General features: G+C 35.1%; 5 protein-coding genes across 11 annotated transcripts in view; 2 read left to right on the forward strand and 3 right to left on the reverse strand.

The window, feature by feature from the left end:
- The window catches only part of LOC110027337 (protein FAR1-RELATED SEQUENCE 6-like), a 6,644-nt gene extending 4,867 nt beyond the window's left edge, over nt 1–1,777 (forward strand). For 2 of the 4 annotated variants that reach the window (XM_020728716.1, XM_020728734.1), the window contains exon 7: nt 180–1,771. In XM_020728716.1, the coding sequence (XP_020584375.1) occupies nt 180–212 (33 nt within the window). In that variant the 3' untranslated portion in view covers nt 213–1,771. Of the gene's footprint in view, nt 1–179 lie in introns of all 4 variants that reach the window. The other 2 variants (XM_020728725.1, XM_020728743.1) reach the window with 2 other exon arrangements.
- Nucleotides 1,778–8,382: 6,605 nt separating this feature from the next.
- LOC110023679 (pyruvate, phosphate dikinase 1, chloroplastic) lies at nt 8,383–31,983 on the reverse strand. Its single transcript, XM_020723246.1, has 19 exons — nt 31,855–31,983; nt 31,538–31,771; nt 31,317–31,454; nt 30,457–30,619; nt 30,036–30,271; nt 23,896–24,024; nt 23,551–23,730; nt 23,303–23,440; nt 20,514–20,678; nt 19,826–19,987; nt 18,936–19,025; nt 18,697–18,835; nt 18,187–18,364; nt 16,272–16,401; nt 13,632–13,760; nt 13,239–13,376; nt 12,921–12,998; nt 12,749–12,840; nt 8,383–8,666 (listed from the first exon to the last, which is right to left on the reverse strand). The coding sequence occupies exons 1-19, from the start codon at nt 31,924–31,926 to the stop codon at nt 8,618–8,620; spliced, it is 2,640 nt and encodes an 879-aa protein (XP_020578905.1). The 5' UTR covers nt 31,927–31,983; the 3' UTR covers nt 8,383–8,617.
- A 5,880-nt stretch (nt 31,984–37,863) lies between these two features.
- LOC110017809 (peptide methionine sulfoxide reductase B5-like) lies at nt 37,864–40,941 on the forward strand. The gene is made up of 3 exons (XM_020714922.1): nt 37,864–38,310; nt 40,198–40,354; nt 40,649–40,941. Exons 1-3 carry the CDS (start codon nt 38,006–38,008, stop codon nt 40,796–40,798), a joined length of 612 nt encoding a protein of 203 aa, XP_020570581.1. The 5' UTR covers nt 37,864–38,005; the 3' UTR covers nt 40,799–40,941.
- Nucleotides 40,942–41,310: 369 nt separating this feature from the next.
- On the reverse strand, nt 41,311–50,534 carry LOC110029219 (methyl-CpG-binding domain-containing protein 4-like). Of its 4 annotated transcripts, none has more exons than XM_020731422.1 (3): nt 49,358–50,534; nt 48,286–49,275; nt 41,311–41,936 (listed from the first exon to the last, which is right to left on the reverse strand). In XM_020731422.1, the coding sequence occupies exons 2-3, from the start codon at nt 48,424–48,426 to the stop codon at nt 41,454–41,456; spliced, it is 624 nt and encodes a 207-aa protein (XP_020587081.1). In that variant the 5' UTR covers nt 48,427–49,275; nt 49,358–50,534; the 3' UTR covers nt 41,311–41,453. The 4 variants fall into 4 exon arrangements, with proteins under 4 accessions (XP_020587081.1, XP_020587072.1, XP_020587064.1 ...); XM_020731413.1 differs by having other exon boundaries at nt 48,286–48,789; nt 48,860–50,534; XM_020731405.1 differs by having other exon boundaries at nt 48,286–50,534.
- Nucleotides 50,535–55,389: 4,855 nt separating this feature from the next.
- LOC110024767 overlaps nt 55,390–72,089 on the reverse strand; it is a 27,747-nt gene continuing 11,047 nt past the window's right edge. The window contains exons 2-12 of the mRNA XM_020724958.1: nt 67,970–68,149; nt 67,715–67,825; nt 66,766–67,101; nt 62,031–62,207; nt 61,634–61,921; nt 61,443–61,565; nt 60,882–61,079; nt 57,930–58,165; nt 57,338–57,542; nt 56,757–57,062; nt 55,390–55,997 (exon numbers count right to left, since the gene is read on the reverse strand). Coding sequence (XP_020580617.1) covers nt 55,713–55,997; nt 56,757–57,062; nt 57,338–57,542; nt 57,930–58,165; nt 60,882–61,079; nt 61,443–61,565; nt 61,634–61,921; nt 62,031–62,207; nt 66,766–67,101; nt 67,715–67,825; nt 67,970–68,149 — 2,445 coding nt within the window. The 3' untranslated portion in view covers nt 55,390–55,712. The remainder of the gene's footprint in view (nt 55,998–56,756; nt 57,063–57,337; nt 57,543–57,929; nt 58,166–60,881; nt 61,080–61,442; nt 61,566–61,633; nt 61,922–62,030; nt 62,208–66,765; nt 67,102–67,714; nt 67,826–67,969; nt 68,150–72,089) is intronic.

The following is a 72,089-nucleotide window of genomic DNA, read 5'->3' on the forward strand; positions in this document are numbered from 1 at the left end:
CTGTTTTTGGCCTTAAAAGCTCTTTTGTCATCTTAACTGAAAAATGCTTTTTTTGCTATGTAGACCTACTTGTTGTGCTCCTCTTAACCTTGGCTTTATAATGTTTAGAGGACTAGTAATCCTGTAATGGATGATATTGCTTCTAATTTTCTATTGATTCATATGTAATTCAAATGTAGGAGGAAGCACATACAGTTCCAAGGACCAGATAGGAGAGTTTGCAACAAACTATGTTCTCCTTAACCTTAGGGAATAATCACTGTTCATTCCGTGTGGCTTGCCTAGCCTCTATGTTTGAGCTGCGCCTAAAATTCAGCCACAAACTATGTTTCCTTTTTTGCTTCTGCTTAAGGCGCAGCCTCGTTTGTATTCTAACGTGGCAAGTGAAAGGAGCATGTCCTCGTAAAGATTTTGAACTAGGGAAAATACCCCATGAATTCAAGCAATTAGTCCGGGTTTTGGGCCTGTTGTGAGAACAGTCAGTAATTTGACAGTTATGGCATCAGAACCAGTGGAGTTGACAGAGGAGAATGTTTTTATGCAAGCTTAAAAGTTTCTCTTGCTTTTGATTTCGCCTTTCCTGCTAAGGTGCCTCCTTCATAATGGTAAGTAGCACCAGCGGCTCATTTGGTTGCTTCAATTTAAAATTCTTGATGTTAATGTTTATTATATTCGTCATTTGATTGAATGTAATTAGACACTGCTAATTGATTTCAATTCCCAAAAACATTCTCTCAAAAGTGAGGATTTTAATTTCACATTAAATTAGTGAAAACAAAATCCTCACTTTCTACAACATATTTTCATCTACAAGTAACCAATTGGTCCCTAAGCTGCGCTATGAACTGAAGACTGGATCCAAGGTCGCTAACAACCTCAGCAGCTAAAAATTTGGCAGCAGTCACCATACTTATGGGAAATTAGGAGATGCAAGCAGAATGATTGCATGTGAGTGGCTTTGTTTTATCTGGAGAATGGATCTGTTTTTATTTAAAAATGAGAACTTTGCAATTTATGTTTCATAACCATTTAAACAAGTTCTGTTGTCAATCAAGCATTTGAGCCATCATGGAGTTTTTTTTTTTCATCGAAAAGTTCTTATGAGAGAAATACTGCACTTAGAATTTGAAAGTGTGATATTCCCGAGAACAATTCAGTTGTTTTGTCTTGATAAAATCACTGTATCAATATTGCTGGCAAATGTAACATTCTCGCTCTCTCCTATTGTGCTATAAATTATATTGCCATACATTTGTCTTGATTTCTGTGAACAGTTTTTAATGCAGTAGAATTCACATGTTAGGACATCTTTTTATGGATGACCTTTTACTAGAATTAAGACATAAGTTAAAAAAGCCTGTAAACCTGAGGCTCCAAAGCTTCCAGCAGAGAACAAAGAGATGAGCTTCTCATAGCCATTCCCAAAATAAACTATTCCATGCATTTGAGAGTTAGATGATATAAGCTGCTTCCAAGACGGTGAAACGTTACCTAATTGTTGAATCAATATAGAATAGCAGCAGATATTCAACCAATAAATAAGAATAGATTTGTTGATGGGCTTCCAGATAAATTTCATCTTGCAAGAAATATTAATGATGGCGGGACAGAGAAAGCCCAGGCATCCCTTAGATTTTGACAAAGTGGTTTGCTGCCAAGAGATAGTGTGTGGCTTATAGGAGGCATCAGCAACTAATAACAGTCTTCAGAACACATTCAGCAAGAAATAAAGATCTGAGCCAATAAGCTAAATAACTCAACGTGGTCATTTTGATGGCTTGGACTTCCTTCAAAGATAGGAGTTTATGCTTCCAGCTTGTAAATCATACTTCGCTCTATGTAGTTATGAAATATAAATCTAAATATTTGTAAAGAGCCTCCAGGTTCTCCACGGTTGTTAGGTTTGTTTTTCAAAAAAAAAAAAAAAAAAAAAGAAAATCATCTTCACATATTAGTATTTTTTACTATGTCGGCGATAAAAAGTTGGGGTGTGGTGAGTCGCCCGTAGGAAACTGTCGGTCGCCGGAATCGAAATCCCGCCGCCCGCTTCGGAAGGACGTTTTAATTTACATATAGATTTAACTTTAGAAAAATATGAAATCAAACTGACCTCATAATTATTACAGTTTAAATGAAATAGCACTCTATCTCAAATCTTGTATCCATCCCGATAGATAAACACAAGACTTGAGGATGAAATTCGATCAAATAAACTAAAAAATATATGACGTCCGTTTGGTCTGCGAAATCGTTTTATTTGCCGACAAATTCCCCTATTTAATATGAAAAATTAAATAGGGTTTATTTTAAGCTGGGTTCGGAAGAGTTTCCTATAAGGGCAAGTCCCTATATAATTACATCTCTTAAATGACCTAAGTCACTTAAGAATACTCTCGATAAAAATCAGGAAAAATTATCTTCAAAGACTTCAAAATGATGAGACTTTTCAACGAAATCGGACAAAGATATGTGAAAGGGGAATGTCTCAAATTTGGAACATTTATTACAGAATTCAAAGGAAGAATAACTAGGGGATGCCACAGATCCATAGGAGATTCTCGGTGACTTTCCAGTCTACCTTATGGTTTGGCTCAGTTTCGAGGAGAAATATTTAAGTATTTTATCCCCTCAATTTTATTTATTTAGGGCTTACATTCGTGTGAAACGATCACACAAATAGCCTGAAAGATGTAAGGATTTATGTCATAACGAACGACAATCTCAGAATCTTAAAACGAGATAGGGCTTAGATCGTACAACAGAGCTATACAAATGTCTAAAGAAAATGTTGAGGATTTATGTTGTGCTAGGCAAACAACCTCAAAATCCTATGGATTGTTGTTTTAATTCTATGGAAGGAATGATTTAACTGGGGAAGATATGTTCTGCTGTTGAAGATGGTCGTGTTGCCCACCGCGCTAGTTCCAAGCTCCTTGTCGTGACGAGTTTGAGTTTTCTAGGGTGTCAGGTTATAATGTCAAATCCAGCGGCCCTATGGTTGTAGTTCTTCAGATATTTTATAGGGAACATGTTGAAGTTGTATAGTGTATAGCATAACAGTAGGGTATGTAGCGCAGGACAAGCAGTAGAGTATGCAGTAAAAAAAGCAGTACAACATGCGGTGTAAAGGAAAAGTAAAAAGAATACAGCAGGTAGGTGATTTGCAAGAAAGAAACATGTTGTAAGCATAAAACAAACCTGTATACCTGGGAGGTCCGTTATTCCTTAGGTGTAATTGATGCAACAGGTAGAAGCAACAAAATTTGAGAAAGCAGGTTGAAATGCTTTATATAAACGAAGTAAAGAAACGTCACCCAGAAAACACGAGAAAGAACGGTAAATGACCCGTACGAGAAAATCGACAAAGCGACAAATTGATGAAAATCGTAGAAAACACGAGAAAATCCCGAGAATAGACCACGAGTGCTTTGTCCAAAAATTCCAAGAAAAATATTTGAAAAAATCTGAAAAGAGGGGGACCGCAAGCACTCGGGTCGGGGCTAGGCTCAAATATATATTAGTACTCGAGGGTCGTCGAAGGCTACTCGGTCAACCAGACGTATAAAGTCTGTCACTCAACTAGAAGAGTGTCTTATCGAACCTAACTCAGGAGGGTATTCCTTAGCCTAAACAGGTGATCAACAAGTGGACAACCAACGTTTAAAATTTATTTATATTTTATGCACATAGGTTTCAAACATGCAAAAAAGTGGACTGTATCAAGTTTGTTTGTAGCGAAAAATGTATTTTTGTTTTATAAAAAGGTGTATCTGTTCTTATCAAATTTGTTTTTATCAATTTTGAGAAGTAGTTGTTCATGAGTCGATCGCGCTGTCGTGCATAAGGCTACCAACAACCTAAGAAGGTTCAGGTCAACTCCCGTTTGTCTTGTGTCGGTGAATGATACTGTCATCCTATAGCTCATAGGGTTCCTGAATCGGATCCTGATGGGTTCCTGAATCTGATCCCGATGTCGTAGGATGACATATCATTCTGTTATATCTTCGGTGTGCCTTCGGTGTGCCTTTGTCATCATCTCCCTAAGCCCCAAAACAAAACCGACCTACTTGCAATCTTGTTTCATGGTTTCACGTATAACAAAAGACTATACGTGGACACTTATGTATCAGACATAAGCATCAAAAACTGAACCAAGAAGCAAGGAAAAAAAAAGAACGAAAATGGGGTGAGAGAGAGGAGGGACTGATTCACCTAAAACATCGAAAAGAACGAATGATGAATCAGCTCTCAAAACTCGTGAAGAAAATACCTGAAAAAGAAAGCCCGAAGATCCTTGAATCAATTCGAAAGGGTATCATTTTCTCACGTTTTCATAAGTGAATCAACCCAAGTCAAAATGACCTCCTAACACCGGTATCCAAACCCCAAAGATATATTTTATGAAACCAATTTGTCTCAACCAAGTATTCTCTCGAAATAAAATTCGAAAATCTCCCGAACCTCACAATTTAAATAAAAGGAAAATAACCTTGGGATGACGGCCACTTATACTTCCAAAAATCATGCCAACATTAAAGCTATTCAATTCCAGACTTAATGAAAATCTCCTCGTATCAAATAAACATGTAATTCTCCGGCTAAAACCACATAGAAGCTCACGGCCAGGCTTCAACAAATAGATGAACAACAGCTAAGGCTCTCGGCTGAGGCAACCCTACTCAATTATATGAAGATATTTGATATACATAAGAGAGTGAATGGGCAAGCCTTCACAAAGCCTCCAAACCGACTCCAATTTCACCAAGTAGGACATAAGGAAACTGTTCAACCCATTCTTCAATCACTTCACTGTATAGATAGGGCAAAGACATACATTTTTGGATGACAAACTTGACTCATCAATCAACACCCAAGCCACTTTGTGTAGGAAGAGCCAAATAAAACCAAAGGACTACCAACAAGCTCACGGGTAGGGGTAGGAACTAAAGCCAGCAAAATCACACTCAAACTACCTCTCAGGTAAGGGCAGAACAAGGCAACACCGAGCTCCCAACCAGAGTAAAATCGAACCGCAGCTGAGGTTCAAACCCAAGCCACAACAAAAGGGTAGAAAACACTTCCATGCCTTCAAGACATAAAAATGCAATGCCACCATATATTTCGGATGAGGATAGCTATGGAACTTTTCCAAATCAAAATAAGTTCCTTCACATTATGCGCTTTTAAGTCAAATATGATCATAAAATGCCAAAACTGAGTCAACACAAGCCAAAACCGAGCCTAGCAGGGGCCAAGGCAAATAGAATTGAACCCTTCCACAGCTATTGAGCAGGGGTAGGAATGAACACTACAACAGGCTCTCGGGTAGGAGCTAAGACAAGCAAACCGAGCTCCCAAATCAAGCCAAAACCTAGCCTAGCAGGGCTAAAATAGGACCCAAGCATCGATATAAACTCAAGCTTTAATAGAAATTAAAGTTCCGGCTACTTCAAGGTGAAACCGATCCATTTAGTATCGAAGGACCAGTTCACATGCTTTCTGAAACATCAAGATATAGAGCCAACATATGTCTTAAACAAGAGCAACAATATAGAGAGTATATTTAAACCCCCAACTTAAATATTCCCAAGCATGAAACAACTTCAACTAGAAGTTTAAACAAAGTGATACAGGTTAAAGCAAAGTGATCCCTCCCGAGGTGCTAAACCCAACCACCAAAATAAGTTACAAGACTTGTTGAATTAAGTAAATCTTCTCATAACATGTATTTTAAGCAAGGAAGAGCCATAAGAAGCCAAAACCGAGCCCCCAAACATGCATGAAAGACCAAATAAACTCTCCAATATCTCATGCTAAATAAGAATAGATGAAAAAACCTCATAATACATCGGGTCAAAAGGATAGTCTCGCAGAGGCCACGCTTTGCGGCAAGGAGAGTCGAGAACAGAGGATAAAATCCTCGCAGAGGATAGGATCCTCGGCAATGATAAGGGGATGGGTCGTCTAGGAGATTGTCTCGCGTGCCAACGACACGAAGGAGTGGGCTAGGCAAAACCGAGCGAACCGCGGCTAGAGCAGAGGTTCACGAGCGCGAGAGGAAGAAACGGGAGAGGGGAAAATGAAATTAGGTTAAGGATTTTTAATATAAGTTATTAATTACAATAATAATAATAATAAAATATTATTTATTATAAATAATATTTAAATATGTATTTTCCCCAAGACGCGCCGTCGCAATGAAACGAACGTCTTCTCTTAGGCAAAATCGATGTTCTGGACGCATCGGCACAATCCATTTCGTCATTCGGAGTCGTTCGGGCAACCTCGTCGTCGATCGGGTCAAAAACGCGTCGCGGTCCGAATCCTATCAAAATTCCAGTATGAGTTCAATCAAACAGGACGGTGCAGAGGACGGCGCCGCCAAATCAACGAGTACAGTCAATCCTAAGGCCGACAGTCCTATAGAAATACTCTCTGAGTTCCTTCGGAGTAGCCTTACCTGCTAAGCAATAGCGGTCAAAACTACTATATGGAACGTCAAGTCGAGCGAAGAAAAGTTTAGAATTGCTAACGGGGGGGCTCATCCACTAGTTTTCTAGTAGTAGTCGACAGAAATGTCCTACAACTGGATCTTAGGCTACTGAGGGGAAAACTGCACCTCGACTGAAAGCGAGGTCAACAGACTAGTAGAAATATTCTTGCAGGAGACAAGTTGAAATTCCCCTTTCAGAATAGCATTCAAGTAAAAGACTTTTGAATGATGTAGTCATATTCTCAAAGGTTAAACAGATAGGAGCAAAAGACTTTTGAATGTAGTCATATTCTCACTATGATTATCATTTGAACTATGCATTACTGATCACGCGAACCTCAGACCATTTTTAAACTGAAATAGCTTGATAGATAAATGAATATTTGAGATATTGATAAATTTACTAAGTGCTTCGAGGCAATTGATTGAGAAGAAAGGATATGTTTCTACTCTCAAAGCTATTTAAGAATCAGAGCTATGGCAGAGTGTTTGATCTTGTTGGGAAGCATGACAAAACATGAGTAAGGACTGGCAAGAAATTGAGATATAATATGTTCCCAACATTAGGAGAAAGTTTTAGTATTGAATTTATCTGGACCAGGAGTCTTATCCTTGAGGGTTTGTTTTACTTTTCAGCCCTGAGAAAGGGATGTTCTGGTTTTCTAGGTTGAGTTGCCCAACAAGTAGATTGGCTAGAAGAGATTTTTAACAATTAAATATTGAATGAACATTATTTAGATTTAAAATAACTTTAGCAGCACATCATGGAGTCCATGAAATTGGATTACAAACTGGGTTATAATTATAACAAAAAAAAAACGGTAATGTTCTACAAATACCTGGTGTAACTGAGGGAGCTTGTTTCAGCTGAAGATTGTAAACTGTTTGAAAATTTTGCAACGCTGTACATGCATTTGTTATAATTATAGTTATCATTTTATGATACTTTGTACATCTTTAAGAGAGTAATAATAATTTTTAGGGAAATTTTCATACATTCAACAATTCATTTGTATTTACATATCTAACACCAAAAGTTTGACATTTACATTATGTCATTTTATTTTCATGATCCTATGCATGAGAAGTTGTATTTCACTTTTAAAAAGTTAGTGGTAGTGGTACTTTTGATGTGATATTAAAAATTAGTGTTGTGTATGTAAATATGCATTTAGGTGTTAAATGTGTAGATACATAAGAATTATGTGGTATGTATGTAAATGCCGCTAATTTTTAATAAAATGCGGACTATTATCAAAAAGAAATTTAAATTATGATCAATATGCGCTAATACTTAGCTGTAATTCAGCCATGCTTGAGCTAGGCTAATGCTATACGACTTTGCTTAGCTCAGCGACTTTGAAACCTGAAGATGAGATATTTTGCAAGTGAAACCCGTCCATCTACTCCCTAGCTCTGATGCTGCAATATTCTGACATATTACTCGTCACCTCTAGGCAATCTGGGGCTCAACTGTTCCGTCTCAGCTTCAGCACATTTTAATAAGCTTCGATCAGGTAAATTCATTTGATAAAGATGAGTGCTGTGATTACCATAAAATATTAAAATATGAATATCAAAGGATTTTCACTCGACTCAAAAGAAGGGATTTGTAATCCCCACTAATTGATGAGTTAAACCTTCCCCTTAAATGGTCCATGGAGTGGTTTAAGGTTAGAGGAATACATATTGCCTGAAACCTCACTCCCTAATAGACTTGGAAATATTCTATTTGGGTTTCACAGGGAACCAAATCACTTGATATTGGAGTGTCGGGCAAGATGGGCTATTAATTTCAGGTCTTCTGGGTATAAATAATTTCTTTTACAATCAGATTTATTAAAATAATATAACAACAATAAAAAGCTGCTTAGGACGGGGGCGGCGAATTGTAATGCCCACAATAATAATTTTGAAAAATAATAAACAATGTTGCAAACAGCTACAATCATACCAAACACGACCGAAAACACAAAAAGGCATACAAACAAAAGCACAATGCTTCTTAGAGCCAAAAAGCATTAGAGTCCATAGTTCACAGAGGCATCCCAATGATATATACACCAATTCCTATAGATGGATGATAGATGCTGTTTATTTTGAAGTTCATGTACAGCGGTTGAACTACTTCGAGACAGCCACCTGAGCTGCTGCTAGCCTCGCAATTGGCACCCTGCACTTACAAAAATACCTTAAGCCACTTCACTTCAAAAGTCAATCTTATAGAATTTGAACTGTACAATGAAAACACTAAAGAATTTATAATACACTATGTAATGTAGCACATTAGGCAATAGAGGCAAATCAAGGGCTGATAACTAATACAAAATTTTGAAAATTTGTGAAAACATGCCCCTAAGCCGTAGTATCTCATGATCAAGCACTGAGATAATTAATATGTAATATAATCATTGAGGATGCCATACATGACTGGGAGCCAAATGTAACTTACTACATAGCGATGCAATAATTAAAATATGGGTATGTGATATATCTGTGAAAGAGTGATTGCTATAATAGTCTAGCTCAATACTATGGTTTATAATGTGATTTATGTTGATCCTCTTTCCCTCAAAAGACTTGGGATACAGCAAATCCTTGGAAATGGGGATTTTTTATACTCTTATGATGCTTCATTTATCATATTTATTAGATTTATAACAACAATCCCTAGCCGTTATTACTTATTCTGTTTTGCTTGGGTCGACGTTTCACATTATTGTATGAGGTAATCTTGTCATGTGGAAAAACAAACATATTATGTGGTTGCCCGAAACAGTGCTGAAGCTGAATTCCGGTCCATGTCATTGAAAATTTGTGAAGCCTTTTGGTTACGCATCATGCTCCGCGAACTTCGTATGTCAACCTCCGTCCAGTTGCAACTATTATGTGATAATAAGACCATAATCAACATTGCTCACAATTCAATTCAGCATAGTCGTACCAAACATTTGGAGATTGACAAACACTTCATTAAGAAAAAGATTGAGTCCGAGAAAATTGTGTTCCATATATACACTCCAGTGGTCAACTAGCGGACATTCTCACCAAGAATGTTCCTTGTTTTTTATTCGATAACTTCAAATTTAAGTTGAACATAACAGACATCTATGCTTCAACTTGAGGGGAAGTATTAGATTTATAACGACAATCTCTAGCCGTTATTACTTATTATTTACTTTTATTTCCTCATTATATATTTCCTATTTTGTTTTATTTTATTTTTATTTTTTTCTAGTTGTTTTATTCTATTTTATTTTCTTTCCGTTATTATGTCTAATTGTAATTGGGTTTAAATACCCCTCCTCATATCAATAATATTATGTGGCTCTATTCTCTAAAGTTCACAGTTATCTATCATATCAATCGCACACTTTTAAAAATACCCCCGCAATCCCATCTAAATCCCCAACATAGTAGAATCAAGCTATTGAAGGAAAATAAATAGCCAAGTCAGTGTGCCTTTGAATCAAATTCCAATAGTTACAAAACGTGTTCTGCAAAAGTATTAAATAGCTAAAATAAAATAAAATCAATCATATCATGATCAGCATGAAAGACCACCCTCTGCTTTCATTGTGTTAAACCTAGGGAGCATGCACATGATTTTATAACTTAGCACTTAGGTCAATGATCTTATGACATTCATCATCAAATGACATCAAACATGTTTTTATGCATCTGGGTCTTTCATGTAGAAGGTTGTAATAAATCCTATAGTAGGTAGGGCTGTAATTGAGCCACGCGGAGTTGAGTATATCATTGTTTGGACTTGGCTTGGTATAATTATAGCATGTGTCAAGCTTTCATATATTGTTCAAGCTTGATTTGCTTAATTTTTTTACGACAACTAAATGAGTATTCAAATGAGCTAATAAACGAGTTAAAAATTCAAATGAGAATATAGATTTTCATATAAATAATTTAATAAATAATTTTACAATTTTAATCGCAGTTACTAATTTGTTGATTATGAAATCTAAAATATTTGAATTTTACTAATTAATTACATAATTCTTATTGATAGGACTATACTGATTCAAAATTTATAAGTGGAAGAACTAAAATGATCCTAAAAGTTATAGGGATAATCATTTATTTAATCATATTAATAAGAAAATAATAACAATAAGACAATCCACAATAATATTGTTCGTAATTGCAGTATGATGATCATAAAAATGAACTCATTTCATTCAAGGTTATAAAAAATTTATAAAAGAGAATCTTTTATGACACTCTTTAACTGCAAATATTTTATTCTAAATTATCATTCACTTATTAATAAAATAAAACTATAATTAATAATTAAACTAAAAATATTATTGATGTAATAATATATTACTATTAAATTTATAATTAAATAAATTCAAACTAATTAAATTTTATTTAAATAATATATCATATATATAATACGAGTTATTATCAAGTTTATTATCGAGCATTTAACAAGTTATTTGTTAAACTACAAACGAGTTTATTCGTGAACATAAACGAACAAGTTTGACTATGTACACGTTCAGTTCGTTTAAGGTTTAAGCTTGTTTCTTTACTAATTTGAACGAACATGGTCGGGTCTTAATTGAGTTGAGTTCAAATTGTCATCGAGTGCATTAGTTCATTTACAACCCTATAGTAGGAATCTTCTCAAATGGTGAAAAGAAAATCTTAGAAGCCTGATCAACATTATAATTGCTGCTTTGGGCATCTCTTTTCAATGGGCATACAATATAAGTCATCCCAGTTAAACCATGTATCTTTTTCAGGTAATATAATAATAAAAGGAGTTGTAATAATAATAATAATAATAGTATATTATTATTTATTTTTATTTTCATTAATATTAATAATTATAATAAAATGGAATAAACTAATTAATCAAGCATCTAATAATTAATTATTTAATTGTGATAAAAGTAGACTAATCAAAGATTATATAGTATCATTATTTGTTTAGGAAATTAATTATATTTATTGATTATGAATTAAATTATATTAATGATATCAAAGCGATTAGATTTAAAAAGACAATCTATAATTAATTCAATCAATTTAGAGAATAATATTTGAATGAGTAAAAATTATCTCCAATCAAAACTCAAAAGGGGAGGATGAATGCATAAATCAAGAAAATAAAACTCTTTTCCGCAAATCACTTCAATGCCTAGCCTCATGACTTGCCAAACAAGATTCACAAGGGGGAATTTTTTAAATGTTAAAAATTAATCTCTTAATTTTAGGATTTTGAAAGTTAGTTAATAAGAGTAGTTATCATATGCTATAATTCAATTATTTGTCAGGTAGTCATTTTTATTAGATTTTTAAAATATTTCTATTGGCTCCTTGTGGACTATAAAAAAACAAAATTATCATTCATTCAAGTAATCATTTAATAATTAGATTGTTCTACTTTGCTCTTTATTTTTCTCTCTTTCTATAGTTTTTCAAACCTATGTCTAGCATTACAAATTTCAACTCTCTCTCTCTCTCTCTTAGTCTCTCAGTATCAAGGGAGATCCAAGAAGAAAAGGAGCATCCCATCTTCAAGAGATAACTCCATCTCAGTAAAGCTCCACCAATTCTAGCCTTGATTATGAATTAAAGTATTCCCCCAAGTTCATCACTATAGTCTCTATAGTCTATCAAGTCTAAGTAGTTCCTTCTATCATCAAACCTTTAGGGTCATATGGGATTGCTTTTGATTTTTTTTCTATTATGTGTTATGTTTTGATCTAAAATAAAACATGTTTGATATGATATAACATGTTTAGCTGTTTTTAAAAATACTCAAAATAACTTTTAGATGTTTTTAGTATTTTTAAAAATAAGCTCAGTTGTTTTTACAAACAAAAGATAATAACACCTAAAAATACACTAAACAAATAAGTTTTTAAAATAAAAAACAAAACAAAAACAAAAAACAAAAGTGATCCCAAATAAGCCCTTAGTTTAAAAATAAAATAAAATGAGAACCCTAAAGTTAGTATAACCTATTATTGAAAGAAGGCTATTGGTTTACTAGATGGTTCTTTCAATTCTCCGCCCATACTTCTATTGTAATCAAAACTAGTGCAACAAAAGCTTAACAGCATTTGGTCTTCTAAGACAAACCAATCATAGCTTTGATTAGTGGAAGAAGGTACTACACTTTCCACAACATCAACATTTGAAAAGAAATGGTCATCTCCGTGAGGTCATGACCAGCATTATTCTTAACTAAAAGCAAAAATAAAATAAAATAAACTAAAATTTGACCTGAATGGCGAGCATGATACATAGTCAAGTCCAACTTCTGCGAAAAAGGAAATTGAAGAAGGTTCTCCGCCATGCTCACCACATATTCCAACCTATTTCATTGCACGATTAACTCCTCAATATAAAATGCAACTCTTCACTAAACCACATGCACCAAAAAGAATTGGCTCACCTTTAGGTCAGGCCTAGCCTTTCGACCTCTTTCAGTACCCAACTTGACAAGCTGCCCAACTCCTTTCTGGTCAAGAACCTATTGAGGAAAGTATTTAGAAGGGAAGGTAGAAATAATAACATAAAAAAAAGCAACCATTGTGAAGCTAAAAATGCAGCACCCAAGCTGAGCTTTTGATAAAAAGTATATTACTGCAGCAGAACATTCTCAATATATCAAAAAAATTATACTATAAATTTTGGCACGAAGAATTTAGATTTATTAATATAACACATTTTATGGGACACCTAATTATTAATGCTGCCATCTTATTCTCACCTCAAATGGATCATGTTGGAGCATGCCCTTTGACAGATAAATTGGTAAAAACTTCCCAACATCATCTCTGCTATAGCCGAAAGTCATTTGTGTTAGGTCATTAGTTCCAAAAGAGAAGAAGTCTGCATACTCTGCAATCTGTCAATAAAGTTCATAATATAACAATAATAAAAGGATGATGTATTTCATGTTAACCCAAAAAAAAATCACCTACATATTGGATAAATTACTGTGTGAAAAGCACATAGAAGTTGCTTTCGACCTGCGTAATACAATTTGGTGCTATGTATTGTTGTGTATAGAATGTTTACAAAGAAATTTTATACACAATAATATATAGAAATTTTGTTCATCACTTTCAGATTAAACGATGAGTTCAACTTAATACTTTACCTCATCTGCTACCAGGGCAGCTCTAGGGATTTCAATCATCGTTCCCACCTTGTAGCTTACTTTAGCATTCATTGTGCTGAAGACTTCTTCAGCTATTTTTTGTATTAAACTCACTTGATGGCCCAATTCCTGCCAGATATAAAAAAAAGTAGGATCCACCATGCAACGTTGTTAAAATATATGCATAACATCTTCCTTGACAGTACTAAATGTATGTCTAAGTTCCATTCCTCTTGAAAGATATCTAAAAGAATGGGAAATTTGCTAGTAATTAGTAGTCAAACGCTGAAAATTAATAGATAGAAAGAAGATATTGCAATAAGCTGCGTTTAAGACAGCATTAAAAAAAAGGAGAGATCAATGCAAATGCAGTTCTTGAACTACTTCAGAGTAATAACTATTGAAATTTAAAGATAATTTCATGATCAACTTTAAGTGTCAAGTCAAATCTTAGCGCATGCATTTGTTACATGTATCTTTCATGGATTTCTAAAAACCCTATCTAATCCATGCAACTGATGCCATCCATCTAATCTCTATAAATACTTACCAACTCTAAGCTTCATATAAGAATATTGCTGGATGAAATTAATGGGCATCACTCATTCTTCTCCTTCATTCAGCCAAGTGTAGAGTCAAAGGTTGAACCAGTGGCTAGTGGAGTGATTGGAGATTAGTAGTTTGAGCTGTTTCATGCAAAGTGATTTGTTTCCTAATGAACATTGAGTGTGGCCATAATTACTTTCTCATTCTCATGATCATTGATAACCTACGCATATATTTCCTAATGCAAAACAGGTCGGACTAAAATGAAATCCAGTCCATAACGATAGTTGAATACAAAATCGTGCAATGTCAAATCAAAGTGTCTTGATCGTAATAAAGGTCGCATAAATATCACTTGTTTCTTGAAATGATTCATGTTGACGTGATTAGACTGATGAAATTGCTTTTAAAAAAAACCAAACAATTGATTCGATCAAAGGGTGAAAACAATGACCAACGAATGTGATGTCACATAAGTCTAACTTAAAACACATCGCATAAATCAAACTCATCAAAATATAACTCTTCTCACAAAACCAGTTCTGCTGGTGCGTCTGGATGAAGTTTTGTAATTGGAAAATGTGGATGTTTTACAATGTGAGGCACATTCTTAGCCTGAAGTGGACCCTTTTCATGCATACAGGCAATGTGCTAAAGAAGTTACGCCTCATCCTTCTGTGCTATAACTTGACCAATAACTAAAGGTGTATGTGAGAACATGTGAAATAAGGAGGACACCATGTACATGATATCAAACAGAAGAATTGTAAAAACAATTGTTAAATATATTACTTTTAATAATTTTGGGGGTGCATTGATTGATAAAATTTAAAATTTATGCCAAATGGGTACTTCTGAAGGACAGGGGGCATTGAAGATCAGATGATATTTTAGAATCAAGAAGTTACAAGAAAACAATGGAAGGAGATGATAAAGATGACAAATCTACCACTGATGAGTTGAGAAACTGTCAAATCCCAGTCAACCCTTATGAAAGATTGAGAGAGGGTGTCACATAGAGATTGAAATTTAGTCTCCAAGTGGAAAGTTACTAAGATGTCGCTAAAAACTACTGCATGCAAAAACTGTGATTTTCATGCATTCTTAAAGTTCTAACATTTACAATTGTATTACCTAACTCCTAGTGCCATCAACCTGAACTCTAGAAGTTCATTACTTACCATCTCTAAGCATTATATGAGGAGATGGTTGTATAGTGTTAATGGCATCTCTCATTCTCTCACTTCGTTCAGTATGGTGTAGAGATGAAAGCAGAGAGAGGTGGCCAGTGACCTAGAGGAATAATTGAAGTTTAATAGTTCCGTTGATCCTTGTCATAAAAAATTCTTTGTTGATTGGTTGGCAAAAAACACAGTAGAGTTGGTGGAGAGATAATAAAAGAGAGAATCAAAAAGGGCAGAACACTTATATGATAAAAGTGAGAAACATTCGAGCAGCAAATAGATGCATCTTCTATTCATCTCTGATCTACTGGAATCAACATCTTTGTGTGGATTTGGATGCGAACTTTGCTAAACCACTTACTTAAATCTCACATGCTTTTTGGTCTGCTTTTTCTTGCAGATAATTCTTTCCATTCTCATAATTGTCATTTCTCTTGCAATTGTACTTTCCGAGAACAGAACTTACACAGTTAAATGGTGTATGCAACTCTATGTGGCCATCAAAATATATAAAGAATATACGTGCATGAAGCTTCAATCAGTGCAAAGTCCAGGAGGTTAATGTACACATCAACACAGATTTATTCAGAAAATCATGAAATGTTTGTGTAAGGATTCAGATTTATAGTTGGTTATGTAAAAGAAATAAAATTGAGAGTTTTGTTTCCATTAGAACAATCTCAATACATAAACAATAATCAAAATCAATGACAACGTCAGTCTAAACAAACTACTAAGATCATCAGCAAATATTAATTTCATTCTTCCTCAAGATTATCATTTCCTATTCAACTGCCTTTTCCAAAGGTAACAATATGGTTCTTTGAAACCACAACTCTACATTTCAGAGTCATGATAATCCCGTAGGTTAGTGTTCATTGGATAACTAAAAATAAAAAATAGTTCATACCTGAGGTGTTCCAACAAGTGGAACCATTATTTCTGGAAAAACTTTGACACCTTGATTGCTCATGGAGATGGCAGCTTCAAAGATTGCACGTGCTTGCATTTCAGTCAACTCAGGATATGATATCCCAAGCCTGGTAGCCATATCGCATTCAGAATAACATGCAATGCTTATAAAGCTATTAATCAAACAAAAAAATATGAACAATCTACGAAAATGCTAAGAATTACTGGAGACTTCGACAACAAACAGATAAAAGAGAGTAAAATTACATAATGTGAGATAAACGTTAGGCTGCAATTGATATTACTCAATTTGATTCAGTAAGATTTGAATTAGCGTTGGAAAACCTTATTTTTACTCGACAGACAATCAGAAAAGTTTATTGTGAATATTGAGATTCCAATAATAAGATTGTATCAAACAATTTTAAAAAGCCCACATAAATTAAAGGATATTATTTTACAATATTCTATTGCACTGGAACATTTCTGTTCCACTAAACTTCTAGATCCATCAATTGTGGAAGTTGAAAAACAATTTTACTCTACAGACAATTAGAAAAACTTATTGTTATTCTTATAAAATGTGCCCCCAAAAAGAGAATTACAAATATTGAGCTTTGAAAGGCCAAAAATAAGATTGTGTCAAACAATTTTAAAAATCCCACATAAATTAAAGGAGATTATTTTACAATACTATATTGCACAGAAACATTTCTGTTCTACTGAACTTTTAGATCCAATCGAGATAATAAATGATCGCTCACAATCTAAACATACCACTGTTGATATTATAGGAACAAAATAGAAATTGAAATGTTAGTCCACAGGCTATACATAGATGTCATGGACACCAAAGGCATAGTTCTAGTTCTATGAATGTCAAAATCATTTATCTCATCAACCAAGCCTGCATAAAGAAAGGAACTCACCGCTTGAATATAGAAATCTGCTATTCAAGCCAAACTCTTTAGCTTTTTTAACTTTGGTCGAATAGGATATAGTGATAACCCACCCTAGCCAAGTTTCAACAAATAACTGAGTCACCCTCACGAGAATACCATTCTTGTAGAACACATTTTTCATGATCCAACTAAGCCCAAGCTGCCTCGTGCTGGTGTGTAATTATACAGCTAGCTTGATCTTTATAAACATTTGGGCATTTAATCTACTCACCTCTAAATTTGAATGGAGCTCAGAGTTTCTATGGCACAAATTTAACTTTCCATAAACTCAAGGAAGATTGATCATTTGTTCATACTGTGAATACACCTAGCTTCTCCAACTCTTCTATATGAGTGAATGAAATATATTCTGTTATTTTGTATTTATTTTTATACTTCATATGTGTAAAAGGGTAATAGTATTGTTCTAATTTTGTTCTATAAGAGATTTATCAGCAAAGCGCCATAGACAAAAAATTATAAATATGCTTTAGATAACTCATTTTAAGTTGAAAATACACCCAAAAATCAAACCTTCTTCCAATGCAGGGCCTTTGAAGGGTTTAATGATTGTGTGAGAGAGAAATTGTCCTCTATTTAGACTCAATACTTGGTCCTGTTAGTTGGGCCAGGAAAGAAGAATAGAACCTATGAACAAAACCTTCTCAAAAGCATAAAATCTAGATGATTTTTTAGTGCATTTCTTATTGTTATGTTAACGATGGCTTTATGAGGTACACATAGAAGCTTAAAGTTCAACTGGCTTGGGTACTAGCTTATACAAAGAATAGAAAGCCAACCAGAATCATGTCTAGTGCAGTCCATCCAAACCAGCCAACATAATCATAGCTCCTTAAATGACTAGTAGTACAAACAAAATCAAATAAATCCATTCAAGGATTCAAATAATTTATTGATTGTCGGCTAGATAATGATGAAAAGTATACCAAAGCGATATGCTAACTCTCTAACCTGCATCCACGAAAACCGAGCATGGGATTCACTTCAGAAAGTTTTTCAACTCTGGAGACAATCTCATCTTCCGGCATGCCAGTTTGCAATGTCAATTCTTTCACAATGTCCTCAATGTTACCTTCTGGCAGAAACTCATGAAGTGGAGGATCCAACAGTCGAATTGTCACAGGAAGTCCTGAAATTTCAAAGAATGCATACAAGTTATTAATTGAACCTGCCATTCTTTGAACATTTCCAGGAAGAAATAGTGATGATGCAATTCTGTTAATAAGTTATCATAAGAAAAAGAAATTCATAAAATAACTCATGCTCTGGCCAAAAATATTCAAAATTCTTACAAAACTAAAGAAAAAAATCAAGTGCCTAGCTTATCAATACAAATTTGTAATTTTTATTCAGAATGGCTGAAGTTAATTATAATGGAATGCTTACAATCATGCAAGTATGATACAAAATATTGCTTAAATCAGTTTCAAGCAAAAATCAATCTCATGAGGATGAAATTACCATCCATAGCTCGGAAAATGCCTTCAAAATCAGATCTTTGATAAGGCAAAAGCAGGTCCAATGCTTTTTGCCTCAGCTGAGGGGTCACTGCCATTATCATCTGCCTTACAGCCCTTATTCTTTCATCAGAAGCAAAGAACTGAAAATCAATCATGCATTAGCAGAAAAAAGGTGTATGTAAAGGTCTATGTCAGAACTTCTGAGAGAGGTCCTTCAAACATTGGTTCTTTTCAATTTACCATATGCTCCGTTCTACACAGTCCAATTCCCTGGGCACCATTGTTTCGAGCTGTCTCTGCATCTCCAGGTGTGTCTGCATTTGCCATAACCTAGAAGAAAATTAATGGTCATGAAAATTTCATAACTTCACAAAAAATGGATAAAGAATCCAACCAATCCATTAGATGTATTCATATGGTCCAAGGAGTGATTAAGTGGCGGATTATTGGAAAGACTGTACTCAGGGGTGTCGGTTTTTACTGTTAAGAACCAAAAAGCAGACATATTTCAAGTTGAACATACAGTCACATATTATTTGCAATTGAGGGAATTTTGTATTAGCTCCATCGGCTACATCCTCAATTCTGGTGCCTGTTTCACCTGAATCCAATTCTTTGTCTAGAAAGTGAATAAGATATTATAGCCTATTTTAAAATCTTTCAATTCGAGCGAACAGATGAAAAAAAATGTAGACCACTTCATCTGCTGCTATGCAAGTGCATGCATTAGTTTTTATGTAGTAAATGTACATTTACATATAATTACTTTATCATATCTTAATAAATTCAATAAGTTAAAAAGCATAGTTAATCAAAGAGACTTGAAAATTGAGCAGATGCTAGCCATAGTACTCGGTTCCATTGGTCAGCTCCAAATCAAATTCTCTTCATCATTCTAGTATTTATTATTATTATTATTATTATTGGAACAGGTAAAAGCCTGGCATTTTAGGGTTTAGCAAAAAAAATGAAATAAAGGACCCTTTTACAACGCTGCCACTGAACTTCAACTTCACTAACTTGAGAAACAAGTGAATAAAGTTTTTTTAGGCATAGTTCATTCTAAAAAGTTCTATTTCATTACCAATTCAATCATAGAAATTATAATCTAATCCAAAGTTCGATGATACCTTAAGTTTCCTCTTCGCATCAACCCAAGACATGAATGTCCCTAAATCTCCACTAAGAGCTGGGGGAGCTAGTGGTTGCTTTCCTAATATTACTTCTCCAGTTGATCCGTTTAAAGATAGCCAGTCACCTTCGTGTATCACCTTGTCTCCAACAACAATAATCTAACAGGCAAATGAGAAATAAGAAACCGAAGTTAAATAAAACACATGAATTATAAATGATGTGCAAGTCCAGATCTAAACTACAGGAGATGCACATATCACGTATGTCTTAGAATTAAAAAAAAAAAAAGAAACAAAATCTGAGCTATCATTTCGAAGATCCAATAAATTTTCATTGCACTGCACTTGAAACAACCCTCAATAAAGTTTAAAACAAAATCTGCACCAATAGTACGATTCAGGCCTGTACTACTTTAAATCCATTGCACACAATTTGTTTCCAATTTTTAGAGAGAAAGATTGAAGTTGCTAATTTGCCTAATCTCCTCTTAGAGAAGTAAGAGTGAGGCATTGTAGATCATCGCATCCCCAAATCTTGTATTGGTGGGAATTTCATACAATGGGCATGCATGTATATGTGTGTAAAGGGTGTTTGCATTGCTTTCAAAATTTTCAGTTCAAATTCAGATTCCGGCCACTAAAAAATCTAAAACAGATTTATATAAGCGGAAACATGCCATATTACCTTCTGTGAATCATTGATACGAATATCAGAGCAGCCGGAAATACAACATTTCCCCCAGCCGCGAGCCACAACGGCTGCATGAGAAGTCATGCCCCCTCTGGCAGTCAAAATTCCAGCAGCTGCATGCATGCCCCCCACATCCTCTGGACTGGTTTCTGCCCGTACCTTGCAAAATAAAAACAAATAATCAAACTTATATGGCAATACAAATCTAATTGTATTTAGTAAAGGGTCCTAAGACTTACTATAACTCATCGGTGGATCTTAGTGAGCTTAATCTCACTATAATGTGGCCCCAGGTTTAACTGCATGATTCAGTATATGTTGTGCTTGATACATTTCTTTTAGTAACTTTTTCATTTCAAACCCGTCGAGGACATACATAAGATTTTCAAATATAATACTTGAAGAGTTAGCATGACTATGACGTTTAGGGGATGCTCATTTTGAGAGAGTTTTGAGCAAGATTTTGAAAATCAGAACAAACATGAATCGTAAGGAGGAGGTGAGTTCTATCATTGAGGTTAACTAGAGATTGAATCAATGACATAATAAAAATTTAAATAATTTTAATATGATTTAAATGTTGTAACAATGATACAATAAAAATATGTTTATCAATTTAATATACAATGTTCTAATTCATGGCACGAATAAAATTCCAAATTAAAATTTTGAAATATAATATTTTAACTATCTTCTACATTTTTATCTAAATCTTCTATTTCTAGTCATTTGATTAAAATTACAAAGCAAAAAAAATAACATTATAAGAACTTAGTGGTTCATCAAAAATCAAAACCAATTCACGAGTTCAACAACCAAAACTTGATTGATTCTATATAAAAGTAAAATTTTTTGGACCTTAATTGAATCGGCCTAAGAACCAGTTCAGATTAGTAGATTCAGTCTGCTTTTAAAAATCATGGTTTTGAGAAGGTTCTTAAATTTGAAATCAAAGTTAGTGTATAATTATATCTAGCCAAATCATGGATTTAAAAAGCATAATCGCAAGTGAAACATCAAGCAATCAAATGAGCCTACACCTGGTCATTAAAAATATGAGAAAACTTGCTCTGGAGTAAATTGTTTTATTTTGATTTTAAAGGATAAAATAAGTGCAAAACATAGGCTTGACTCAACTCGCTTGTTTAATGCTTACAAATACAAAAAATTCCCGTTCACAAAATTTCAAGAGACATCCATAGAAGAAAATATTACAACAAGACTCTGAATGCATTCGGAGTTCAATGATGGGGCGCCACGTCTTAAGTGGGTTCTACCGTTTTTAACAATGACCAATGCCAGTATATTGCGGTGGGGCCCACTTGACATGTGGTGCCCCACCATTGGACTCCGAATGCAAATTGCGTTAGAAGTCCCGATGTAATATTTTCTCCATCCATAGAGGGGGTGCTCCACTACTCATCATCATCATTAGGTTTATCCCCACTATTAGTGTGGGCTTTATAAATGCATTTGTTCTTGTTGTGTGTTTCAAAAAGAGTTAAACATACTCCATCCAATTTTTTCCACAAAACTACCCATGTTATATCATTGACCTTATGATGTTCCTTTTGAATCCTAATATACAACTAAAACCATGATTTCACATGTTTCAAAAAATTATTTCAGTTACCAACTGTTCATTTGCTTCTATGGTATAATGTAGTATGTTACATATTGTATTATCATTTCCCAAGTATTATCATTATGCAAATCAAAATTTAAGGATAGCCCAAGTAAAGGATTATTTGTGTTTCCAATTCTTTCATAACATATGAAATATGCTACTTTTATGAAAACTGAAAAAAAAATACAGAAAAATACAAAGTGAAAACAAAATAGCCATGACTACATGTATTTACTCTTCTTGTGAATACAAAAATATTTTGAGATTCTTTGGTCAAGTCCCATATAACAGCCTTAACATTGTTTATAGGGGTGTAAACAAGCTCGGCTTGTGTTCGGCTAGTTAAAAAATATCATTGTTCATGTTTGACTCATTTATATATTGAGCGCAAAAAATGTATTTATTTTCGGCTCATTTGGTTAGCACGTCGAAGTTGTTTGTGAAAAACGAGCTGTTTTGACAACTCTAGTCACGCTCATGCAGTTGTAGGATTTTAAGGATGTGTGAGATTTAAATCTTATTATTTATATTAAAATATTTATATAAATAGAATTTAATATATTTTTATTCTACTTTTTTTAATTAATAATTTTAATTGACTATAAATCTTTGTAGCGTTATAATCAATTAAATTATTTAAAAATAATACTCATCAATTATATCAATTATATATATATATATATAGACCTAAGAAAACTGGGGCTTATTGTATAAAAAATGATCTTAATTTATTAGAACTAAACGATAATATGACACTAAATAGGATGCAATGGAGAAAAAGGATTCATGTAGCCGACCCCACGTAGTGGGATTATGTTGTTGTTGTTGTTGTTGTTGTTGTTGTGTTCTATTTGTTTGTTTAACAAAAAAATCAAACACAAACTACTTAACGAGTCAAATACAAGTTGTTTGCGAACAACGAGCTATTTTGACAGCCCTAATTGTTTAAAAGTAAACCCGGAGAAACATAAACATTAACACTGCAAAAACAGCCTAAGAGAAGGTTGCAATGCAACAAAATATTAATAGGAAGTCATACCCGAAACCTCGTTGCACCCTAAGCATGCAGTAACAGGCCAGCTAGAAGCATGCATTGGAATGAACGATTTAGAAGATAGTGAAATTAAGATTGAGCCGTTCAGGATGAAGGAATTACCAGAATAGCACTCTTCCCTTCTGCATGCCATTCCTCAGCATCTTCAGCAGTAAACACTACCTGGCCAACTGCAGCACCAGGTGATGCAGGCAAGCCAGTGGCAATGACTTTGTCCTTGTATGCGGATGGATTCTCAAACTGCAAGAACAAAAAATGAGGAAAAGCAATATTTTCATGATGCAACAGGGAAGAAGGAAATTATAACTCCATAAGGAGTTGATGGAATGGTTTCCTTCTTGTCAGTGTACCTGTGGATGGAGAAGTTGGTCTAGATGCCCTGGTTCTACCATCTTGATAGCAGAGTCAGTATCAACAAGGCCTTCCCTAACCATATCCACGGCAATTTTCACAGCACCTTTGCCAGTGCGCTTCCCTGTTCGACACTGCAGCATCCACAGCCTATTTTCTTGAACGGTGAATTCAATGTCCTGCAATCGTGTGAGAGTAAAGAAGTTAGTTTACCTTTCCATTACTTATTTTTTAACATTTTTTTTTCCTGGATGAAAACGCATTCCAAAGTGTAAAAGTAACAGCAGAGCTTCACATGTTAGGGGATAATAAAATTGATCTGCTGTACACAACAAATTTTTTACCATCATATCTTTATAGTGCTTCTCTAGAATGCTGCAATTCTCTACAAGTTCATTGTAGGCTTCTGGCAAGCGGAGTTTCATGGCGTCCAAATCCTCTGGTGTCCTAATTCCAGCAACTACATCTTCTCCCTGTTACAAGCCCACAATTTTCCAATAGTAAATAAAACACCCCTGCAGGAGATGCAGAAATATATAGAATTTAATTAAGAAAAAACAACTACAACGACAAGAGAACTTAGATGTGATGCATAGAAGTAGGAGTTATATAACTTAGCTTTAAGAACTTGAAATATCTAATTTATACTTTGGAGAACAGTGATTAAGTATCCATCCTGGAGACCACAAGTTCAATTCATAAACCTCCAAATGTAAAGGTAAGGTTTACATTAGTGGGGAGCTTCATGGATTGGGTACATCATAGCCTTTTTTACTTTGACGACTTCAATCTCAAATACCCCTTGAATCCCAACTGTAGCTAAAGCACTTATGATAATCTTCTCGTTGCATAAACAATTTTATATTGCATACTATTAGAAGATATTACAAGATTTTTCTATTTATTATCTTGTCTTGTTATTTCTTTTATATGTACTTCCTAGTTTACACCCGTTCTTTTTATCTTTTGGATGTTATTAGGAAAGATTTGTGTATTATATCTTTTCTTTCCTATACTCTTGTAGCATGTATTTATGACATTTTTGCTGCTCAATAAGATAATTTCACTCTATTCTCAAATCTAATATGGTATCAAAGCCATGATTCTAACCCTAGCTGTCGTCAGGATTCTTCCCTAGCTGTCGGTCACCTGCAGGCCTTTCCCTGCAAGGATTCCGCCACTGGCCGCCTGCATTCGGCCTCCAGCCAGCTCTCCCCCACTGAATCTCCCTCTAGGGGCCCGGATCTACCTCCAGCCTTCGGATCTTCCTCTAGCTAGCCGGTTTTCTCTACAGGCAACCTGATCTTCCTCGAGAAGAACCTTCCAACTATCGGACCTTCCTCCAGCAGGCCTGGTCTCCCTCCGGGGTTGCCGAAACTCCTCCCTGAGGCCATATCTATCCCTTGCATGAACCACCGTAGTTGATTCTTAGTTATACAGCCGGAGCCTTCCTATGTCTCGGCAACTCAACGTCACCTTTGGCTCAATCAAAATCATGGCAGACTACTCAACCACTGAGCTTCCTTCCGACGGTGTACTTGAGTCCACTGGAGGATCAACACCAACTTCAATCCTCCACAAACCGGAGGCCGAAAAACCACATGAACTTCTTGATCACTACCCATAAACTTAAAGACTCTAATTTTCTCCAATGGTCTCAAGTCGTGTCATTGTTCATCAAAGAGCGCGGAAAGTTCATCTATCTCACAGGGATGATTCTTGAACCTCAAAAAACTGACCCAACGTATGGAGCGTGAGAAGTGCAGAATTCCATAGTCATGTCTTGGCTAATCAATTCCATGGAGACTAAGATTGATCATTCGTAGTTGTTTCTTCCGCCTGCAAGTGCACTGTGGACGGCAGTTCGGGATACCTACTCGGACGTAGGAAACTCGGGCCAACTTTATGAGATTTCTAACAAGATTTACGAGGCAAAACAAGGATCAAGGACTGTGACCCAATACTACAATGACTTGGTGGACTTATCGATGGAATGCAATCTCTACTGCGACTACACGTGAGACCCTCTGGTTGATCTTTGCATCTACCAGAAAATTGTGGAAAAGGATCGTGTTTCAATTCTTGGCAAGTCTAATCAAGGATCTCGACGAAGTCCGAGGTCGTATTCTTGGTTCGGATCCCCTTCCTTCAACTCGTGTTGCATTCACCGAGGTGTGCCGCAAAGTAAGTCAGAGACTTGTCATGCTCAGCACTACCACTCCTTGAGCCAAATGTTCGCCTTGGTCTCTAATAGTGCTCGACCCTCCACGTCATCATGGGCAAATCACTCTACTTGTGGTTACCGTCACAAACCCAATCATACTCGTGACAAGTCTTGGATACTTCACAGGAAACCGGCAAATAAACCTTCAGTCAAATCCTCCGCTGCTAAGGGTCTCGCTATGATCTCAGAAGCCATGACAGTACAGCCAGCTCCCACTCATAACATCCCAGAACCACCTGACTCTATTAAGAGTCAGATGGAGCACTTGATCAAACTACTTGGATCTAGTCAATTCTCTTCCGGTCTGTCTACCTCCCAAGTTTATCAAGGTAAAATTTCGATGATAGTCACTGTTTTTTATTCTAATCCGTGGATTTTTTTTTATTCAGGTGCTATGGACCATATGATTGAATGTTCTCAAGCTTTGTCGACATATTCGCCGTGCTTTGGGTGAGATGCCATTAAAATTGTTGACGGCTCCCGTAGTTTCATTGTTGGTAAAGGGTCTGTTGTTCTACCAGCAAACCTAACTTTAGAATCTGTGTTTCATGTGTCTTCTTTAAAGTGTAACCTATTATCAATCAGTAAGTTGAAATATGACATTGATTGTGTTGTTCATTTTTCTCCTGATGTTTGTGTCTTTCAGGATCGTCGTTCAGGGAGGATGATTGGAATTGCAAAGTGGATAAACGTACTTTATTTTTTTCAAGGGAAAAGTGGGGTTGATGAGGTCACTCAATCCAGGAGTTTTACTCTTTCCCAGTCCACTGAATGTCCTCTTATGCTTTTACACTGTCCTTTGAGTCACCATAGTTTTCAATATTTAAAATAGTTGTATCATTTGATGTTTCTAATAAAAATTTAACTAGTTTCAAATGTGAGATTTGTCAGTTAATTAAACATCATCTAGTTCTACATTCACCACACTGTTACCCTTCTTTTGTTCCTTTTTCACTAATTCATGGTGACTTGTAAGACCCACTCAAATGTCTAGCTACACTAATAAATGACGGTTCCTTTCCTTAATTGATGATCACACCCGAATGATATGAGTCTATATTTTAAAAGACAAATCTGAAGCTATCACCTTAAAAAAATTTCATTCCTTCATTTTGATCCAATTCAAAACATCAATTCAAGTCCTTCGAATTGACAACGACCGTGAATTTTTTTTTTAATTTTATATTAGGGGATTTTTTGATAAGTGAGGACATTCTTTATCACAGCTCATACAGAAACATCTCAACAAAATAAGATAGCCGAATGAAAAAGTGGACACCTTCTTGATGTTGCTCGTTCCATTATACTTCAATCGAATGTCCCGAAACGGTTTTGGAATGATGTCATACTTACCGACACATATATCATCAATAGAGTCCCCACAAAAATTCTTAAGTTTCGGACCTCGTTAGCAGTTTTGAGATCTTGTTTTCCTACCAATTGGCTCTCCACTTTAGACTCCAAATATTTGGGTGCATAACATTTGTTCGGAACACTGCCCCAACTCGTATGAAATTTCATCCTGATCAATCAAATGTATCTTCATCGGATATTTTGTCACTCAAAGAGGCTTTTGATGTCTTGATCGTATCACAAACAAACTCTATGTGAGTGTCGATGGCTCCTTCTTTGAAAGTGTTCCCTACTTCCCCAACACTGCCTCAAGTGAGGGGGAGCTAGATTTTTTTTCTATGCTACTTCTTTTCTGACTGTGTTGAATATGCCACTTACTCCTCTAGTCACTGTTCCTGAGGAACCATCTGTCCCTCTTAATCCACCATCCATCAAACCAACATTTCTTCCACCCACTCTTTGTGTCTATACTTGGCGCATCAAAACTTCGGTTGAAACCAGTCACAATACCCCTACACTTAAGCCCGCTGCCTCTTTACTAGACTTAGAATCTGCCCGGCCAACATCCCCGACACTACACTTGCGAAGATTACTCCTGCTTCGAATGAGGAGGTGAGTTCTATCATTGAGGTGCAGAATCAAGCTTGTTCTCTTTATTCCACGGCAAAATATATATCATTCCACCGCTTATCACCAACCTACAAACCATTTGTCACTTCTTTGACGGATCCATCTACTATTGAGGAAACGTTGGCGAACCCTTCCTGGAAGGTTGCTGTAATGGATGAGATGAATGTCCTTCGTCTAAATCATACATAGGATGTTGTTGATCTTCCTCGAGAAAAGAAAGTAGTTGATTGTCGGTGAATCTTCAACACTAAATTTAACTCCGATGGAACCTATGAACGCAATAAAGTGTGATTGATCTCCATATGTTACTCACAAACCTATGAAGTTGACTATGAGGATACATTTTCTCCAGTTGCAAAACTGAATATCATTTCAAGTCCTGTTATCCCTTGGTATGAATTTGGATTGGCTCTTACTCCAACTAAATGTCAATAATGTTTTCCTTAACGACGATCTCACAAACGAGGTGTACATGTCTCTACCTCCAAGCTTTGACTCTACTTCTTAGTGAGGACAAGTGTGTTGACTGAGGAAGTCTCTCTACATATTGAAGCAATCCCCTCAAGCTTAGTTAGGCAATTTCCCGTAGGTGGTAGTGGGACATGGGTTCTCTCAGGCCCAATCATATCATATTCTCTTCTTTAGGTATTCTTCTAGTGGTCAAATTGTCATCCTTATAGTCTATGTCGACAATGTTGTGCTCACAGGTAATGAAATACTAGTCTTATAATCTCTTAAAGGCATCCTCGCCAAATCCTTTGGAATAAATGACTTGAGGTCTCTTCGATACTTCTTAAGAATGGAAGTTGCCCGGTCATGTTGGGGCATTTGCCTTTCCCAGCGTAAATATGTGTGGACCTATTGACAGAGACCAACATTCTACTTTACAAATCAGTAAATGTTCCAATAGACCCCAATAAGAAATTGGCTAATGTTTCCAATGTTGTTCTTGTGAACAAGACACACAACCAACACCTTGTGATGAAACTCATTTATCTCGTTCATATGAACCTCGATATTTGTCATGCGGTAGATATTGTAAGTCAGTTCATGCATGACCCCTATGAGCACCATCTCACAAATATCCACAAGATTTTTCATTATTTAAAATGCACACCGGGCTTAGACTTGTTATTCTCGCACCACTCTTCTCGTTCTATTGCAGTTTATATTGACATTGATTGAGTCGGGTCCATCCATGATCGGCTCTCTATCTCGGGGTATTGCTCGTTCGTGTGGAGAAACTTTGTCACCTAGAAAAGCAAGAAACAGTTGGTGGTTGCCCAGAGCAGTATAGAAGCCTATTTTCGCTTCATGTTCTTGGAAATCTGTGAAGTTCTCTAGATACGCATCATATTCCATGAATTACGTATGTTGGACTCTATTCCTTTACAAATGTTTTGTGATAATAAAGCTGCAATTAGCATCACTCATAATCTATTTCAACATAATCACACCAAGCATGTAGAAATTGACCATTACGTCATCAAGGAGAAGCTAGATTCTGAGAAAATTGTTTTTTCATTTGGCTCATCCAGTGGTCAACTCGCAGATATCCTAACAAATAACCTTTTTCGGCAGTTATTTGACAACTTCAAATCCAAGTTGAGCATGATTAACATCTATGCTTCAACTTAAGGGGGTATTAATTAGAAGATATCAGAAGATTTTATTAGAAGATATTAGAAGATTTTTCTATTTATTATGTTGTCTTTTTTGTTATTTCTTTTTATATGCATTTCCTATTTTATGTCTTTCTTTTTTATTTGGGTGTTATTAAGAAAGATTTTGGTATGATATCTTTCATTTCCTATACCCTTGTATCATGTATTTATACCCTTTTACTGCTCAATAACATAATTTCTCTCTAATCTCAAATCTAACACATACAATCCCTCAATCATTCTGAAGTTTGCTACTTTTATTACATGGTGCATAACTTAGCAGACCACTGGACATACTACAACGATCACACCAGCAGAAATATGTTTTCTTTTCATTATTAGTAGCTATAAAAAAGCTCATTAACTATCAAAAGCTAGAATCGTTTAAGAAATATATCATTTATATGAACTTTAAATACTACATGCATGTGCTATCAGACACGTAGGTATTTCCGATTCTTGTTAACAGTTGCTGCATTTCCTATCATCTTCCAACACAAAAATAATGGCTCCGAATCTCTTCCAGTGACAAAAGAAAACTTCGAAGGTAAATCCCTTTATTTAAAATGCATCTTTAAGAAAAAAGTATATACAGGTAAAAATAGCACCAAACCTGAGCATTAATGAGAAACTCTCCATAAAGCTTATTCTCCCCAGTGCTTGGATTCCTTGTGAAAAGCACACCAGTACCAGAAGTGTTGCCCATGTTGCCAAACACCATGCATTGGATATTCACAGCAGTTCCTTTCAACCCTTTGATATTGTTAATGCTCCGATACTTGACTGCTCTTGGACTGTCCCATGAATTAAACACCGCCAAAATCGCCAAATGCAGCTGCTTTTTTGGATCTGCAAACCAATGCCTGAAATCACACATCTTATTTTGGAAGAGCTTATGTCAAATCCCGCTTAAATCGGAACCAAAAAGGATTTCTAAGCGCATTAAAAAAAAAAACATCAAAAGTGAAAGGGTTTCATTTTCTACAGGTTTTAGGGTTGGATCTAAAGATACATATGCTAACATCTACGTGTACCTGCAGGGAAATCCTCTCCTTTGATCTCGACATAAACTTTCTTGTATTCAGAAACCAATTCCTTGAGATCGGAGGCGGAGAGCTGTGTGTCGAGGCTCACTCCTTTCGACGCCTTCAGTGCTTCAAGCTTCTCTTCAAATCGTGAATGGGGAATGTCCATCACCTTCATCATCCACACATAAGTGTTTCATGAGCCTCTTTTGATTTGCTTAGGAAAATAATAAAGAAGGATGCAATGTAATTTAAATGCAGGGATAATTACCTACCGACCATTCGAAACAATTATATTTACAAATTACCCATCTGGATGATTTTTTGTAATGAAGAAAAATATATTAATCATAAGAAAATATATATTAGTTTTTTTTTTTTTTTACTTGATTTAAAGTAAAATAATTTTTTTTTTCTTTTTAATGGCCGATAAGCATTTAAATCCAATACATTGAGATTCTTTAATTTGTTTTCAATCATTACGCTACAAATTAAAGATGTGGAGTAGTCGACGTAAGGCCGCAGTGACAAACAATAGTTCATGGGCAATGATTGTTGGAGGGTGGGCGGCTGGTAGTGATGATGACTTGTGACAACCGACTGCAGCAGGCTAATAGCATGCATCAATTTGTGAGATATGTTTGAAAAATAGTTTTAAGAGTTTTCAATTAAATAAATATAAACAAAATAATAAATTACATTTCTATTTCATCCAACATAGATCTTAACTTTTCTAAACCCCACAAATGAATCAAACCCAAACTGAAAATTAATAAAAAAAAAAAACAATAATAAGATTGTAAGGATAGCATTAACACCACATAAATTTAAATAAAAAGCAAAACTGAAAGAGCGAGCGCAACACGGACCACATTCCCAAACATGTCAAGGAAGCGTCGGTAGGAGTCGTACGCAAATCGGGGGTCGCTTTTGCGAGCCAGCCCCTCCACCACTTCATCATTCAATCCCAAGTTCAGCACCGTATCCATCATCCCGGGCATCGATATCTATTTCATTCCAAATCCGTTTAAAAAAGAATATATAATAATCATAAGATTAAGAAATTAGAGAGATTAGGCAGGGGACATACAGCAGCACCGGATCGAACGGAGAGCAGAAGTGGATTAGAAGGATCTCCCAAGCTTCTCCCCACGTCCTCCTGAACATATTTCAATCCCTCCATTATCTCCTCCCAGAGCCCATCCGGAAGCTTCTTCCCTTTCTCTTCATATTCCTTACAGGCTTCAGTCGATACTGTCAGGCCTGGAGGAACTGACAGTCCTATGCTCGCCATCTCTGCCAAATTCGCGCCTTTGCCACCCAGCTGCACAACCACAACCCAAACATATTAATAATTGATACTTTGGTTTCCATTGCTGATCATCAGTAAGGTCTGAAAATGATCACCAAGGAGTTCATGTTTTTGTTCCCTTCGCTCTTTCCCTTGCCGAAGATGAACACTCTCTTGGAGGCCGCCATGGAAGGAGGGGGAATTGAGCTTGCAGAAAGCTGGAGGAAGGAATTAATATTATAATTAAGATGAGATGATTATGTATATATATGCATCCTGATTTGAGGAATTTTATGTGGCAATGAGCGTGGGTCTGAGTGTGTGATATAGAGCTGGCTGGTGTATAAGCTTATCTGCTTGGATCACTGACACGTGTCATTGCTTGTATTTTGATATGAATAATTCCATAAAAATTTTAGGTATGTGGTCATGTAGGTCAGGGATATATATGTGCCCTTGGGATAAGATATGAATGGCATGCAGCGGCTTAGATTTATTATTGAAGAGTGCCTTATAATAAAATTTATATTATTTGATTATTCAGTTTTATTATAGGAAAATAATGATTCTAAAGTTTCTATAAGTAGCTAAATAGTACACTTCTTATAAGGATGCATTTGTAAATGTTATTACTTAAAGTGCGTACATTTAGTGCCCATAAATATTTATTCAATAAAAATGATAAAATTTAGTTATTATGGATTTTTTAATGTTTTTAAAATATAAGAAAATATAAAGATTAATTTATAATTTTAATCTTGAGATTTTCAATCAAGATGATGAAGTGTATAGCTTTTCATCTGAATAATTAATTAAATTTTTTTTATTAATGAGGTACATATTGTTGAGTCCTTATATGTTAGAAAATCACATCTCAAGAGTTAGTTAGAGCGTAAGATAAGAGAGAGAATGTGATGTACAGTAATGAACGATCAACCATATTTTTCATTAGTAATTTTCTCATAAAATAATGTTCTACTTATAATGGAGGGAAAAAATTATATAAAGTTGCATGTTTGTCTCTACTTTTATGGAGTGTTACACAATTGTATATGTACTTTATATATAAAGGTCCATGACATGACTACTCTCTGACTCTGTCGGTCTTGACTTGAAAAGGCCCGTTTGTGTAGCTATGCTGAGTCGAGGCACTCGGTCAGTCTTCGATGGTCTTTCAGTCGGCAGGGTTGGCTTGATTGGTTAGATCAACTAATCAACTGATTTAATTTGGTTGTCGACCTTTGAGAAGCTCCTGTTGGTCGAACAATACTAGGCTATAGGACAAAATGTGAATCAACTTAACTCAATAGATATGCACTCTCCGACAAGAAGAACTGAATGGATGATTTAGATGAATGGTTACATTTTTGTCCATGATGATGAGCCTCTAGGGGGCTTGTGGAATGATGAATAATGATGAGGAGCTTAGCCTTTTCACAAGTTTGGACTCAATTCATCTAGACAACTTTTATCTTGCAGATACTAGCTCGGATGTCTACATTACTTTAGCATTGGCTTTAGATTTCGTTTGGACTATTATGTTTGGTTGAATAAACGGGCATCATGGTCTTATACTGGTGGGCCCTCTTTTGTTGCACTTTTTTGTCTCCTGGATAGTTAGATCACCTAGAAATTTATGCCAGCATATTCTCGATGCACACATCCTTTGAATTGCATAAGAAAATATCAAGGCTTGCCATGCGAAGGAAATAAAAATTTGAAATGTGTTAATAGTTTCTAAAATTTATGCATGCTTTATGCATATAACATAATTTTATTTTGTGATGGATAATGAGTCAACAACTCAACAAGCCTCTTTTAAGTATAAAATTGTTGTTTTGCACTATAATATAAATTTCTTAGATCAGAAATTTTTTTGGGATTGATGTTTTCTTTTATTTTTAGTTTTGTTTCTAAAAATATGTATTTTAATGTAATTTTTAGATATATGCTTTTTATTTTTAAAAATAAGTTAACATTTTTTTTTTTGTAAACTTTAGATCAAAACAATTGTTTTGAGCATTTCTTAAAAAAAATAATACTTTAATTAAATAGTTAAAAATATTTTACTTTAGATCAAATTATAAGTGAAAATAAAATAAAATTTAAAAATAAAAATGATGCCAAATAGCCTCTGAATTTCATTATTTTATTTTATTATCGATATATGATTTTCTTAAGTTTTTTTCGGTGGGGACGGCGGGAAGGCCGTTGCGGGTTAATTGGTTGATGAAGGATGAAAAAAAAAAGGGCTTCACGGGGCTAATTTTGTATTAAATCCAACCGCATTAAGTGAAAACACACATTTAATGTTGATTGAATGACGTAAAAACGAACTTGTCAAATATAACAAGGCTCTTTTTAATTAAATCTATCTATACTAATTAAAGCCATATGTCTATTTAATACTATGAATCTTGATGCTTCATATATGTATAACTCGCAGGGTCCAAGCTCGCGCTACCTAGTGATTTTCGTGAAGCCCAAAGAAAATAGTTGGTGGTTCCACACGTCATCCAATCTTTTCAAATATATATTCACCAACTATTTTCTTTGGGCTTCGTGAACATCACTAGGTAGCGCGAGCTTGGACCCTATAAGTTATATATATATATGAGTACCACCTCCATATAACGGAGAATTCGCCTGGAGTGGATTTGAACCTCTGACCAAAGGGGACTTACACCGTCGAAATGGATGCTCTACCAACCGACATGAGTATGAGACTCATATATATATATATGGTGACATACCACTTAATTCTTCTGAATTTACATATCTTACAATTAAATTTTACTTTTTACATTTAAATCACCGAATCTTTCCTATCTCCGAAAATTATCACTATTATAAGTTTTATAAAGTGAAATAAACCTTATTCTATTTTTTTGACAGAAATACCATTGCACTTCATAGTTACATTATAGTTATCATGATATGTGTAAGATTGTTGTAGGTCCTTGTCATTTTAAAAAAATATATTATTGGTGACACATGAAAATATTTTGTCTGAGGAATTACATCCCGAGATTACCCAAGCTAATTGTAAAAAATGAAGAAAATACTTTAATTTTTCTTCCATGAGTATAAATAATATGTTGTTTTTGTAATTATTGTTGTGAATTTTAGGGAGAAGAGAAACACAGAATCGACACAAAACCAGAAGAACACGGAGATTTAATGGGGTTCGGCAAATATGCATATATTCTCGGGATCAGAGCGGTGCCTACATCCTCGGGAGCAGAGCGGCGAATTCACCATTTCAGAGGAGTTACATACTCATAGTGTTACACATCTATTTATAGATAAAACCCACAGATAAATTTACAAAAATGCCCTCGCTCCCCCCAACCCACTAATTCAAGAGACATACATTTTCACACTAAGAGACACTCAAGAAACTTCAATAAATTTTATAATTTGCACTAGATGCCTTCCATGTTAAACCTTTCCAAGTAGTCGTAACTCTTTGTGCATATGTCCCTCTAGACAATTTTTCACATTGTTTCTAATAAATTAATCAAATCCAAATTACAGGGCGAAAGAAATTAGCTAAAAATTCAAATAAAAAAAGGATCGACGTTAAGAAAATTTGTATGTATATGGAACAAATTAAAAAAAAGGAGAGGGGTTTTAATGATATTACATGCCAGCTTCGAGGTCCCCGCCGGGACCAAAGCTTCAGGTGGTTCACATAAAAGCTCAAAGAGCGTAGGCTACCTGGAGAGAAGCACAGGGCATTAGTGATCAGACACCGTTGAAATTCGATCAAGAGCTTGGCGTTCATTCGAAGTATTTCTGTGAATTAAAAATGGTTCGTGGCCTATAGTAAATGTGGCAGTCGCTATCTGCTCGCCACATGGATTAATATGATGCACACATCACACAGGTGGTCTGATCAGGTTCTTATCTGAGATCGAGATTGGCTCGCACTGCGTGGCCGCTCAAACTTCATAATTAATTTTTAGATGAATTAAATTTTATTTTTCTATTCAGAAGATAAGGGGAAGTGATAGTATTTGAATTAATATTATGAAACCATCCGAATCATTTTTATTTGGCATGGATGGATCAATATTTTTCTTCCTCGGGAGGGCTACACATCATTGGAGCAATGTTTGTTGAATCGTAAATGGCAAAGTTTAATTTCATTCATCTATTGTTGGTTTATTTGAATTGAATGAAACGATCGAAAACAGTCTGGATTCTTGCCATTCGGTGTTAGAGCCATTCTTCATATCAGGCTTTCTTGTTCAAAGCCCTCCATTACAACAATAGCACATCAAAGTCTGCCAAGGGATTCACGGCATCAAGTGAGATCTGCAAGTTGTTTGGTCGGTTGTGCGGAACATATTGTTGGGGTCGTTAATTGGAACAATCCAGATTATCCATACAACAAAGTGAACATAGATGGCAGTTTCAAACAGAATTCAATGTTCTTTAATCGAAATTTCAAACTGTGAAGTTCAGCCTATTAATTGCTGTGAAACTAAAATGTTCTCGTATACATATGGAAACTGATTCATTGACATGCGCTAATGTGATGGATTACCTGTGGTATGGTGTTCATGTTTGGAGGAAGATTTCTATGCTTTTGCCTTCATTCAGCATTATTTGGTCTCGTTGCCAAATAGAAGCCAACAAACTGGATGGCTAAATTAGGTGCGGTTCCTAGAGAGATTCATTTTGGCTCGTCTCCGCCACTTGAAAGTTGTTGTTTTGCTACGGAGACAAGATTTCTTTCCCTGTTATTAGGAATGGCTTATACTTTTATTGCACGACTGACTAATAAAAGATCTTCTTTTCTGCCGCGCGCGTGTTTGTGTCAGTGTGCACGTGTTGCGTGTGAGTGCTGTGTGTGACTGAGTGATATATATATTCATGTGTCTTGCATGTGTTGGAGAATTCACAACCGTAAAATAATATATTTATGTCTTAGCATTATATGATAATTCAAGACATACATAAATAAAATAAAAGATAATAGAGAGGACAAGAGGGATTTTTATAGAAAATCAGAAATGTTAAAAACCCGAAAGGCCCAGTGCAGTTGAATTAGTTTCATTATATTGGTGTTACAAAACTTTACCAGCCTTTAACTAGGCGTAAGCAAAATTATAAGAGTAGGGGTAGACAATGTCACTTTCACTCTTAAGAGTGGTAGAATATGTTGTGAAAGTGGTGACGGCCCATCTATTATGAAGGAAGACAACGAACAAAGTTTGAGCACCAAAAAAACTCGATGCCAGTGTAGTTGATAGCCACGATGGTCTGGTCGCGCCGACAATGATTGTTAGGCAACAAAGATCTGATGAAGACAGTGGTTCGGTTGAAGTGACAGCAGTCCATTAATGGCAACAACTTAATGAAGATGGCTAGGCAGCTATAGTAGGCAACAACAACGGTCATACAGTGGTGGTCTGGTGACAACGATGAACAAGCTGTGGTGGTTCGGCGGCGGCGGCGGTCAAACAACGGTGACTGGGCAACATTGACTGATAGAGGTGGCTCGATTATGGTGGCCAGACAAAGATTGTCTGGCTACATTGATGATCAGATGGTGGTGGCTCGGTAACAACAATAGTAATTTGACGGTAGCAGGGGGTCAAACGACTCTGGTCAGGTAACGGTGGTCCGACGACTGCAACTCGAAAGTGGTGGTTTGGCAACGATGACAACGAGATGGTGATGGTCTAATGGTGGCAACAATCAAATGACGGTGGTCGAGCAACGGTGGTCCAGCATTGGCGGTAGTTGGATGATGGTGGCAACGACTGGACGATTATGGTATGGCGAATGCAGCTCGACGACTATGGTCGGACAATGACACTGGTGGCCCGGTGGTGGCGGAGCTCGGGACTATTAATAGATTTTGTGAGTGATATGCTCTATGAGTACTTTATGAATCTTGACCACTCCTTGTGTTTTATGAGCATTTAAGTGGTTTAATGATGTCCGGATTGAGTTTCATTGGACTCGTTGGATTTGGCATGTTCAGACACTCGACTGTAAATTTCTTAAATTTGGAGATCATTAGATCCCAAAATATATTCAGAACTTCAATCTATATTTTAAATGTATGAACTGGACTCATTGGGACTCGGATGAGATCATCTTTTATGTTACTTGGTTCGTCAGAACCATTCTCTTAATCAAATTTCCGGAGCTGGTTTCTTCGAACTAACAAGTAACGGGCTTATTCCTACACTGCCAGTGCACATCCTTTTCCAATAGAAATTGCGACGGAAGCCGCGCGATTATAGTGTAATGGGCATAATTGAGCTCACCAGTCTTGCTTTCGCTTTCCCCCTTCCTCACAGAACCCTAATCCTTCCGTTCCGCGCCAGCTCAAACAGGGCTAAAGGCGACTGCTTGACGCTCTTAAAGGCGACTGCTTTCCCATCGGCTTCTTCTACATATGCTGGAATCGATCGACGGTTTTTCTGCCTCCCTCGTAGCCGACGGATTGGCGTAGCCATGGCGTCGTCCGGCGCGTCTCATAAATCCGAAGACGAGTGGAGGACGATTCTTTCGCCGGAGCAGTTCCGGATTCTTCGCCTCAAGGGAACCGAGTAATTCATTTGTTTTTCTCTTAAATTTTTGTTTGCGCCGATCTGATTTTCATATTCTGGATCTGTTTGTTGTATTGATTTGTGATGTTTGGAGATAAATTTCCGGATAATAGCAGCAGCAATAACAACAACAAGCCTTTTTATCCCACAAAGTGCGGCTACATAAATCTTTTTTCTTCATTGTGTCCTCTTATCGTATTTTTCTTTTAATTCCAATAAATTAAGATTATTTTTTATACAACATGTCTAAATTTTTTAGGTCTACCTCTACATTTCTTTACATAAATCGAATCTAAAACATCTACTCTTATAACCTGATCCTGACCAAACCATTTAAGATGACTCTCTCTAATCTTATCTGGAGCTACACCAACCCTTTCACAGATACATTAGTTTCACAATTTTATTTTATGACTTTGAATGTTGGCCGATAAAAGAGAAGCATAAAATTAAGTTGAGTATTGCTGAGATGAGAATGCTTAGATGGAGGAGTAAGCTGACTAATCTTATCATTCATCTGGATAATAGGGTCCATTAAAATAAATGTAGCTAGAAAATTAGGATTATTGACACAGAATGATTGGTTTAAAGATGGCTAATTTATGTTTTGATTGATTTAGTCTTCTGCATGGTATGTAGGATGGTTCAAGAACCAAATAAACCTAAAACTTGTTGCTTTGTAAGATAAAAGAAATCCCATTTGTTTGCATTTAATTGATTTATGTGCATGTCTTTACTATTATTTATCAACAGTTCTTTAGCATATTCAAAAATGTAATTGATGGAATGAAATTAAATTCAAACTTTATCTCCGTGGCTCAATTCTGTATTGATCACTACATTAACTCTATCCAATCTCCCCCAATCGCCCTTCTCTTCTCACTGTGCTTTTCTTCTCAAACCAAAACTCTTCGGAGCATGCAAATTGAGAACAAGTATATGCCAAACAAAGAGAAAAGGAGAAAGTGGGAGCTACCAGAGAAAAACCATTTGGAAGCAAGGCATGAGCAATTGGATTTCACCTTCAAACGCTAAGACTAAAGCCTAATCATTGTTTTTAGGAATATTTACTGATTTAACATAAATACGACTTAATTCTTATGTATTTACATTTCTAACACCAAGTTTTCAATTTTTACATATATGTTATCTTATCTACCAAAACAACAAACCTTTATCCCAATAAGTGGAGTCGGTTACATGAATCGTTTGCTTCCATTGCATCCCAAATAAGTGTATTCAGTTTTTAGTAGTATGTATGTAAGTCCCCCATTTTTTACAAACAAAAACAAAAATAGTTCCAAATAAGCCCCAAGTACATTTTCTAAAAACATAATTTTATTTAAAATAATGTTTGATAGTTGAGTTTTTCTTAACCACGAAAGTGTTACGATAAGAAAATCAAGCTATTATGTGTGTTATTTTCAGTTATCATGAAATGTAATTTCTTTTCAATTAATGCATTGTTATTGCCTTTCTATCTTTTCTAGCGGCTCATGTAATTTCTTCATTTACACCTCTCTTCCAACATTGTGTAATTCCTTACTGCTGCATTTTCTACCCTTAAATTTCATTTCTCATTACCTTATTTTCAACTATTGCTGCTACTGCATTGCTTCTTACATGATCATTTCTCAATCATTCATTCATAATTTACTACAAATCCATTATCATTTTGCAACGCAACTTAAACTTTTACCATTTAACATTTGAAAGCTGGAAAACACTAATTTCACATCTATTGTCTCTTTATAATTGCAATGGAGACAGAAACTTCCAACTACGGCATTTGTATCTCGACTAATATTAACAAAGATAATACTAATTCTGGAATAAAACATGTAAATCCATGTTAAAATTTTAACACAGCCTGAAGCTTCTATACAGGTATCCAGGCATTGGTAAATATGACAAATTCTTCGAGGAAGGCATCTATGAATGTGCTGGCTGCGGGACTCCTCTTTACAAATCTACCACAAAGTTCAATTCTGGCTGTGGCTGGCCTGCTTTCTATGAGGGGCTTCCCGGCGCCATTAACCGATCTGTCTGCTCATTTTTCTTTTCTATTAATTGTTAGGAAGATTTACATACATACCACTTAATTCTTGAGTATTTAAATTTTTACAAAGATGCGACATTATGCATGAAATAACGTATTTCACTTTTTAAAAGTTGAAAGAAATGAAAGATTTGCAAGAAAAGTAGAGTTTAGGTGTTAGATATATAAATACATAAGAATTGGGTGTTATGTATGCAAATGCCCGTAATTATTATATTATACACAAATTTTTGTTGTTTGGGTGCGGAATGAAGTATATAGTGGCTGTCATGCTTTCAGGTGGATGCTGATGGAGTGAGAGTAGAGATAACCTGTGCTGCTTGTGGCGGCCATCTTGGTCATGTTTTCAAAGGCGAGGGATTCAATACCCCAACTGATGAGAGGCACTGTGTAAATAGCATTTCCCTCAAATTCTCGCCACCTCGTTGAAATATATATTGATGGATCATATGAAATATTTGTGTTCCATTACTTGAGGGATTAATGAAAATTTTATTTATTTCATATAATCAGCTTGTAGAGTAAAGTGTTTGGACATTTTGATTTTCTATGATTTTTCAGTGGACAACAAATGTAGCCGAATCTGATGGGGAACAATTTTTTTTCAGCAGCCTTGCTGAGTCCTGACTAATTAGCTTCTTAATAAAGCATACTATTATATAGATTCTATTGTAAATAAAAGGAATACATAGATAAAATTAGAGGCAATTACACACAGACCACCCAGATTTTGCTATTTACAGAACAACCATCCTGTTTCATCTATTTTTTGAATTCTCACCCAAATATCAAAATTCATGGTAAAATCCCAACCCCACATTTTTCATTTTTATCAAATTTTCAATAGTTTGATCATGGTCTGTATGTAATTGTCAAATATAAAGTTAAGAAAACATTACTTTATAATGATATTGAAATCTTTTAGGATACAGCTAGAGACATTTAAAACTAATAATACTGGCAAGTAATAAGAATGAATGGTCTGCATAAAACAAGAATTCACATGAACAATATTGAAAAAAAATGGCTCTGGACATACGATACATCATCTATCTAATCCACGCCCTTTTCATTCATGCCTTCACTAACTATCCTCTGAAGACTTTAACTTCTTACTCCTCGATGAATTGTTTCTAGGAACCATGTCTTCCATTATCTTTGGAATTGTGAAGGAAAAATTAGCTCCAGAAAATCTTCCTCTGTATTCCGGATTTGCATGAAGAAATTTCTCAACCTCCACACTGCTCCTCACCCTCTTCCCATTGGGCATTAAGTAATTTGCATCCAACTTTGACAAATCCTTCCTCATCATAAGCATTCTCGTTATGCCGGGTGGAGGCTTCGGAAGGTTCGGCTTATCGATGACCCACAGCCGACTCGTATTGTATTCTATATCAGCAGGATCATCGCAGGTAGAGTTTGATCGTTTCTCGCAACGCCATGGATCTTCTATGAAGGTCTCCCTGATGGTCTCGTATTCTTCTTTGGTAGGGATGAGCGTCCACTTGAAGCATTTCTCACACTGTACTGCAAATCCTCCAATAGAGTCTTTGGAAGCGTTAGATTTCTGCGGAAGAGGGGCATCAATTTGGTTTTCAACAATTTCTAATAGCATGACTTTCAGATACACCTTACGACACCAATGCAACTTTAAAGACCAACCAAAATACAATAAACCTCAAATTATGGGAAACGCACTACATAAAAAACGTTAATTAACTGATAAAATAATAACATTTATCACTCTATTCCTATGAATACATCTATACACCCACCAGAGTTATGCCATTAACCGCAAGTGTCATAAATTTAACAGAAATACTGGCAAATTTTGATAGACAAAACAGATAAACGATCCGAAAAACACTCAGACTCGCTCTCTTACTTTGCAAAAACGATCGCACACTAAGTCCTAAGTTTATGATTGAGCAGAGAGGAAGCTATCATCCATCTAAGATTAAGGGGAGGGTTGGGGAGTTATAGTCATTCCACTACTAAGAATTATAACAAGTCTTATCTTGAAAGGCCATAATTTTTAAAGATTTTTTCTATGGTTTATTAAGTAATTTATTTATTTTTCATGATGTGTGTGCAATGCAGATGTTATATACGTATGCAGTATACCTTTAAAGTCACAACAATCAAAATAGGTTCTCTCTTGGAAGAACTCCGCCAAGAGATATCACAAGAATTTTGGTAATCAAGTGATAAACAAGAGAGGCAGAGATATGTAGAATTTTTGTGGCGGGAAAGTAGCAAATAATTTAGGAAAACCGAGGATCTACCATCTATGGTCTTCCTCTTCTAAATGGCTCCCCTTTATTCTTTAATTGGTTCCTTGATTCAAAATCCAACTCTTCTAGCTCTTCTCTTCTTCTTTTCAACTAGCTTGGACAACCCATGATTATTTAATTTTTGCTACCCATTCAAACGCATTTATTTTCCTTTAAAAATCTTGTGTACTTTCACACTTCACAAAGTCTCCTTAATATAGCATGATTTATTTTTAGACTCCTCCTAAAGTCCTACAATATATTCAATGGAATTAGCCATTGCATCCCATAACAAGTTTGGCTCAACTAAATAATTCTATTCTCTCTAACAATCTTATTTTAAAAGATTAATAATTTCTCATATTTTAAATCCACCACCTCATCCTAGATTGATTTTCTTCTTTGATTATTTTATTTGTACTGCAAAAATATACATCCATAACTGTTGTTCTTATTTGATTTGGTCACTTATTATAATTTTGAACACTTCAAAAAACAAATCTTTGCAATTAAAAATGTTTATTTATGATTTTGTAGCCCTACTTTTATAATGTGTTCACTATTGCAATATCATATGCTATTATGAAATAAATATTGAGGAGAATCGTATCCCACTTCAATTTACGATGAAACTTGAATACAAATGGGGATATATTTATATAATTCAATTTATCAATTTTTTTTATGATTATAAGCAAACAAAATAATATTTCTCAACTTCCTAACAATCCTCATACTTACAAGCCTTACACTTAGATAATAATAATTTATTAAAGGAGAGACCAATCCTTATTATTTAACACCTAAAATGGTAATTTGACGGTAGATGAGCTGGTCAGGCCACAAAATAATTAAAAATTTGAAGGGGAGCAACCATGCATGTAAAGTGGAGAGAAAATGTGTTCAAGCCTTATGCAACCTCTAGTGTAGCTTGTCATACTCCCATTCAATTTATGCAAGTTTGCCATTTATGAGAACCTGCCTAGATCATGGTTTTTAATTTCATTTGCTCTAAAAAGTTAGAACTGAATTTAAAGAGAAGCCCTCTCTTCAGCCTCTTTGGAGTATCACTAAACTTGTTTGTTGCTTTGGCCCATCTTGAATATGCTCAAAATCAGCCAAAGCAATCTTTTTCTAGAGGTCCTTCATGTACTACATCCAAGTTCTCTAATATAAGCACAACCCAGCTTTGCAGTTCATCAAAATCAGCAAAAGAAGATCAAACAATTTTAATTTCTAGCATTGATTACAAAGCACATATTAATATAAGAATAACCTATTGAAAGTCATTGGTGGACAACCTGTCCATGAATTTGAGGGAGTCATATCTTACGGGTTGATCTTTCCACTTTTTCCTTTTAAATCTTTCCTTGCATGGATGCAACTATTCAAATTCTCCTTCTTGGTACACTCAAGATATTCATGTTGATCATTGTAGTCTTGGGACTTCCTCAAACACTCTTCCAAGTCTTAATGTATAACACTAATGCTCTCCAAGATGCCATTTGTCTTCTTTGTTTTCAATTCTTCCATCCCTCGGGTCTTAAAATAGAGATTTCAAGATCGAAAGATCTTTGATGCAAGAAATAAAGGAAAATCTCATATGTCAATTCAGATGTCAATCTATTAATTTGTTCAATCATAAACAAACTGGATGTATATGCTTGATGCTAGAAATTGTAACCTAACAACATATACACTACATAGTCTGGTTGACCCATCAATCTTCAAATGGAAGTTGGTGCTCCTAATTATCTTTAAGTTCACTAGGCTCCACAAGTGCCTTCAGAACTTAGGAATATGTTGCAAGTAACCAACCTTAAATGCTTCCGCATCTGCTGGAAGAATAGCTTGGCCGCTGCTCTAGTGTGGTTGTTTTCTATAGCAAATCAAGCAAACCATCACGTTAAGCCTGTCAAAAAATATAACAAAATAATTGTGCCCTCATGTTCTCGAGTAAAGCCTTCAATTGACTATATACAGATAATTTCAGAAGGCCAACTTAATCTGTTAAGTGGCATGAAAAGGCTCATTATTCAAGTTTTAAGTTAGCGTTCAACTAAAATTTTATTCATCGTAATAAAAAATTTTGGGCATGCAGCTATCAAGTATTTAGGTAATAATTAGCCGATACTTACTGCCTAAAGTTTATCCTTGCATATTCTTGGAACTGCATGCCCATCCCGAGATGTGGTCCTGTGGACTCTTCTAAGAAGTCTCTTGGAATGTAAATCAAGAACTTTCTAGTAAATTATCAATATGGTTAGCTCATCAATGGAGGGCTACATCAGGGCAAGTTCGCTTCTTTGCTATTCTTTAGGGGGTATTGAGATTCATTGACATCACCCTAGCATTGGTTCGAAATAAATCTCATAATTGTAAACTTTATAATGCTTGCTTATAAAATTTTATCTGTGCGTGCTACCAAAAGTGGCTTTTTAACATGAAGTAACACACTTCCTTGGTCAAAAACTTCTAAACTAAACAGGGTGGCAATTATTGCATCCCAATCCAATGACACCAATTTTTTCAAAACATCCATTCCTAAAATCCGTCAGATTATTCCTCCACAAACTTGCACTGCAAAAATGTCAAACCTATGGCATGGTCAACAACTTTGTTAGCAGCAAAATGAAAGCTTTTCCAAACCAAAAAAAAAAATAATGAAGGACATGCTTTAAAAGACAACTCTAAAAATTTTGAAGCATTTGGCCAAACCAACAGGCCATTATAGTTTTTCAAAGCTCTGCCAAAAAGGCATAGTTCATATTTTTGCTCTCATTTCAAATGCAAACCAGTATGATTTTATTTTTTTTTTAACGAGTATAGGAAAGATCCAATTAATTAAAATTAAATCTAATTCTGAAGTCAAGTTTGACCAAAAAAGTCGCCAAACCTAATTGATAAAAAAATTTAATGATAAAAAAACATACCAAAGATGGAGAATTTTTTTTTAAAAAAAAGAAATCATATTGTCAAAAAATTTATAAAGATCATATCTATGCTAAGAAGGCAATTGAAATATCCGGCAAATTAATGATAACAGAGAAGACTTTAAATAACAAGAAGTGTATTATAGGCTCTACATAAATAAACTCAGAGAACCCTCTTCACACTTCAATGCCCACCATAGTTCATTGTTCTTCATTGCATTATCCACAAAAGCCACTCAACCCCCAATTTGTTTACCTGAAAACCACATTGTCTTTTAGATCCATTTGCCTAGATCCATTTCTCCTATTGAGTTCATTTAAAAAACTCTACATTGCCAACAAAAACTATTTCGTTGGGTTTGCATTGCTTATTTGACCAAAATGAGTCAAGGAGAGTGAAGTATTGTTGGTCCTAAAGATAATTAAAAATTTTGCCAACTGTGGAATTAATGCAAACCACAAGCATCCAAAAATAAGAAATTCTAAATTGCCAACAAAGACTATTTCGTTGGGTTTGCATTGCTTATTTGACCAATATGAGTCAAGGAGAATGAAGTATTGTTGGTCCTAAAGAGAATTAAAAATTTTGCCAACTGTGGAATTAATGCAAACCACAAGCATCAAAAAATAAGAGCTAAATGTTGGGATTATAAAAATTGTATCTGATTGAGCATGATTTTTTACATGAACCATGGTGTTGAGGCACCTTCGAAGAACTAAACCAAATTCTATGACTTGCTTTGACATAATTGGCGCCCAAATGTGCTCAAATTCTCATTATTAATAACCAAAATGAACTATGAAGTAATATGTCAAGTTTGTAGAAACTTGAAATGACCTAATTAAGATTTTGAAGGGCTCAAACTGATCCAACCAAGTTGAACCAACCTGATCTTAACTTAGACCCAATTAGCCAATCTAAAATGGGTCATCATCGCCATTCACAAAAAAGCCATCAAGAATATGATATCCTCGTATTAATAATCAAAGATATTATCAATGTCTGACAGCCCTCTGACACCCAGACAATCCCAAGTTCAAGCCAGCCAAATTCACTAACCTAGGAAAGGGCACATGTAATCAACATTGACACAATTTTTTTTTTATAATCAACGACTTCAATCTCCTCCTTCCATTCAAGTTACTTGATTCCCGTAAATAGATTCAAATTCGATTCATTTATGATAATTATAGATAATTTCTAAGGCTCTAGAAACTGTTATAGACTTGCCAATCAACCACATCATGTACCTCATTGATAATGCCTAGTGCCACTCGTGGACATGGCCCTACTTGTTGACATTGTCATAATCGCCGCTCGTTGCACACATCTAAAACTACTTGCTGATGAAGTATCATTGCTCATTGGTGTGACATATTGTTGCTCATTTCTAACACCTCTTGATACTCACAGATGATGAGATGTTGTTGATTGCTAGCGCTTATGATACGGTACCACTTGTTTCTATTTAAAGCAATAATTAACAATTAGATGTCTCTTAAAGATGTCGTCAACCACGTGTCACTACTCGTGTGCATGCCACTTGACAACAGCATTATTAATGATTACATCATTTGAGTTCATGGTCAATTATGTCATAGCACACCTCTATCACAGTTCATACATGAGTCACATGTATGCATCCACCATTAATTATGCCCCCAGCATAGTCACTATCATCCAAATTTTCTTATGTGAGTTTCTCATATTGGGCAGGCATCAAGATTTTTACCTCCAAGCTTTTTCACCTAAAAATTCCTAGCTTTGTCATTAAGTGTACGCCTAAAATTCTAGAGCCATGACAAACAAAATTACCTCTCAGTCGTTGTTTATCAAAGTCTCTCTCGGCGCATAACAACACCTCAAAAGGCCAGAAGTTAGACGAATGAAAATAGAACTCAATAATCGAACCCTGAATAAACTTCTAAACAAGCCGTCTATAAAAAAAAAGGACCAAGAATCCGACATGCTCCACAGCGCTAACCTAAATAAAGATCTGTACAAATCAACCTAAATTAATAGAGGAAAGGGCTAAAATATATCCAAACATAGATCAGGTACAAACAGCATCCAGATAAGATTATGAAGCAACAATAACTCGAGCCGCGTCGAATGACCTAAAAATGGAGTAGAAAGGCTATGGGTTTAATAAAATCGCAACTACTTGTTACAGATTCAACCGAAAAAGGAATCATAAATAGAGAAGGAATGGAAGAAAGATGACAAAAATTTTGATAGGGTTTGCAGGAAGAGAAGTGATCGGATTATGCTTACATCCATGGAATTGATTTTGCGAGTTTCCCAACTCCGACGGCTTCGTATGTCGCTGATCTACGATTAGGGGTTTAGCAAACCACTTCAGGTGCGTCGTCATAAGAAATGGGCATGTGCATGCATAGCATTATTATCATTTTTTTACACTGAACTTTATTTTTTCATGTATATTTTTAAAGCATTAAAATGTTATATTTATAAATACGAAAGTTTAGATATGAGATATATAAATACATAATAATTGTATGCTATTTATACAAATTTCTCTATAAGAAATATATTAGCTACTTTATATCACAAAGAAAAATTTTTATTTAATTACTCTCATATTTTATCATGGAGCATTCATGTGAGTAATTAACAATCAATGCTGATTTGAAAAGAAAATTATATTAGATTCAAAGAAAAATAGATTAGATTCAAGATTAGATTCACCATCATCATCCCCACCCTCATACTGCTTCGGCTTCTTCCCTTCCGCAGTTTCGAACACAACACCGCTTTGATCTTTGTCATCATCTCCGATCTCAGATCGGTTACCTGGGTAACAATCTCTGCAGCAACCTGACGACACATCTCCTCCTCTCTAAAGTGAAAGTGGATGCACTGGATGTGCTAGAGGACGAGCAGACATCATAGGCTGGCGCTTAGGACCCCAATCAGTGGACCTTGCCCTTCTTCTTCACACTGACATGCTCCTTCCAGAGGTCGTACTTAAAAGGATTGTGAGATGTGCTCGAACCACAGGCCAACTTCTGAGATCCACTCTTCTTGAGCCTCATAAAGGCCTCCTGATATTTATTTTAATTTATACTTATTTATCTTGTGAAATACTTGGTCCCCCTGCGATCTGTTGTCCACCCATAACCGATCCAACTGTCGCTTGTGGACTCGCTCTTATAACTCTACAGCAATTGGCTCCTGTTCTTTCTCCAGTATCTGTCAATGTAATGGAATTGTTAGCATACATTTAATGTAAAATAAGATTTAATAGAAAAAAAAGTCTTACCAGCCTCCTCCTGTGCTCCGTATGTGGGAGGGCTCCACCTGTGAGTTTTGAGGCTCCCATGCCTCCTCCGTAATCAGAGCAGCGATTCAGCTTTGCCTGCTCGCTCTTTCTCTGATACTCAGGAGAGATCTAGGTCTTGATAAGTGCAGCAAACACATCAACACCCAGCCACAAAGGGTGCTCACGTGTGCGGCGTATATCACCGAACTAGTCTCGCAGACGATCGCTCATCTTTGCTCAAAGTTCCAGCAGATTTGTGCCTCCTCCTCGGGGAGTGTTCGGGGTTTACCTTAAACTCACCAAACTACGTAGCCTGAACTCTGATCGGGATCTCCTTCCAGAAAAAGTGCGAGTGGTCATACTGGCTTCAAATTATATCTCTGATGGAATGAAGGGTCTGTGTAAGGGAACTAAATCTGAAACCAACATGTAATTAGTTTCCTATTAAATTAATAAAAATATACAGCGCATTAATGTGGACATTACATTAAAACTTACGTGTTCCCCACTGTCTTGAGCTGATGACGGTTGCTCGTGGTGCTTGATCTCGATGATGCATTAATATTAACTGATGTTGATGATGTTGGTAGTGTCGTGGTCGTAGTTGGTACCTATGGTGGTTTCGTGGCCACAAGTGTTGGCGTTAGTGGTGTCGTGGCTGGTGGCAGTGGTGGTCTCGTGGGTAGTGGTGGTAGTGGTGTTGGAGTCGTGATTGGTAGAGGAATTGGTGTGGTAGGTGGGATTGGAGCCGGTTTCGATGTGTTGCCCTTTGTACCACCACGTCCATGGCCTCGTCAGCTTACAGATATTTGCGGAGCGACCCATCCCCCTACAAGGGGTATACCTCCCCTTTCTTCACAGCCTCGTCACTTTGCGTACTTCACAAAAGAGGAAACATCAAATACTCTTTATATCATATAAAATATCTTCTTTTAAGATATTATTTTCATGTGTGTAATCAATAGTGTAAGGGGTTGCGAGACAAATATGCTTAGTTTCATGATTGGCTTTACAACTAGAAACAAAATACAAAACAAATATGTCTATAAAAGGGTTGGAGTAGCTACAGTTGCACACAATATTAAAAAGAGATGGCTTAATGGATTTAACGATCTTCGACATACCTAACATCAATATGATGTTAAACGATCCAAGTTCTAAAAGAAATTCGATCCAAAATTAATTTTTAAGCGATTGTCGTTGTTTGTTTAGTAAATTCTGATTTACTAAATTAACTTATTAGTTGGTTTTAATGAAAGCTTCAACCTGTCTAAATCCCGTAAATCTTGTTTCTTACTTCTTTTGGTAAATCTCGGATTTAAGGCAAAATGACGAAAAAACATGATTTAAGAACCTATTGGATTGACATAGGCATTTTTTATCGTTTAGCAGGATTTAGCTTAAATCATACATAAATCTTGTACTAAACAACTTCTAATTAAACTCTTTCTCTATGGGTTGTTTGGTTGCAAGTAGGACTTAGTTTGAATAGGATTGAGAATATCCATTAAATCTTGTGAAACCAGATTTATGAAATCTTGAAGGGGTTAGAGACTGAAAACTGTTTGGTATATTAATCAGTAAATTCCAGTAAATCCGGAGAAAGTGTTTGATGATTTTAATATGATATACTAAATCCTTTATCCCACTAAGTCGGGTCGACCGCATCAATCCTTTTTCTCCATTGCGTCCTATTGAGAGTCATATTTTCATTAAATTCTAATAAATTATCATTTTTTATAGAATATGCCCAAGTCTTTGTAGGTGGTCTACCTCTGTCTTTCTTAACATAAGTCAAATCTAAAACATCTACTCTCCTAACTGGTTCATCAGATGATTGATATTTAATATGACCAAACAATCTAAGACGATTCTCTCTAAAGTTGTCTGTCATAAGAGCTACACTAACGATAACACAGGTGTACGCATTCTGCATTTTCTCTCTAATTGTAAAGTCACTCATCTATTGAAACATTCTCTTCTCGACATCACTTAACTTAATTTTGTTCTTGTCTTTTAAAGGCCAACATTATGAGTTATAGAGCATTGCACGTCTTACCACTAACAACAACAAGCTTTTAACCCACTAAGTGGGGTCAACTACATGAGTCCTTTTTCTCCATTGTGTCCTATAGAGTGTCATATTTTCATTTAATTCTAATAAATTAAAATCATTTTTTATACAATATGCCCAAGTTTTTCTAGATCTACATCTACATTTCTTAACATATATCGAATCTAAAACATTTACTCTCCTAATCGAATCATCAGATGGCTGACGTTTAATGTGACCAAATCATCTTTGTCAACTGCAGGAATTACACTAACCCTTTTACAGATATATTCGTTTCGCATTTTTTCTCTAAATATAAAGACACTCATCCACCTAAGCATTCTCATCTCGTCAAAGCTTAACTTAATTTTATGCTTCTCTTTTGAAGGCCAACATTCTGCGCCATAGAGCATTGCAGGTCTCACCACCATCTTATAAAATTTTCCTTTCAGCCTAAATTGTACTTTTCTATCACACAATAGACCCGAAGCATTCCTCCACTTCAACCAACCAAATTGAATTAAACTAATAACGTCCCCTTTTACATCACCATCACCTAGAACAATAGACCTGAGATATCTAAGGCGTTCGCACCTTAGATACATCCACAAGAAGGATATCAATAGCTAAAAGCATGGACCAAGTACATCCCTTATGTAAATGTTCAGTAAATGCATCCAATCATATTTGAGCATCGAAGCGGATGAGTCATTGGAGCTACGGTTGCTGGGGCGCTAGAGTCACTGGGAGTGGGAGGGGAGGGTTATGGCATGAGAAAGATGGAGAGATCGAGAGGGATCGGGAATTAGGGCAAGTTTGGGGGTGTAGTAAACTTCAGCAGTGTAAATGATTCTTTTCGACGGCTTACAAATGCCTCAACTGCGTAGGTTAGTAACATTAATATCGATGACATGGACCGTCGGTTACTTAACACTCTACCAACTGGCAGGTTTGTAAATAAGCAACAACATGTGAAAATCGGTTATTGTGTGCTTATAAACAACGATGAATATGTCAGTCACAATAAAAACTGTCAGAAACCAATCTACTGTTCATAAGTGACGGTATGTTATATTATTATGCCGCTAGAAATAACTCAACACCAAACCCATCATAAAACCGTCAGAAAATAAGACATTTTTACCGGGGAAAATTTAAGTCGTCAGTTTTGTCTTTGGTTATAGTTCTTTTCATATTGTAGTTGCCAGTCTTTTGAAATAACAATTAATTTTCATATTTATTTGTTATGAAGCTAATCTCATAATTTTGATAAACCCTTAACGTTCATTAATTAAGTCCATAAATAATCTTAATTCCACAAATATATATTTGTATATATACACACACCATCTTTAACTCTAGAGAAAAAGTTACCATTCTCATTCTACTTTGTTCCCGGTCAAACTCTTATATTGGAATTGATATTAGGTTAATATTGCTACTAGCCAATAAAAACTCACTAAACTTTGGGATTGATAAATTAATATAAGAGCATCATGAATGATTATATGAAGAATCATAATAAAGTCAATGTTATAATTAGCATCAAGTGAGTTACATAGATTTTTGCATGTATTATTACTCTAATGTTAATGCTATGAATTAGGAAGGGAAAAAAAGAGAAAAACAAAGAAAAACAGTAGGAATAGGTAAAAAGCTCACTCAGAGAGAAAAAAGTCACACATTCTTTATATCCTTGGTTATGTTATACCAGGGAGCTACTTAAGCTTTGAGTTTCTAAGAATCACATTTTGCTAATTAATGGTGACAATGGCTAGAGATTATATGTGCTCAAAAAACATATAATTCAATGTTACATGAAATATTTATAATCCCTACTTATGTCAAAGTCTACAAGCTTCTTCTAGCAAATTTAATCATCATGCCAACCTTTCATCATCTTCTTGATGTTGCTCTTAAATTGGCGGCACTCATAATTCTAAATTTACAATATCAAATGAAATGATCCACTCAAGAATAATAATACAAGATTGAGTATAAATTAAGTATTTGCTTAAAGTAATTGAAGAAGTATTTATTCATGTTCAATTCATCTTTAGGCAATTTATACTACAAAGAGATGTTTATATTTGCTATTATTGTTTAAGTTTAAGTTGATCGACAAATTTAGGGTTAGAACAAGATACATCATTGAAGCTCACCGAAACCTATTTATCTAAAACTCTTAAATATAAGATGAACACTAACGTACTAGCTCTTAATTATTTATGTTGGGTTTTGTTAGTACAAGAATTATGAATGTGCTTACTACTTTTAAAACTAATTCAAATCAATATAAACCTAATTAAATCAACCATTGAGAGACACTGCCAAATTAACTAAAAATCGTTTTAAATTATTTTTAAATTTATGATAGCTGAAAAATTTTTTAGCTAAACAAAGAAATAAGTAGTTATATAACCCATTATATTTATAAGAGATTATGTATTCAAATCATAATTCAATTTAGTATCATTTGATGAGATAACCTTAAAATTTTAAATAATAAATGTTAAGTGGGGATCAAAATTAACAATGACTCACTTTAATAATGATTACATTATATAGTTATAAATGAATTAATACGACCACAAAACTATATGATGAGGGCTACAATACTATTTAATGATTGTTGATCATTAATGTTAATAGCCAAACTCTTTGTTAGATAAATCCATATTTCTCATACTCATAAAGCATCCCACAACCAAAGCAAATACAGAGAAAAAAAATAAAGAGGAGAAAGAAAGAAAGGGAGAGAGCATATATAAAGTTACAGAGCAATTGATTTTAAAATAAAATAACACTCAAAATTATTATTGTTCTTAATACGAGCAATCTCTTCCACCTCTAGTTTCCACTCATACACATGGAAGTTCTGCAAACTGACATACCCATATAAATAGCAATCTCACAGAGTCCATATACAATCACACAATAATTTTTGTTTCAGAGAACCTGTCTGACAGATAGCTAGCTTTGTTGATATTAATATAATAGATATTTGTTAATGAATTAAGTAGGAGGAGGAGGATGCCTTCCAACAGAGATCCCTGAAGCAGATCTCATCTTCATCTTAGTACGGGCAATGAAGTCGTCAACCTTCTTATTGATGCTGTGGCTTCTCCTCGGCTTCTCAGTGCGGCCGTGTTTAGAGTCTTTAGAACCAACTGCAGCCTGAGTTTTGGACCGTTGATCAGAGCCATGTATCTCTACCACCTTTCCTTGTGTGGATATGGCTTCTCCTCCGCCAGTCTGGGATGCATCTCCTTTGACAGCTGCGGCGGCCAACATGGATGGTTCAGATTTCTTCTGCTGGAAAGTGAAGCTGTGGATCGCGTTAACCAGTCTGTTGCACATGGATTTTCTCTTGGCTTCTTCTACCTTCTCCTGACCTGAAACAGACAGAGGGGTGTGGGGGAAGAAAGAAGAGAGCACGCCCACTCTTTGGTGGATGCTCCTTCCACTTTAAAGGGAAAAATTAGTACCTTTACAATGCATTATTCTACATATTTTATACATATATAACAATCTACAACAATATTTTACAAAAAAAAAAAAATTAATACATCCAGACTCCATACATAATATTCTATCTGGATGAACAAGTTATGCAATCAGTTTTTATTAGATAATTAGCTCAAATTTAACTAAATTTTCAAAATTCATCTACTTCAATATATATATATATATGACTATCAAAATCATTATCAAAATATAGGCATAAAAATATAAATTTAATTAAAAAAACAATTTTAATCATTTTATTACATGCTTTTAAAGGTGTGAGTACTTAACTAATTAAATGAAAGTCAACAGGTATAAATGCATAAAAATTATATGATATGTATGTAAGTATTCCTAAAATTTAATTATGCTTGTGTTCTAGTTACATATAATTCTATAATATTTATAAATATTTTATATATTTTTTAATCATGTATAATTCGTCTAAATAAACAAACTAAATAAAATAAAATAAATACAAAAATCTTACAAACTAGAAATTATTACACCCCAAATGTGGCTTGTGTTTGAAGATGGAGAAGAGAAAGCTAGCAACGAATGACTCCCACTTTGCTTTATTCCCTATTTAAATAATAATATTATTAGTACTTGACAGAATATTAGTATCCCATGACTTCCCCCTTTCTTGATGGGAATTATATTCTGCCTTCTTAAGGGCTGTGGATTTAGCTCGATGATCGAAAATTGATTCGAGTTTTAACTCAAATTGAGATTCGATCAAAATAAATGAGCCAAGTTACGAGTCTAAACTTTAGGTTGAATTTTTTTCAAGCCATACAAAAATTAGCTCGAATTGGTTTGAGATCAGTTATTAATGCTAAAAAAATCAAAAATAAAGAGCTATGAGCCGATTTCGAGCTGCAATGACTCAAATCAACTCAATTTGAACCATCATGTTTTGATTTAGAGTTATAAATGCAAGGTATATATATTTTAGAATCCAGCTGAATTTGATTTTTATTATGAAAAGGGAAATAATTACTCTGTAAAAAACAGTGTTCATGCTTCATCTGACCATTTTTGTATGCAGCATCCATATTTGTGCATATTATATAAATATTAAAGGAAAAACTAAATCTTCAATGCAAAACCACAATGCTCATCTACTAACAGAAGGCAAATAGGTTTCTTTACCTTCCTTTGCCTTTATGTTGAGCATTAGCTGTGCAAATCGCAGAGCTTTAAGACATCTAATGAAGGAGCAAAGCAGACTGATTCTCACTCAGAGATCTGTAGGGAGGAGATCTAAAAGCTTCTTCAGAATTGTTCGTATTAGATAGAAGGCGAGCTCCACTGCTTTTTCTGCTGCTCAAAACTCCCAATCACAGCAGTCTGATTCATCTCACTCAAATATTTTGCATATTGACTGTAATATGCTTCGCTGTTTAGATTATCCAAAATATTCACAAAATTCCCCTTTTTCTCATCAACAAAAAGCTGACCATCCGTGGCCATGTTCCCTGTCATGACTCTCACTGGCTTTACTTGCATCTGTGAATCTAGATAAGGTTGAGAAGCCAAAAAAACTGCTCCCAGAATTTCCCCCAAAAAAATATCCTGTAAATAAGGAAGAATAAAATGTTAATTTAGTCCCTATAATCTTTCATTATAGGTTGAAATTGTATCAGCCCGAACTCTCATCCATTGAGATATTGGCCGCTTTAGGCCGAGTGGCATCACGGTTTTACTGCATTAGTGTAACTTCACAGGAGGTCACCCATCCTAGAAATGCCCGCATAAGAGCACGCTTATTTTTGGAGTTTCTGTCAAAAATGCAACCGTTACACTATTAGGCACCTCGATGTTTAAGAGTCCGGCTTCAATATAATCGAGGGGGTTCATAGAAATAGTTACAATGAGGACTATTTTAGCCTCCGTTAAAACATCCTGAGGACTAATTAAACACTTTTAGAAACTTCGGGAGTAAAATGACCCCATCTAAACAGTCAAGGGACTATTTTGACATTTTTCTCAATATGAATTAGACATATTAGCAAAGACAGTGAGGAAAATAAAAAAAAGGGGGCATTTACATACATACCACCAAATTCCTATGTAATTACATATCTTCCACCTAAAATTTACTTTTTTTTACATTTATACCACCAAAAAATTCATATCATATAAAAAAAACATTATTTTAACTTTTTAAAAGTGATATACAAGTTTTCATGCATAGATAAAGTGACACACATAAATGTAAGTTTAGGTGTTAGCCATTCAAAAACATAAGAATTAAGTGGTATGTATGTAAATCTTCCACAAAAAAGAAAACAAGCAAGACTGAATAAACAGAACTCAAATGCTCTGAATTACCATGTGGCTGTAAACTTTATGCTCTTGCTGTAATTTATGGAGCAGTGATAGCAAATGGTGGGAAAACTCAGATTCTGGAGTCTTTTCAGCAAGCTCTAAGATTGATAAAATCTTAGGAAAAGAGACTACTTGGCGCTGAGCATGGAGAGGGATGAGATTAATGTCCACATCGGATTCGAAAATCGTCTTTGATGCTAAGGGGTCAAGATACATGTTAAATTCTGCATATCTGTTAGATGGAACAGTGAAGAGGTTTCCTTCATCTCTGTAATTCCCAGCAATGTGGCCGCCAACAATATACAAGCTCTACATGAAAAACAGACAAAACATTGTATGAACTTCGTAATCATAAAAATACTTATGTATTTACAATATCTAACACCCAAACAAACTTTCATATTTACATGCATGACACTCAAATCTTTAATATCACATAAAAAGTACAACTTTTACGGCTTGTAAAAAGAAAAACACACCTTTTCATGTATAGGTTTATGACACCGAAGTTTTATAAATGTTAAAAAAAAAATCAAAGAGCATAGGAACTTGCCATGTTGAAAATGAGAGAAAAAAAAATCAACCTGAATCATTGAGGTGGCTTTCTCGTCAGAAAGAATAATGTTTGCTATGTTAGTTAAAGGGCCATTAGTCAAAATTGTTATCTTCTGACTTGGATTTACTTCCCTTGAAATGGACTGCCAAACTTCAAGAACTAATGGTTGCCTAAGTTCCGGGTGAGCAGTATTCCTTGGGGCACCATATTTTATGGAATCTTCTGCAGTGAATCTGTCCCAAAACATAAAGGCTCAAGTGCATTGAAATTTATAAATTTAGCTTCTTAATGCAAACAAAAGCAGTTGCGTAAAATTTGAAGATATTACAACACATCTCGCATGATTAAAAGACCAAAGAACTCTAGCTTAAGTAGCATTATAACAAACATTTTATGTCCTTTACTATAATTGGCCTTGCGCTTAGTTAGAAAAAGACAGTCTTCGGCAGTAAGTTGTGGTATTATGAACCATCAAATAGTGTAAAGAGAATACATTTTCTTAAGTATATCAGTTATCCCATAAAAACTGCTTAGCAAATACATTCAATAAAGAAAGATACCAAAATAGAAACAACTAAAAAGCAACAAAACTCCTTTCAAGAAAAAAAGAACTCCATTACCTTCTAGGACTTCTTGGCAGCAAACGTGCAAGTCCATAAAGTGTATCAGAGTCAATAAATCCACCGCTACCATATGGAATCGCCTGAACATATTTGCAACCAAGGGTTGGAGACTCCAAGGGAGTAAAATCTCCTAAGCCAACTGGTATATCATCGCGACCCATCATATGTAGCACATCATAGACGACATCTATCGTTGCACCATCTGCCCAACCATTGCTGCTAACTAATATTGCCTAGTAAAAAGTCATCAGATTAAACCTAATCAAAACCATGAAGAAACTAAACCAAATTCATATGTAATATGCACTCCTAAAGGTGAATAAGCAGTTTATTTTTACTCACACTAACTCATCTTTTTACTACCATATTTGCACCAAAGCTTATACCTTTTTTTTTTTCTTTACATTAGAGGCTTAACAAATCTTCACATTCTACATGAATTGGTTCCCAAATTGAGTGATTGGGTTTCCTCCAAAACCTGAATCAGCTCCCACATTTCTCTTTTCATTTGGCGGGGAATTAACAAATCTCCACTTACAGCTAGCGAAAAAGAGACGCCACCAAATCCAATTGACCTTGAGATAAAGATTCCAGCTGAGGTAACAATCACCACTCTAGAAGGTAGTGACTCTAAGGTAATGGGCAACCTAGCAAAGCATGAGATTATGGTGCCTCGAGCTAGCATCCTGTAGATGGTGAGAGGAACATCAACATGAATGACCTTGAATGTCTACAAGGGTTATGAGTTTGATGAGCCAATATTAGATACATGTCCACCACATATAAGCGAGATGCATATTTTTTAGATGTATAGACCCCTCCTGAATTGCCCCGATGGAGGGAGACCCAACATGTCAGAAATGAGGTAATTGTGTGTCATGTCGAGAATATTACATGGAGATATTCAGAGATTACTTTCAGGTCAGCATGGGACACCTTGTCAGATGTCCAGACGGGAGAGATGAACCCCAACTTTGTAGTGGGCCTGAGGAGCTTGATGGAGAAAAAAATTGACAATGGGATCGAGGTTCTATCTGCGGGGAAGAGGTCTCTCCTGGGGAGGTGCCAGTGAGAGTGGCGCAGTCAGAATTGAGTTCTTCTCACATACTTATTACCCAACCACCGCATGCTAAGCACCAGAAGTTTAAGGGCTCGAGAGTTGCATTGTGGGAACCCACCTCTATATGCAGCTACCACTCAGGATATGCCAAAAAATGATGGCTATCTATTCTATCAGAATGTATTGTGGAATAACTACATCGACATGATCGACCTACCAGAAGACTTATCGTCGTTCAATGAAGATCCGAAAGCTTCGACGAATGAGGTCGAAGCTCCCCCAATCCCGGGAGAATGACACAGGGGTTTTTCTCCAAAACCTTAATAGGTTTGGCCCAAACCAGTTCAGATGAGAGGGGGGCTGAACCGGCGCCCTCCTCCTTTTCATTTAGTGGGAAATTCCCCGCCCCCTTCTATTTTCATTTCTCGACTATCTATCTCTTTTTTATATGTGTGCTTGTTGTCTAGGTTTTCAATTTTAGGTTATTTTCTGATTTCATATTGTGAGGACAACCGCCGACGTTCTGTTTTCTCCCTCTGGGGCTGTATCTGATGGTTAGGGTGGTCCTCCGACTGCACCCCACTCGCCGGTGATGATTATCTATCACGACCTCCACATCCACCTCTACTCCTTGCAACCTGCTGGATTCCCCCACCAAGCTGCATCATCCAGCCGCTCCCTTCTTCTGCTGCCGTAACTCCCTCCTTTCCATAAAGCTTCCCACCTGTTACCGATCCTACCCCAGCCTCTAGACAACGAACACACTCATTTGGCTTGCACGCTGATATCCTTTCATTATATCTCTATTCTGGATGGTTTTTGATAACCTTTTATCTTATTTGGATAACTTGTTGTTGTTGGTTATCTTCTACTTGATTATTCTATTTCATGGACGATCGATAATGGCTTTTGGGGCTGCTTACGGATTTTGGCTTTGGATTTAGAATTCAACCTAACATTTTCATATTCTGGAAAGAATTCTGATCATATTCATCCTATTGGCATTTTTGAGAGCAATGATGAGATCTACAACATTAACTATGTGCTCAAACGGCGTATCTACAAGAATGTTGGTTCTTTCTCAATTTTGGCTAGTTTCTATGCTGAACAGTTATATTTTGGTCTTATATTTCGACCTGTCGTGCTCTAAACCTAATAAAACTTGGTATTGCCAGGACGGAGCTTTTCATTGAGGCCAATGTATTGTTTGAGCTATTTCCATTCCTCTCGATCCTCTTATATCTTCTTTTGGTGTATTTTATTTCTTTCATGTCTCTCTCTTTCTCTTAGGCTCATACGTGTCTTGACCCTTTCTTTTATTTTTAACAATAATTAAATTTTGCTGGAAGTGGCCCTCAATCTTCCCAGAAAAATAGAAAAAATACCCCAGCCCCAGCAGCCTTCCAAACTGCAGCCTTTTCTCCCGTCCCTACTGCCGTAATCCCACGTTTCCTTTCCAAAACCTGAAATGCAACCTGCGCTTTCTTTTCCCCAAACCACAGGTGACCGAGACAGCACATCTCCCCCTCTCCCGTGACAGCACCCCTTCCCAGCCGCCCAACACCTACAGTTGTCCTTCCAATACCTGCAACCCCCCAGCACCACTCCCCCCACAACAACAACCTGCCGTCCGCTGCCATACGCCACCCTCGTCTTCGCCCTAAGGTATCTCTTATATGTTTGGTGTTGTAATTTTTCCGATTGTCAAGAGTCTTGTTCGTAACCCTATTAAATTTCAGCAATAATATTTCAGTTTCCGTTGTGATTTGGGTTTTCTCCGGATAATATTTCAGAAAACTAGCATTAAATCTGGATAAAAACAAATCAAATTTTAAGTAATTAAGATTATCAGAGAGAAAGGTCTTCTAACAAAAAAGTTGTCAGATCACCTTGAGGTTTATTACTTCAACAGGTACTTTCAATAGAAAAATAAGAGCAAGGAAATCTCCCGCACTCATGTCCATGTCAAAAACTACAGGCTTGCCCAGCTTTCTGTTTTGAAAGTCTGGCTTGTAGAAAACCTCTTTGTAATACGGAAATTGTGTGGTGAAGTTGAACCGTCCTCGCTGCTGTGGAAGGTTTAAAACCTGCATTTTTATGAGGGAATAGTTAGTACAACCAGAAATAGAATCAAAATATGACAGGTGGTGACAATGGCATGGATAAAAACAGCTTCCATCCCCCTTTGTTTATCATGACCGAAAAAAAGCTTTTTAAATGCGAGTCCTAAAAAACATTTTTTTTCCCCAAAAGGTAGAACAAAATCAGAGTGGATTGTTTATCTAAGCATGCTATTGGTAATTATAAATATGTAGGTGAGTAGCTGTAGGTCTAATAATTTGACTTGAAGATAAAAAAATGGACCTATTTTGGCTCAAATCTAGTTCAAATAGAGCAAAATGAGCCAACCATAGCTCAGATTGAGATAAAATTGAATCCACAGCACTTACTTCCAAGAAACTTTTGAAGAATTCTAGACGAAGTGAACTGTTAGCTTTGCTGTTTGGTTTTGCGTATTTAGCAACATGTACAGAAACTGCTTCCGAACCATCTACTTCTTTGGTGTATCCATCCTGCGCCGCATCATATGGATTAAACAAGGATAAAAATTTTGGTTCTTCATGCTAAAAGGCTAAAATACCTCGCATCTCCCCTTTCCTTTCTTTTTCAGAAAGCAAAATGGATCACTAGGTCCCATCTGAACATGACCACTGTGCACCCCACCTTTCCTCAGTCTAAACTTTGGAATGTCACGACCATCAAAGAATGGATTTGAACCATCATTTATACCATAGGGTTTATTGGAAGTAATTACGGTTATGTTTAGATATTCGAGCTCAGCAAACTCATTTTGACCATTTGATTTGTGAGCGTTACGCATGTCCGACAAAGCTATGCCTGAAGTAAAGGAATCCCACATGCAATAACTCTGTATAAACATCAATATTATGGCTCTTGAATTATTAGCTCGGGTCTAATATAGTTTACATCAATGCAACTAAACCCAATCACTAAAAGAGGACAAAATCCGTACTTACTGGGTAAAACATATTATCAAACCAAGTATCACGAGCCATCTTCAAAGATTGGAAGCAATATTGTGCCTCATAAGTGGTCTGATGCTGAGAAAATGCCTTGAAGAACTGAGGATCTATAGGAATGGTGTTTGTCGCATCTAATGGGACGAGAGTAAGCGGAACCCCAGAATGAAAAACCTAAAATAACAAAAAAGATTAGCATCAGCTTATATTCTTTCCATGTAATACACAATCGTAGTTCAATCTAAAAGCAGACATACGCAAACAAAGAAAAAATTACTTCAAACACAAGTTGCTATAATGTTTATAACAAACATCAATAAACAAGAATTTCATAAGATTCCAAATATGATATTATTTGTGTGAAGATAAGATAATAACATACACAAATGAGGAAAGCGCCTAAATAGTCATCTGACTCTTTGTAGGGGTCATTTTTGTTTAAGAGTCTATAAAAGTGTCAATTTAATCTCCAAACTCCTTTATCGGGGGCTAAAGTCCCCTGAAAATAATAACATATAATAATGAGAAAAGTCAAAATAGTCATTTGACTCTTTGTACAGAGTGATTTTAACCTCAGAGGCTATAAAAGACTTAAAAATGTCAGTGTAGTCTTCAAACTCGTTTAATTGAAGCTAAAATAGTCTTCCCAGAGGACATTTTAGCCCAAAAATTTTGGAGACAAATTTGATATTTTTATAGGCTCTAGGATTAAAATGACACCAAATAAATAGACGGGATTATCTTGACACTTTAGGATCTAGTAAACTGGGTAATTATGAGGACAATATATTGTTAAAATGACACCATATAAAAGACTTAAGATTAGTTGCAATTGATAAAAGAACCCTTACAGAGTTTAGTTTTATAGTTGGGGCAAATATCTGTCATAGGTATGAATGAATCCCTTAGCAACCAGTCGAACCTTGTATTTGCTAGAGAACCATCAGAAATATACTTGATTGTAAATACTCATTTGTACCTGACAGTTGTTTTTCCTCTAGGTAGATCAACAAAATCTCACTTGTCAATTTTTAAAAAGCCTTCGTCTCCCTAAAAACAGTCTCTTTCCACCTAGGGATTTTTCGGATCACCCTGCACAGTATTAAGAATCTTCATACAAAACAATTGTGAGATAAAAGCATGAAAAGTGGGTGAGAGAGTTTCAAACGACATAAAATGGGACAATGATATTGGTGCAAGACTTTTCCCAATGAGAAGGCTAGACTCATTAGAATCGTGATTTGAACTAGGCTCAGATTTAGAGCTAGAAAACTTAGAACTCGAAGATGATGTGACCTGAATATGGGCTAAATGATTAGAAAGGACATTACCAGCCAGCTGTGCGGATTCTGAGGTGAAAGGATCTGTAGACCATTTCTTTTGAGTTGTCTCTGCCGCGAGAAGACAATACCATTGTTGAACTGTTTTTCATATTTCTTTTTTGTTATTAACATCACGAGATGACATTGTAGGAATTTAAATATCTAAAAGACTCGATGCGCTCTCTCCAGATCTATATTATTTAGGTTTTCAGGTTGAACAAACAAGATTAGGGAAATACTATTTTGGGAGTCTCATGTTTGAAGAAAATCTTGAAAATCAATAACAAATCTGTTTTGTTCTCTCTCTTGAAGATGAGGTAAGAAAAAATGTTGCAATTAGAAAAAGATAGCATGTGTTGTAACAAATTTTTATTAGAATCGAGATCAAAGTATTTATATCCCTTTTGGCTAGGAGCATAACCAACAAACACACATTTTTTAGCTTGAGGTTCAAATTTTCCTTGATGATGACTGTGAACGAAAATAATATACCCAAATATCATCAATGGTAGAGAAGATGAGAGCTGATTGTTTGGAAAACTTTTTTAAAAACATCAAAAAGTTTTTCAAAGTTTAAAACCTTATTTGTATTTTATTTATGAAAAATGTAGTTGTAAGGATAACTTCACCTGAAATATATTAAGACACTTGAAGGTAAATATCAATGCCCAAGATACCTCCAATAAGGACTTACTTTTCCTTCTAGCCATAACATTTTGTTCAGGAGTATCGACACAAGAGCTTTGATAAATTATTCTTTTTCGAAAAAAAATTGACCCAAATTATTATTGAAATACTTTCGACCATTATTTCACAATATTTGAATGATTTTTTAAAATTATTTGTACCATGGTGTAAAAATTTTTTAAAACTAATTTTTCTTTTACTAAATAAACCCCTTAACTTAGTGTGACCAACAATGAAAGTCATAAACCATCTTTTCCCAGAAAGTGTACGGTTTTTATAAGGACCCCAGATATCACTATGAATCAGAGTGAATGATATAATTTGTTTGTATATTTGTGGAGAAAATGAACCACAAAGATGCTTAACAAACTGACAAACTTCACATTGAAAAAATAAATAAATTTTTATTCCGAAATAATTTGAGAAATATGTATCCATGTACTGAAAACTATAATGAAATAACATATAATGTTACAACATAATTTTTTATTATTATTATTTTTAGAAATGGGAACAAAATTTAACTTGGTGATTTGACATTGGCTATTCGAGCCAAGTCCATCATCAAAGTAACAGTCCATATTTTTTCTTAACATAGTCAATAATCCTCCTCATGATTTATATTCTTGAAACTCATAACAAGAAGTTAGCTTGACATTGATGATCATCAGCAATGTTACTAGAGGACAATAAGTTACACAATATATTAGGAACATGGAGATATCGCGAAAGGTTAACGAGGAGGGTTTGACAGTTCCTATTCTGACAATTACCGAGAGGAAACCATTGATAATTTTGACAATTTTATTACTTACACAAGGTCTATAGGAGGAAAATACTTTAAAAAAATTAGTCATGACCAATTAAGCCGGAATCAATTATCCAAGAATGAGAAAATTATGAATAAAGTCTAATAAAGCTGTAGCAAAAAAGTTATCGTTTTGTACTAAGAAGCAAAATGGAGTCTGGAATAATTTTTAGAGATTGAAATAATTTGAGCAAGTGCTCTAATTACTCATCGATGAAAGGAACTGTATTCGAGTTAGCAAGTGGCACATGAGTTTCTTCAACATGGCTTAATAAGCTCGACCTTCACGGTTGGATTTTGAATTCTAATTTTTTGGTTTACCATGAAGCGTCTAACATGTCTCTTTCGTATTTCATGGATTTTTGCAATGCCCACATCATTGTTTATTACACCCTTTTTATCAAAATTAATTCTATTTGGCACAAGACTGAGTTTCTCTGTTCAAAGTTACAAGACAATTCAATATTGCACAACATAATTTTATTCTCGACTCTTCAAGTTTAACTTCAGAAAAAAAAAACTTCTTGAATTGAGGTTAGAGGTTTCCTACCAAAAATTCAATCTCAGACTTCATCTATACTCCGATTAAGGATGGCAAAGAACATGCACACAATCATTTTCCTCTCTCTTTTTGTGGTGAGCATAACATTCAAATTTTCTTAAATATCATCATAACATTGATCAAACTCCTGCAATAATGTTACCAACTCAGTGTAATACGTAGTAACATCACGATAATTTTGTTTGGATTTCCAAAGTTGAACTTTCAACTAAAAAGTTTGTATTGAATTCTCCAAATCTGAATAGAGATCTCGAAAGGCCTCTCAAATATCTCGAGCAATTGGAAGGAATATATGAGGTTTACCTGTGATAGGTTCCATTGAGTTGATGAGTCATGCCATCACCAAATAATTTTCGAACTGCCATTTTTTAAGATTCAGATCGCTAGCAATTCGTTTTGAAAATTTTCCAATTAAATAACCAATTTTGCCTCTCGTTGATCGCCTATATTATAGATTGAACCAACTCAAGCAAGTTGTGTCTATTAAGTTTTATAACTTTGCAATAAGTTGGCAAATTTAGAAAAAAATATTCAACCAAGACAGCCATGAGAGGAGTTGTAGGGTGAAGTGAGGAGGTTTCAAAATTATTAGAATAGATCAATATGATAGAATTTGTTGAACTCTCATCATCATTGTTGATTTGTACAACATCCTTAGAATCTGACAAGAGTAGCACAACTTTAGTTGTTGCATCAAGAAAAAAAAAGCACGCCCTAGTTTAGATACAGGCTCGGCCCGCACAGTTTTGACCCTGCTTGAGGAAAGACAAAGAACTCCACCAAATCAGGTGACATCAATTCTTTGAACATCACAATCCAATCATGACCTACCCAGTTGGCTCTAATCATGCCATATCACGAGGGCTTTCAGAATGTCGTGATCCAGTCGTTGCCTTCCCATCTAGTTCTAATCTCGACTGTATCGAGAGGGGTCTCTGAACGTTGTGATCCAGTCATTGCCTTACCAGCTAGCTCTAATCGTGACTATCTCATCAGGGGTCGGTCATATAGACGATGGTATTGGGCGAATCCAAGAGGGGCAAGAGCAAAACGACAGCCTGCGAACGATCAAAGGAATTAGATTGCAGTTTCAAAGGCCAAAGTCGGCTCATATACCATGTAGGTTTTGGGAGGGAAGAATAATTATTCCTTTTCAATTTCATAAAAAACGATTACAAGACAAACAGACAGGGATGACTTCCACATTAGAAAAATAAAAATATCAGCTATAACTCCTATGATAAAAGAATGAAACAAGAATTATGACATACCAACAATCTAAATTTTAAAAATAGAAAATACTACTAATAAAAGATACTTAAAAAGAAAATCTTCCTAAGAATCCAACAATACCTGATATGCTGCAAATGGATCTGCAAATATATTAAACTCCGCATATGGATTGCTAGCATATGCAGTAAACAGGTTGCCGACATTGCCACACTGTTGAGGCTTGCAGGAGGTACTGAAATTCTTGGGGCAACAACCTGTAGGATTTTTCGACCTTACTCCGCCACCCATAATATATATATGTTCAATATTTTTCTTCAAGTGTGGATTGGACATTAGAAACAACGCAAAATTTGTATGTGAGCCGATCAAAAAAACAGTAGTAGGCCCAGCAGAAATTGTGTCAATGATCACTTGTTGTGCTGTAGGTTGAGTGAGAGGGTTATATTTCCTGTCACCCTGTATTTATACAAATGCAAGCTAGATATAAAATGTATAGTATAAAATGAGATTCAATAATTCTTATTTGATATTTTGATATTATTATTAAAAGTTCCTGTTAATTATGAAAATAATAATGATCATGTCGACGAGGATAAAAACGACAATACATTTTACCTGAAATAGCATATCAGTTAAAACTACATAAGAAAAAAAAAGTTCTCATAATTTGGGACCATGCAAGATCATTCCTTTCATTCAATATGAATGTAGGATGAGGTTTTGATACTAAAAAATTAAAGATTGAGATTGCTTTGGTCCAAAAACATTGGTTGGTCAATAGGTCTCTAACAACATAAATAGAAAGAAAGAGATTATTAAAATTCTCGTGCGTTGCATTAAGAATCTTACATCCTATTATACGCTATACTAAATAATTCCTCTTTGGGAAACAACTAACTAAACAACAATTACTTCAAATTTTCACTATGGCACATTATACAAAATATTAGCAAAAGTTTCTAGAGATGAACCTATGAAATATGAAAGGGAATTGCTCAGATTTCAGAATGTAGTCTACGAGAATGTAAAAAAATCAGTAGGTCATAAAAATGCATATCTATGCTCAAACCTGAGGGAGAAAACTCCTACGTATTCCAAAATTAGTGTCCGAATGTAATCTTCCTCCAACACCTATCGGTATAGCTTGTCGATAACGGCAGTAGCCTACTGTTGTTAGGCCCTGAAACAATAAAATTCAGAACTTATTATTCTCAATTAGGAAACTATAATATTCAAGTTTTTAACTACAAAGAGAAAAATATACAGAAGAAATAAAAAAAAAGTTGGCATGTCAATTTAGAAAAACTAAGCAAGGTTCCTTTACCTGCTCAATTAAAGGTAGAAATCCACCCACATTGGACAGTATGGTACCCTCATCAGATACCCCGCCATCACCACCAACTCCAACCGACACATCATCCCGATCCATCATAAAAAGAATGTCGTATATATGATTCACGGCATGCCCCGCATCACTCCATGCATTTGCACTAATAGTTACAGCCTAAACTAAAGCAAGAAATCATTAATGAAAATAACTAACAGGCACATTTCATGAAGAGCTTGAATATTCAGAACTCAAATAATTGATTAGGAAACTAAGCTCATGCAAGCAGCTAAGAATATAAGGCATTCAAACCAAGCAAGGAGCAATTTGTTAGCTATTACCAGTTCTAAAAAAAGAAAATTAGATTAAGAGAGGATAAGAAAGAATTAAAAATAAATATATTGCCTAAGAACGAAAAATAAGCATTCGTTGGAAGAAAAGATCAACCCAAGGACATTAGATGAATTAGCATTGAATTTTGGAATAAATTAAAAGTGATAGAAATGCTTGATAGGCCAACTCCGATCAAGCAAGGGCATCCGGAGTAATTACAAAAATAGAAATTTCATTTTAATATTTTAAGTTGTATTTGCATCAACCTTGCAAAAATTTGTTACTCTAAAAACATCACTAACTGAAAGGGGAATTTATATGCATACCACTGAATTTATGGACACTTTCATATCTAACACCTAAAGTACTTGTATTCATTTAAATAACGTTTACATCTCTAAATGACATAAAAAATATCACTAGGATCATTTATCTCAAATGAAATATATATGTTCATTCTTATGTTTTAATGTTATTCAGACTTAAGATGTTATGGTTGTAAATGGCCAAATATGTCCACTATTTCATTATTTGGAGAAATAAGTTCAAAAGTTTATTTCGAACTGAGAAGTTTTATACATGGTCTACACATTTGTTGTTCGCTACAAATAAATTGATCCAAAGTGATTCGCATTGAAACATTTGTTCAAACTTGGTTCAAACCTCTTTCAAAATTGTGATTCAGACAATAAGAACTTCGTTATAATCTTTTAATTTAAATCAATTCACTTATATTGAATTACATCATTTTCCCTCTTTAAAGGTAGTTTCTTTTTCTTTACACAACCATTTATCTGGCTTCACCAATCATAACAGCATGATAATGTTATTTATTTCAACGGAAACTACTTGTATGTTTTTATTTCTAACCTAATGTGTATTTTTAGCATACATGCATACTGCGGTATAAAACTATATGCATAAATTGAAACACTCAACACACCAATTCCGAGTTGCGAATAATGCTAGTTCTTGCAATTGACCCATCACATCAAGTTTTTTTATGCGGATATCCTCTCATGCAAATTAAGATTATCATTAATATCACAATTAAGGATAGATGTCCGAAGTAGCTAATAAAATAGAAAATCAAATTTTGAGCTTTATTCAAAAGCTTCCCCAATGCTTTTTCAATTTTCTTAGTCAAAATAATTTTTATATCATAATGAGTTTATAAAATAATTACCGTTGTATTGTGTCTCAAATACTCTAATAATATAATCAAAAGATAGTAGCATGCACACTTGGTAATATTGCTGAAGCTCTTTGAATATTCGTTGTCATTAAATTGCATCGACCCCACCTCTTAAGGCCAACTCCGTTCATTGGATAGACAACAACTGTTGCGTTGTTCACCCATATTTTATCGAACACAAATAAACTTAATTCTTCTATAAGCTTTGAAAGCCGAAAGATAATACTCATGACAATATTTGTTTTAAACTAAGTGACATTGGATGCAAATGAATAGAAGCTTCATTATCTACATTTAAAAATAGTGCAAAAAAATATTGATAATATTGTTTTGTTTGTGAGAGAAATATACAACACTTTCTACTAAATTTATTGACTCTCACACTAATCATGAAATATATCAACATTTTTTTTACTCAACAACTACAAAGAGTATTTGATGAATCTAAACATTAAACCTATTAAGTCTTGCAACATTGCAACATCCAAAATATATTCATAATATGTAAAACAAAATACTCTATCCACAAGTAATACTACATACACTTTTGACACATGGAATACAAAGACCAAAAAATAAAAAATAAACATACTTGAAATGTCATCAAATGTCAGAATGAAGATCAATAATTACGTATAGAATAATTCTATTTATCATAATCAAATATAACAGTAATTACATAAAGGATTTTTCGGGGGTTCCTCTTACATAAGTGATAGCTTATTCACTGCACCATCACGCCTTCTCATAAGACAAATGAACATTGAAGTCCCTCGTCACATCTATTTTAACCATCTCTTGCTTCGAATTATGATTTGATCCAAAAATTTCTCTTTGATTATACGTTAAATAGGCTATGGTTGACGTCCTTGATGGCCTTTCTATTTAATATCCAAAATGCAAGTGTAACAATCATGACTCTTAATCTAAAATATTATAAATTTTATCAACTTTGCAGCTTGCAAGCACAATGAATATTGCTTAAAAGTATAATGAGTATAATAAACTTCTTTACCTTTTTTAAATTTTGAAAAAAGCTTTTTTTTTATTATATACAGAGATAACTTCCTCTTTTAATCATCATTTCTCCTAAAAAATTGTTCAATTTTTAAATGAATTTAAGACAAACTTGAACATAAGATCATTATATCAACGACCATTGAATTGAAGTTACATTCAAGAACTCACCTAAGTATGATAGGAGTTACAATATGCTTTTAATAGCTTGAGTTGCTCTCAACCCAAAAATTAAAAAAGAATAAAGGACCTCACTCATTTATTAATTTCAGATATATCACAAAATGCTAAAGTAGATACTATTTCCACCATCATCTGCATCCTATATGACTCACGCATCATCTACTATTTCCAATATGACTAAGGCATCATCTACTTTTTCATGTTGTGTGTCCATAACATCATATATATGAAAGATGATGAACTGAATAACCTAACATCATCCTAATTTACATAATAAATCTTAGTTAAAATTCCTCTGGGAGCAATAGACATAGATATTGTTAATCGATATTCAATTAATATAAATATCTAACTCAAGAAGAAAGCAAAACCATAATGTGTTAATATCTCTAACGAAAAAATTGATATTATGAACTGTGCTCTAGAAAAATAATAATCACCCTATCACACTACATCAGTTTTTTTAGTCAATATAACTTTAAAAATAGGATCTATGGGAACTTTGAAGAAATGTTTTTTTGAATCATTAAACATTTACTTTGTTTTCTAGTAAATCTCAAAACAACCTGACTATGTTCATTCTATTTTCATCCATAAAGCGCAAAAATATTGATGCTTGATTCACTATTAAGAAATAAAAAGATTTAAATACATACCATTCAATTCCTAGGTATTTACAATTTATCACCTAAACTTCAATTATACATATTTACACCCAAAAATAGCCTGCACAAATCTCTACACAATCAGACGGTCCAGATCGAAAGAAATAAATCAAAGAATATTCTTTTAAGGAAAAGCTACAAGTATTTATAAAACCAGTTGGCTGAAGAACCTTTCAGCCGACCTGCAACCAACTAACCGAAAGACTGGCGACCAACCAAGGGACCACTTAGGCTAACCAAAAGTAAACATTCATCCCAATGACCGTAGAAAAGGTCTGCTACTCCCAGCAATCTCACAAGTATCAAAGTTAAACTCTCTCAACACTTCCCCCAAAGATCACCAATGAACAAGCAAAGGCAACCGACCATACTAGAGCTTACTGGCCATACTATGGTCGATCAGCTACCACTCCCTAAGCTGACTGGATTCCTAGAGCGAAGACCGACAAGTATTTATACAGAAGTAACCGACCGAGACTATCGCGTTTGATAGACCCAAGGACATTCCGCCCATAAGGTCCAAGAACATTAAATAACCCCCAAGTCAGTTACAAATATATGAAAAGACGCAATAAAAAACAATAATGTCTTGTAACCCCTATTAAAACTAGGATAGATATGTAATTTTTCACTTTCTGATCTTCTACCCTCTATAAATAGGGGTCCATAATAGGTAAAAGAGGTTTTTGGCTCTTCTCTCTATACCCATTCTCTTTAAGGAGAT

The sequence above is a fragment of the Phalaenopsis equestris genome, unplaced genomic scaffold, assembly GCF_001263595.1.
Source record: "Phalaenopsis equestris unplaced genomic scaffold, ASM126359v1 Scaffold000002, whole genome shotgun sequence".
Classification (NCBI taxonomy): Eukaryota; Viridiplantae; Streptophyta; class Magnoliopsida; order Asparagales; family Orchidaceae; genus Phalaenopsis; species Phalaenopsis equestris.

Excerpts from the sequence above, each read along its gene's own strand:
- LOC110023679 (XM_020723246.1), bottom strand. The coding sequence starts at position 31,926 with ATGGCGGCCTCCAAGAGAGTGTTCATCTTCGGCAAGGGAAAGAGCGAA. Across the intron at positions 13,377-13,631 it reads CTGCCCTGGTAGCAGATGAG|ATTGCAGAGTATGCAGACTT; the intron begins GTAAAGTATTAA and ends CTTTATTGACAG. Across the intron at positions 8,667-12,748 it reads GTATCATGCTCGCCATTCAG|GGTGCCAATTGCGAGGCTAG; the intron begins GTCAAATTTTAG and ends TTGTAAGTGCAG.
- LOC110017809 (XM_020714922.1), top strand. The coding sequence starts at position 38,006 with ATGGGCATAATTGAGCTCACCAGTCTTGCTTTCGCTTTCCCCCTTCCT. Across the intron at positions 38,311-40,197 it reads CTTCGCCTCAAGGGAACCGA|GTATCCAGGCATTGGTAAAT; the intron begins GTAATTCATTTG and ends GCTTCTATACAG. Across the intron at positions 40,355-40,648 it reads CCGGCGCCATTAACCGATCT|GTGGATGCTGATGGAGTGAG; the intron begins GTCTGCTCATTT and ends TCATGCTTTCAG.
- LOC110029219 (XM_020731422.1), bottom strand. The coding sequence starts at position 48,426 with ATGTGTCGTCAGGTTGCTGCAGAGATTGTTACCCAGGTAACCGATCTG. Across the intron at positions 41,937-48,285 it reads TGAGGGTGGGGATGATGATG|AAATCTAACGCTTCCAAAGA; the intron begins GTGAATCTAATC and ends CCTCTTCCGCAG.